The sequence below is a fragment of the Aegilops tauschii genome, chromosome 2 (genome assembly GCF_002575655.3).
Source record: "Aegilops tauschii subsp. strangulata cultivar AL8/78 chromosome 2, Aet v6.0, whole genome shotgun sequence".
NCBI classification, from domain to species: Eukaryota; Viridiplantae; Streptophyta; class Magnoliopsida; order Poales; family Poaceae; genus Aegilops; species Aegilops tauschii.
The window spans coordinates 217,334,604-217,406,692 of record NC_053036.3 but is presented as its reverse complement, the minus strand read 5'-3'; the positions used below and the strand labels follow the sequence as shown (position 1 = coordinate 217,406,692).

General features: G+C 47.2%; 1 protein-coding gene across 2 annotated transcripts; it reads left to right on the top strand.

The window, feature by feature from the left end:
- Positions 1 to 21,172: 21,172 nt before the first annotated feature.
- Positions 21,173 to 30,751, top strand: LOC109753701 (peptide-N(4)-(N-acetyl-beta-glucosaminyl)asparagine amidase). Of its 2 annotated transcripts, XM_020312618.3 has the most exons (17): positions 21,173 to 21,443; positions 21,532 to 21,699; positions 21,786 to 21,956; positions 23,856 to 23,957; positions 24,050 to 24,136; positions 24,414 to 24,496; positions 25,335 to 25,448; positions 26,374 to 26,428; positions 26,524 to 26,610; positions 27,215 to 27,270; positions 27,352 to 27,411; positions 27,525 to 27,612; positions 27,734 to 28,468; positions 28,543 to 28,603; positions 29,044 to 29,146; positions 30,275 to 30,406; positions 30,508 to 30,751. In XM_020312618.3, exons 1-17 carry the CDS (start codon positions 21,306 to 21,308, stop codon positions 30,596 to 30,598), a joined length of 2,331 nt encoding a protein of 776 aa, XP_020168207.3. In that variant the 5' UTR covers positions 21,173 to 21,305; the 3' UTR covers positions 30,599 to 30,751. The 2 variants fall into 2 exon arrangements, with proteins under 2 accessions (XP_020168207.3, XP_073364473.1); XM_073508372.1 differs by lacking the exon at positions 21,532 to 21,699 and having other exon boundaries at positions 21,200 to 21,443.
- The last annotated feature ends 41,338 nt before the right edge of the window (positions 30,752 to 72,089 follow it).

The following is a 72,089-nucleotide window of genomic DNA, read 5'->3' as shown; positions in this document are numbered from 1 at the left end:
GTGGTGCTGGAGGTGCGGTCAGGCTGAGGCTGGCCGGCTGCTCCACCAGCCGGCTCGGCATCTTCACCCTCCTCCTCCTCTTCTTCACCCTCGTCGCTGGAGTCGATCTCCTCCGCCGAGTCTTCGCCGTCTGCCGGGTTCAGACCGAACCACTCCTCCGGTTGGGCGACACCGTTGTCGTCCACCTCGGGGGCGAAGACGCTAGTGTCGGTGTAGTCGGCGATTGCCGAAGCCCGTCGGATGATGGCCGGCCGCGCCGGCTCCAGCTCCGTGTCGGCTTGCTGCCGCCAGGTAGCCAGCTGGTCCAGGCTCAGGCCGGGATACCAGGCCTTGACGAACTCCAGCGCCCGCCTGGCACCGGAGCGAGCCGCCGAGGCCCTCCTAGCTTCGAAGCGGCCGACTGCCACCTCCAGTCAGTCGGCAGTCCGACTGGGGGTGCGAGGAACCACTTGGCCAGGCCAGAGGGCGGCCAAGACTTGCGCCCCGGCACGCTCAAGTCGGCGGAGCAGTCGGTGAGCCGGCTGGATGCGGGCCTGGATCGCCAGGAGCTGTTCCTCCAGCGAGCGGCCGGCAGTTGGCGAGATCTCAAAGCCAGCCTGCCTTCGCGCTTGGAGACGGGCCTCGATGGTCTGATTGGCGGCAGTAGAATAGCCAGGGAAATACTCTGCGCAAGAAAGAAGAAGAAAGGAAGAAAAGAACACCAAAATCAGAAAACAAGCCAAAGTGGCAGATGGCAAGAAAGGACGGAGAGGTAGGCGGCTTACCGTCAACCAGATCTTCGATCTGGCCATAGCCAGAGATCAGAGTCTACCTGGCCTCAGCCCAGCCAGCCGCCTCCGTCTCGTACTTGGCCTGGAGAGTGGCTTCGCGGTCCTGCACAGCCTTCAGAGCCGCCTTGTGGCCTTCCTCCTGGTCGGCCAACTTCTTGGCCAGGCGGTCGCGTTCCTGCACCAAGGCGGCAAGCTCGGCGTCCTTGGCACGAAGGGCAGTCTGGGACTCCCCCAGCTATGCCCTCGGACTGGCGTTGGCCGCTGCAGAGACGGCAGAAGAAGAAAGAACAGTAAGAAGAAGTCGTCAAGGAAGATCCGACCCGACTGCTCAGCAGTCGGCCCGAATCTCGGGGACTACACCTAGTGGGTGCGCTGACGCGCCCCCACATGAGACAAAGAACTAAGCACGTACCTCGGCTCTCAGTAAGGTCGGCGGTCTTCTGGGTCAGCTCCCGAGCCTGGGAGTTGAAGGCGGCCGCACGAAGATTGTGGTAGTCCTGCAAGATAGACAGAAGATCGGAGTAAGAACGAGAATAGCAAAGACAAATCCTCCAAGAAGTTCCAAGCCGCCTGCTCAGCAGCCGACTCGGAACTCGGGGACTACACCCAGTGGGTGCGCTGACGCGCCCCCACGGAAGAAATCAAGATCAAGAGAAGCTGGATGGGAAGACTAACCCGGATGGCCGCCCGTGTCGCGAGAAACTCATCGGTGAACTGCCTCAGCGCCGCGGCTTGGCCCTGGAGCCGGGTCCGGACGTCCTGCGCAGCCACGTTCATCACGGCCGTCCCTCCGCCTGGCATCCACCCTGAGGTTGCGCTGGCCGCCTCCGCATCCTGGGCCGACGAGCTGGAGCCCACGGCCGGCTGTGGCTCCGACGCGGCCTTCCCCGCACGCCGGCTCGGCGGCATCCGGACCGCCATCTCAGTCCTTGCGGCCGGCTCGCCCCCCGCCGACTGTGTAGGCGGCTGATCAGGTCGGCCGCCTTGAGCCGCCCCAGTTGGCGGGGTCGGCACCGGCGCCCTCTCCAGGATGATGACGTCGTCGTCTCTCCCCAGCCCTGGCTGGTCGCCGCTGGCTCCTTCTGGCGAGGGCTCCATGGACCCCGGCACCGCAACGCGCAGAGGGGTGACCATCAGGACCTCCCCCGCTGCTTCTGCAGCTGCAGCCTTCGCTTGGGCCCTGGCAGCAGCGTCGGCAAGCACCTTCGCCGCCTCCTCCTCCAGCGCCGCCTGGGCGGCGGCCGCCTTCCGTGCCTCCGCCTCTCGCGCCTCCCGTTCCGCCCGCGCCTCCCGCGCGTTCCGTTCTGTCGCCTCTTGAAGGTCGGCCCGGGGGACCACACGGCGAGTGGTGCTCCCAGACCCCCTCGGCGACTCGACGACGGAGGCGGCAGCCACCCGCTCAAGCGATAGTGGAGCTCTGATCATTGGAGAAAAAGACAAGGGCTCAAGAACCACCAGAGAAAAGAAAGAAAAAGAGTATACAAAGAAAATTTCGAACTTACGCCGACACGGTCTGCGGTTGCTTCACCGCCTTGCGGAAGCGAGCCGCCTTCGCGGCCGCCTCCTCCCGCCTGGTTGCTGCCGCCCCGCCCCTGGGTTTCTTCGTCCGACTGCCGAACAGACCCTGGTCGGCGCGACGCTTCTGCCCTCCGCCCCGAGCAGGCGGTGCAGCGGAGGAACCCGCGCCGCGTCCAGAAGCCGGCTGGCGGCGCGGGGAGACTTCGGCCTCATCGTCGTCCGGCCAGTCATCGAAGGTGACTCCGAGCCCGGAGCCGCCTGCTTCGCCGCCGGCTTGGCCGCCACCCGGCTCGATGTTGTCGTCCATGCCGGCCGCCCCCAAGTCGGGGTCCTCCAGATCGTGTTCCGTCCGGTCGGGGACGAATCGACGCTCCGTGTCTGACCCGCCGGCCGGCCGAAGGAGAGGGCTCTGTCGAAAAAACAAGCCGACTAAGTTAGAGTCGGCCAAGAGGAACTCGGCAACAAAGATAAGAGAAAAGGGAGAAACAAGGAGAGCATACCGTAGGCGGTCGATTGGCTCGGCTGTATGGCTCCTTGCCGAACTGCCACTCTACGGAGAGTTTGCAGTTCGCAAGGTAGTTCACCATAAAGGCGACCTCCTCGTGCGGCATGTCCTTGGTGCACATCCGGCTCGGATCGAGCTGGCCGCTCATCTGACAGATCAGATGAGGACGGCTCTGGAGCGGAAGAACCCGGCGCATGACGAAGGCGGCCAGAAGGTCGGCCCCCGTCAAGCCCTCCGATTGGGTCATCACTCGCACTCGGGCGACGGCTGCGGACCCAGCCGGCGTCAGAGTCACGGCCCGGAAGGACCACTGGGGCCACCTGCCCGCCGGTGGGCCGGCTACGTAAGCCGGCAGGTTGATGTAGTCGCCCCGTGGGGCGATGTTCCGCACGTAGAAGTACGACTTCTGCCACTTCTTCACCGATTGGATCAGCGGGATGACGGGGAAGGGGTTGTCGGCGACCGACCTCCGCGACGCGATGAAGGCGCCAGTCTAAGCCGGCACGCCCTACATGCGCGTGCCCAGCTTGGACTGGAAGAACTCCCCCCAGAGCTCGAGGGTGGGGAGGACGCCGAGGTAGCCCTCGCACAGGGTGACGAAGGCCGACATCAGCACCACCGCGTTTGGGGTGAGGTGGTGCGGCTGGAGCTGATAGAACTCGAGCCAGGAGCGGAAGAAGGCGCTCGCTGGAAGGCCGATGCCGCGCAAGAAGTGCGAGCGGAAGACCACCCGCTCGCCCTCCTGCGGCTCCGGCGTGATTTCCTTTGCCGGCGCGAGGCGGACCTCCACCTTGTCCGCGCTGGGCAGCCGCCGCGTGTTGCGGAGGAACTCGACGTGATCATCATGGACGTTGGAGCCGTCCCAATCCCCGCCATACTGCTCCGTGGCGGGAGGCATGGCAAAAACGAGCACGGCGGCGGAGGAATGCGTGGTGGAAGAGCGCGGCGGCGAAGCGCTGTCACAAGAAACGGCGAGCGAAGAAGATGGTGAAAGTAGGAGGAGCGTGCGAGGGCCTGCCGCCCTCCACCTCCCCCTACTTATAGCCTCGCGAGGCAAGGCCGGGGAGGCCGAACGTGGGGGGAGTTGTGGGATTAACTGCACCCACTCCCCCACGCCTCGCGATTATTGCGCATAAGGGCGAGCCGAAACTGCCGCGATAAGGCGTGCGGCCCGGTGCACGCACTGGCGGGCTCCCGCCCTCCGACTTCGGAAGTTTTCGACCCAGGCGGCACGCCTAACACAAGCTGGCTCCCAGCTGCCGGCTTGCTAAGATGGGAAGTTGATCGAGCTTCTCAACTCCTACTCAACCTCGAAGCCCAATCAGCTTCGGGGACTACTGTCGGAGTAAATGGCCACGGGTAGCCTAACCGACTACCCCTGGTTCTTCCGAAAAATTATCAGGCCTTTGGGCCTCCCAACGCTCCAAGCATTGGAACCCCTTCCCTGGCCGGCTACCTCTGAAGCCGACTCACGGAAGGCGGCCCAGCCTCAAGCGACCTCCCTCCCCAAGACAACCGCGGGGTGGCCGACTCCAAGAAGCCGGCCTCAAAGAGCGCCGACTCCAAGAAGCCGGCCGAGACCACAACCACCAAAGCTACTCCCACATAACGGTGACAAGACGGGGTGAGGCCACAGTGCGGCCCACTACCCCCGAAGCCCGAGGCGGGCATGGCTACAGGAGGCCGTACGGGACGGCCGTCTCCCGTGCGGCTCGGCACTGTAGCCATGCTAGCCTCAACGTCATCCACGACAGACTCCCGTACGGCCCACGGGCGGCGGGCCCCTTCAACCAGAGAGAGGCGTGAAGGCGTCCCGGCCTTTCCCAGTCGGCCAAGGGCGTAGCCGGCCCCCAGAAGCCGGCTACTCCCATCCTCGAAGCAGGAGCCCCATTAAGGAGACAAGACGAGGTAAGGCTACAGTGAGAGCCCCCGAGGCGGCCCACTGTAGCCACGCTTACCTCGACAAAGCCCTCGTCATCAGAGGCGAGGCTACAGTAAGCAGTCGCCGACAAGACCCTAGGCGGTGGGGCCGGCCTGTCGACCAAGAAGCCGGCAGCCGGCGGGACCCACCAGTCGGCGGGACCCAACAGCCGGCGGAGAAGCCGGCGAGCGTAGACACTGACGGCTGGGACCAGTGCCCAGCCGGATTACCATTGTACCCCCGGGGGGTAGGCCTATATAAACCCCCCGGAGCACCCATGCAAAGGGTTGGCTTCTAAGCATAGCACACACACCATAGATAGAGAGAAGTTAGAGCTAGCCTTGTTCTTCTTCTCCCTTGAACCCCAAAACAGCTCTAGGAGCGATTGTAGCTACCTTTCCTGATCTAGTGATCATGCGGAGACCCCGCAAAGCAGGACTAGGGGTGTTATCTCCTCGGAGAACCCCGAACCTGGGTAAGATCCGCCGGCGTGCATGTCTCCGCCTCATCCCGTTTCCAGGCACCGGCGACGTCTTATTGGCACCCACAATGATAAGCCACCCGTTGGCATATGTCGCACCAACCACCCGACAATAGCATATGCCCATGATCACCTCCCAAAGTGATCACGGCCTAGTAGTATAGCATGGCAGACGGACAAGAGTGTAGGGCCACTGATGAAATACTAGCATCCTATACTAAGCAGTAGGATAGCAGGTAAGGGTAACAACTGTAGCAACAATGACAGGCTATGCATCAGAATAGGATTAACCGAAAGGAGTAACATGCTACGCTACTATAATGCAATAAGTAGAGAGAAGGATAGGCGATATCTGGTGATCAAGGGGGGGCTTGCCTGGTTGCTCTGGCAAGGAGGGGTCGTCAACAGCGTAGTCGGACGGGGCACAAGCAGCGGCGTCGGTCTCGTAGTCTACCGGAGAGAAGAGGGGGAAGAAACAATGAATACAATGCAAACAGATGCATAACGATGCATGACAAAGCAAACATCGGTGTTAGGTGTGCCATAACGCGGTAAGAGGTGATACCGGCGAAGGGGGGAACATCCGGGAAAGTATCCCCGGTGTTTCGCGTTTTTGGACAGATTTACTGGAGGGCGAAAGTTGCGTGTTCGATATGCTAGGAGTGTGTGGCGGACGAACGAGCTACGTATCCGGATTCGTCTCGTCGTTCCGAGCAACTTTCATGTAGAAAGTATTTTCATCCGAGTTATGGTTTATTTTCTATGATTTATCAAAGTTTTATGCATTTTTGAAATTTATTTAATTATTTAAATCAACATTATCCAAAATAGTATGTGATGACGTCAGCATGACGTATGTGTGATGTCAGCAGTCAATAATGTGGTTGACTGGAGTCAAACCTGACATGTGGGTCCAGTGGGACCCACCTATCATAGACTAACATGTTAATTAGGGTTTAATAAAACAGGATTAATTAAGTTTAATTAAACTAGATTAATTAAGTTAATTAATTAATTATTTTTATTTTATTTTTATTTTTATTTTTATTTTTTATAAAAAAACGTTCCAGGGCGGGGCCCACGTGCCATAGGCACAAGGGCCTATCGGGCGCTGCTTAGCGGGCACAGGCGCTGGGCTAACCGGGGCTTCGCCCCGGTGGTGCAGGCGCGTGCGCCGGGAGCCGGAGCGCGCGGCCAGGGGGAAGCAGCGGGCGGCGCCGGCGGAGGGCTGCGCGTGCGCGGGAGCGCTGGGGGGCAGCGCCGCGAGCGAGAGGGAGGGCTGCGGGCGCACGGTCAGGCAAGGCCATCGGAGCACCGGCTAGGCGGGGCCACGTGCGCGGTGAGCGGGCGACAGAGGCGACGGCCGCGCAGGGTGGCAGCAGAGCGGCAGGGGCAGTGCGGGGCGTGGGCAGCAGCAGGGCGAGGCCACTCGCGAGCGCGGGTGTGCGCGAGCGAGGCGCGTGCGGGACGACGCGAGGGAGTAACGGGGCGCGGCGGAGAGCGGGTGCGGTGAAGGCGAGCAAGGCGAGGTAGGCGACGTGCGCGCGCGATGACGCTGCGGGGGTGCAGGGGCGCGTCACGGGGCGTCGCGGTCGCGGTTATGGTCGCGCGGGGCTAGCGGCGGCCGAGCGCGACGAGGACGGCGGCGGGCGCGAGCGTGCGAGGGAAGATAGCGAGGAGGGGGTGCGCTCACGGGGGGGTTGTAGGGCACGTGGCAGTGGGGCATTGGGAGGACGACGGGGACGACGACTTCGAAGACGGGGACGAGTAGGTGACGGAGAGGACGACGGGGAGGCAGTCCGGCGACGACGGCGTCGCGGTCCTCTGGCGGCGGTGGACGCGGTCGATCCGGGTGGTGTCGGGGTCGGGCCCCTCCCCGATCTAGATGGGATCGAGAGGAGAGGGGGAGAGGGAGTGGCGTCGTGGGGGGAGTTGGAGAGCGGTAGTTGGTTAGGGTTTCCCTTGGTGGGGATATGGAGTGGGGGTGGGTCGGCCGACTGGGCCAGGTGGGCCGGCCTGGCCTGTGAGCTGGGCCGTCTGGCCCAATTGGCCAGGGGGCCTTTTTCTGTTTTTTTATACTTTTATTTTCTTTTCTGTTTTCTCTTTATTTACCTAATATTTTAGTTTTGTAAAAATACATAGGTTGTCCCTAATTTAGTAAACTTAATTAAGTCACATACCGAACATTTTTGTTTTAATGTTTGAAAGTCTTTGACGTTTGACAAAAATTCAAATATGAATTCGAATCATTTTGAACTAACGCGAGATTAGCGATAGTAACGGAGTGACGTGGCATCATTAGCAGAGGTTACTGTAGCTTGATTATCCGGGCGTTACACCAGGGCGCGGGGGCTGGAGCCGTGCTCATCTCGCCCACCCAGGACAAGCTCTACTACGCCGTGCAGCTCTGTTTCCAGTGGGGCGAGAAGGTCTCCAACAACATCGCGGAGTACGAAGGTTTGATCGCCGGCCTCAAGGCTGCAGCAGCCTTGGGAGTGAAGCGCCTCACCATCAAGGGCGACTCTCAGCTCCTCGTCAACTTCTCCAACAAGGTGTATGAGCTGAAGGACGAGTACATGGAGGCATACCTCGCGGAGGTACGCAAAATGGAGTAGCAATTCTTGGGCCTAGAACTACAGCATGTGCCCCGTGGCACAAACAAGGAAGCCGACGATATCGCTAAGAGGGCATCTAGGCGTCAGCCCCAGGAACCCGACGTCTTCGAGGAGCGGCTCTTCAAGCCTTCAGCGCCCCCTCCGGCTACGGAGTCGGCGCCGCCTCAGGAGGAGCTCCCCCAGCCACCAACCTCAAGAGCCCCAGCCTGCGGCCCGACCTCAGGAGCTCGCCTGCTCCTCGCGCTCGAGCCCCAGGAGGGGTGTTAGACTGAAGAATTCAAGGCGTACCTACTGCAAAGGACCCTACCGAAGAAGGAGGAGGACGCGGAACGCGTGGCTCGGCAAGCTACAGCCTACTGCATCCAGGACGGTGAGCTATACCGAAAACGACCGAACGATGTTTCCTTGCGATGCATCTCCAGCGAGCAGGGGTGTGAGCTGCTAGCCGACATACATGGAGGGGACTACGGACATCACTCGTCATCACGCACCTTGGTGGGCAAGGTGTTCCGCAATGGATTCTACTGGCCACGGCACTCAGCGACGCAACCGAGCTGGTGAGATCCTGTGAAGCCTACCAGTTCCATGCCAAGCAAGTCCACTAGCCTGCTCAGGGCCTCCAGACTATCCCACTCTCGTGCCCGTTTGCGGTCTGGGGACTGGATATCCTAGGTCCATTCCCTCAAGCGCCCGGAGGCTACTGCTACCTCTACGTCGCCATCGACAAGTTCACCAAGTGGGCAGAGGTGGAAGTCGTCCGCACCATCCTGACCGGCTCCGCAGTCAAGTTCATCAAGGGCCTCGTGAGCCGTTTCGGAGTCCCTAATCGCATCATCACCGACAATGGCTCGCAGTTCACTAGCAATCTTTTCAAAACATATTGTGCTAATCTTGGAACGCGGATATGCTACGCCTCAGTGGCACACCCCAGAAGCAACGACCAAGCTGAGCGCGCCAACGCGGAGGTCTTGAGAGGCCTCAAGACAAGGACCTTCAAGACGAAGCTCGAGGCCTGCGGCAAGGGCTGGCACGACGAGCTCCGGTCCGTGCTGTGGTCCATCCGCACCACAGCCACCAAGCCACGGGCGAGACTCCATTCTTTCTCATCTACGGAGCCGAAGCGGTTCTCCCTCACGAGGTCAAGCATCGCTCCGCGCGGGTCTTGGCGTTTGATGAGGTACGTCAAGACGCCATGCGGGGATGGACCTCGTGTTGGGGGAGGAACGCCGCCGCCAAGCCTCACTCCGAGCGGCAAGGGACCAGCAGGCGCTGCGGCGGTACCACTGCCGCAGCATCCGCTCCAGGATGCTCGAGGTGGGCGATCTCGTCCTGAGGCGGGTGCTCTCCAGGGAAGGGCTGCATAAGCTCTCACCCATGTGGGAGGGCCCGTTTAGGATTGCCCGCGTCTCCAGGCCTGGCGCCGTGCGCCTGGAGATGCAGGACGGGATCCCCATCCAGAACGCCTGGAACATCCAGCACCTCCGGAAGTTCTACCCATGAAGCAAGGCCTAGTGCCTGTGAAGGTCTCCACTTGTGACACTCTCACGTAATAATAAGTGGGGTTGTACACGCCCCGGAGTCTCCGGAGTGCCGCCCTCGGGCCTCGGGGGCTCCCTCCCACGTCCTAGTGGCAGCACTTAGCTCCGCGCTGGTGAGAAGACTAGACTAGGTGCCAGACGCGGCTGTTCATTTGTTTTCTGTAGTTGGTTTGCAAGCTTTTAGTGAAATTTGGAGTTCCGGCGTTTCCCGATTGCTTGGTTGAGTCCCTTTTCCTTTACTTCTTCGCTCGCTTCTTTGTTTTGCATCAGGGAGGATGGCAGTTGCCCGACGCTCTCCCTCGTGCGCCTCGCGCGGGGGCTGGGTAGGTGTGTGCGTGCGCTGGGCTAGCCTAAACCACGGACACACCTCACCAAAGCCCTGTCGCCCTAGAGCTTCAGCTCCCTCGATCTTCGCGAGGCGCCCTCGAATGAGTTCATGATTGGCGCACCCTCCTAAGTCCATGCCCCACGGGTACCGCGACGTGGTGCACTAGGCCATCATTAGCCCATGCCTAAGGGCTCGCGCAAGGAAGAGTAAGGTACCCGACAGATGTCCTAACAAATTCTGCAGCTTTGCGATGCCTCCCGAGGTCAACGGCTCCCAAGTCAGCAGCAAGGAGGCCTCGCCAGATGCCAGAAGGCGCGCCCTCACGAGACAGGAAACTACCCCGAGCGTATCAAGCTAAGTTGTCCCTCTACGTCTACATGGAGCACGAATGTCACAACACAACACAAGAACAATAAACATAGCATAGTGACATAAAAACCACGGTTCATTACACGCCCTTGCAGGGCCCCATGCTCGTTTTTTAAATGCAGGAAGAAAGGAAAGGATAAGCAAAAGCGGTGCACACAACCGCAGCAGCTCACGAGGGTCGGCTCCCAGCGCCCCCGGACTCAGCCAGAGCCTTCCTCGCGCTTCACCGGAGCACGGCGACGGGACGACCCGCCACCGTCCTCAAAGCGAGCCCGGCGGCGTGGCGGCTGGTCATAACCGCCGCTGCTGGAGCTCTCGCTGTAGGAGGAGCCGCCGCCGCTGGACGAGCCACGGCCGTCGCCAAGGGCGAGCTCGCCCTCAACATTGTCGCGGCCGTCGTTAAGGCCAAGCTCGTCGTCGCCGCCGCTGTCCTCGAGGCAGCACCCAGCGCGGCGACCGTCTTCCCCAAATACCCTCATGTAGAGGGTCACGATGCCGTCGTACTTGAAGTGGAGGGTGCACCTCCTGCTTAGGCTGCGCGCGGGCAAACGTCTACCAGCCGCAGGCCAGGACCGCGTTGCCCGCGGCGGAAACCTCCACCGCGGCCAACGAGGCCTTGCTGCAGCAGCCGTCCGCTTGCAGCCAGAAGCCGTCGAGACCCGCGTGTTATAAATATGCCATAGAGGCAATAATAAATTGGTTATTATTATATTTCCTTGTTCATGATAATCGTTTATTATCCATGCTAAAATTGTATTGATAGGAAACTCAGATACATGTGTGGATACATAGACAACACCATGTCCCTAGTATGCCTCTAGTTGACTAGCTCGTTGATCAATAGATGGTTACGGTTTCCTGACCATGGACATTGGATGTCGTTGATAACGGGATCACATCATTAGGAGAATGATGTGATGGACAAGACCCAATCCTAAGCCTAGCACAAGATCGTGTAGTTCGTTTGCTAAGAGCTTTTCTAATGTCAAGTATCATTTCCTTAGACCATGAGATTGTGCAACTCCCGGATACCGTAGGAATGCTTTGGGTGTACCAAACGTCACAACGTAACTGGGTGGCTATAAAGGTGCACTACAGGTATCTCCGAAAGTGTCTGTTGGGTTGGCACGAATCGAGACTGGGATTTGTCACTCCGTGTAAACGGAGAGGTATCTCTGGGCCCACTCGGTAGGACATCATCATAATGTGCACAATGTGACCAAGGAGTTGATCACGGGATGATGTGTTACGGAACGAGTAAAGAGACTTGCCGGTAACGAGATTGAACAAGGTATCGGGATACCGACGATCGAATCTCGGGCAAGTACTATACCGGTAGACAAAGGGAATTGTATACGGGATTGATTGAATCCTTGACATCGTGGTTCATCCGATGAGATCATCGTGGAACATGTGGGAGCCAACATGGGTATCCAGATCCCGCTGTTGGTTATTGACAGGAGAACGTCTCGGTCATGTCTGCATGGTTCCCGAACCCGTAGGGTCTACACACTTAAGGTTCGATGACGCTAGGGTTATAGGGAATAGATATACGTGGTTACCGAATGTTGTTCGGAGTCCTGGATGAGATCTCGGACGTCACGAGGAGTTCCGGAATGGTACGGAGGTAAAGATTTATATATGGGAAGTCCTGTTTTGGTCACCGGAAAAGTTTCGGGTGCTATCGGTAACGTACCGGGACCACCGGGAGGGTCCCGGGGGTCCACCAGGTGGGGCCACCGGCCCCAGAGGGCTGCGTGGCCCAAGTGTGGGAGGGGACCAGCCCCAGGTGAGCTGGTGCGCCCCCCCCACCAGGGCCCAAGGCGAAGAGAGAAGGGAAAAGGGGAAACCCTAGGCTCAGATGGGCCTAAGGCCCACCTAGTTGTGCGCCCCCTTCTCTCCCCCCTTGGCTGCCCCTCCAAGTCCCATCTAGGGCTGGCCGCCACCCCTAGAGGTGGAAACCTAGGTGGGGGCGCAGCCCCTCCCTTTCCCCTATATATAGTGGGGGTTTGGGGCTGCCATAGACACGAGAACATCTCCCTCATGGCGCAGCCCTACCCCTCTCCCTCCTCGTCTCTTGCGGTGCTTGGCGAAGCCCTGATGGAGTGCCACGCTCCTCCACCACCACCACACCGTTGTGCTGCTACTGGACGGAGTCTTCCCCAACCTCTCCCTCTCTCCTTGCTGGATCAAGGCGTGGGAGACGTCACCGGGCTGCACGTGTGTTGAACGCGGAGGCGCCGTGGTTCGGCGCTTAGATCGGAATCAACCGCGATCTGAATCGCTACGAGTACGACTCCTTCATCCGCGTTCTTGCAACGCTTCCGCATCACGATCTTCAAGGGTATGAAGATGCACACCCCTCTCTCTCGTTGCTAGTTAATCCATAGATTGATCTAGGTGATGCGTAGAAATTTTGAATTTCTGCTACGTTCCTCAACAGTGGTATCAGAGCCAGGTTTATGCGTAGTTTCTATGCACGAGTAGAACACAAAGTAGTTGTGGGCGTCGATTTTGTCAATTTACTTGCCGTTACTAGTCTTATCTTGATTCGGCGGCATCGTGGGATGAAGCGGCCCGGACCGACCTTACACGTACACTTACGTGAGACAGGTTCCACCGACTGACATGCACTAGTTGCATAAGGTGGCTAGCGGGTGTCTGTCTCTCCCACTTTAGTCGGATCGGATTCGATGAAAAGGGTCCTTATGAAGGGTAAATAGAAATTGGCATATCACGTTGTGGTTTTTGCGTAGGTAAGAAACGTTCTTGCTAGAAACCCATAGCAGCCACGTAAAACATGCAACAACAATTAGAGGACGTCTAACTTGTTTTTGCAGGGTATGCTATGTGATGTGATATGGCCAAAAGGATGTGATGAATGATATATGTGATGTATGAGATTGATCATGTTCTTGTAATAGGAATCACGACTTGCATGTCGATGAGTATGACAACCGGCAGGAGCCATAGGAGTTGTCTTAATTTATTGTATGACCTGCGTGTCAATGGAAAACGCCATGTAATTACTTTACTTTATCGCTAACCGTTAGCCATAGTAGTAGAAGTAATAGTTGGCGAGACAACTTCATGAAGACACGATGATGGAGATCATGGTGTCATGCCGGTGACGAAGGTGATCATGCTGCGCCTCGAAGATGGAGATCAAAAGGCGCAAGATGATATTGTCCATATCATGTCACTTTATGATTTGCATGTGATGTTTGTCATGTTTACATCTTATTTTCTTAGAACGACGGTAGCATAAATAAGATGATCCCTCACTAAAATTTCAAGAGACGTGTTCCCCCTAACTGTGCACCGTTGCGAAGGTTCGTTGTTTCGAAGCACCACGTGATGATCGGGTGTGATAGATTCTAACGTTCGCATACAACGGGTGTTTACGAGCCTAGCATGTACAGACATGGCCTCGGAACACATGCGAAACACTTAGGTTGACTTGACGAGCCTAGCATGTACAGACATGGCCTCGGAACACAAGAGATCGAAAGGTCGAACATGAGTCGTATAGTAGATGCGATCAACATGGAGATGTTCACCGATGATGACTAGTCCGTCTCACGTGATGATCGGACACGGCCTAGTTTGACTCAGATCATGTATCACTTAGGTGACTAGAGGGATGTCTATCTGAGTGGGAGTTTATTAAATAATCAGATGAACTTAATTATCATGAACATAGTCAAAAGGTCTTTGCAAATTATGTCATAGCTTACGCTTTAGTTCTACTGTTTAAGATATGTTCCTAGAGAAAATTTAGTTGAAAGTTGATAGTAGCAATTATGCGGACTGGGTCCGTAAACTGAGGATTGTCCTCATTGCTGCACAGAAGGCTTATGTCCTTAATGCACCGCTCGGTGTGCTGAACCTCGAGCGTCGTCTGTAGATGTTACGAAACATCTGACATACACGTTTTGATGACTACGTGATAGTTCAGTGTGTGATGCTAACGGTTTAAAATTGTGGCGACAAGACAGTTTTGAAACGTCGCAGAACATATGAGATGTTCCAAAGACTAAAATTGGGATTTCAGACTAATGCCCACGTCAAGAGGTATGAGACCTATGACAAGTTTCTTAAGCCTGCAAACTAAGGGAGAAAAGCTCAATCGTTGAGCATGTGCTCAGATTGTCTGAGTACTACAATCACTTGAATCGAGTGGGAGTTAATCTTCCAGATGAGATAGTGATGGTTCTCCATAGTCACTGCCACCAAGCTATTAGAGCTTCGTGATGAACTATAACATATCAAGGATAGACATGATGATCCTTGAGCAACTCGCGATGTTTGACACCGCGAAAGTAGAAATCAAGAAGGAGCATCAATTGTTGATGGTTAGTAAAACCACTAGTTTCTAGAAGGGCAAGGGCAAAAGGGATACTTCATGAAACAGCAAATCATTTGCTGCTCTAGTGAAGAATCCCAAGGTTGAACCCAAACCCGAGACTAAGTGCTTCTGTAATGAGGGGAACGGTCACTGAAGCAGAACTACCCTAGATACTTGGTAGATGAGAAGGCAGGCAAGGTCGACAGAAGTATATTGGATATACATTATATGAATGTGTACTTTACTAGTACTCCTAGCATCACCAGGGTATTAGATACCGGTTCGATTGCTAAGTGTTAGTAACTCGAAATAAAAGCTGCGGAATAAACGGAGACTAGCTAAAGGTGAGATGACGATATGTGTTGGAAGTGTTTCCAAGGTTGATGTGATCAAGCATCACATGCTCCCTCTACCATCGAGATTGGTGTTAAACCTAAATAATTGTTATTTGGTGTTTGCGTTGAGCATAAACATGATTGGATTATGTTTATCGCAATACGGTTATTCATTTAAGGAGAATAATGGTTACTCTGTTTATTTGAATAATACCTTCAATGGTCTTGCACCTAAAATGAATCTCGATCGCAGTGATACACATGTTCGTGCCAAAAGATATAAAATAGTAATGATAGTACCACATACTTGTGGCACTGCCATTTGAGTCATATTGGTATAGAACGCATGAAGAAGCTCCATGTAGATGGATCTTTGGACTCACTCGTTTTTGAAAAGATTGAGACATGCGAACCATGTCTATTGGTATATATGCATGAAGAAACTCCATGCAGATGGATCGTTTGGACTCACTTGATTTTGAATCACTTGAGACATGCAAATCATACCACATGGGCAAGATGACTGAAAGGCCTCGTTTTCAGTAAGATGGAACAAGAGAGCAACTTGTTGGAAGTAATACATTTGATGTGTGCAGTCCAATGAGTGCTGAGGCACGCAGTGGATATCGATATGTTCTTACTTCACAGATGATTTGAGTAGATGCTGAGAATATTTACTTGATGAAACACAAGTCTGAATTATTGAAAGGTTCAAGTAATTTCAGAGTGAAGTTGAAGATCGTCGTGACAAGAGGATAAAATGTCTATGATATGATCATAGAGATATCTGAGTTACGAGTTTGGCACACAATTAAGACATTGTGGAAAGTGTTTCACAATTAATACCGCCTGGAACACCACAATGTGATGGTGTGTCCGAACATCATAACTGCACCCTATTGGATATGGTGCATACAATGATGTCTCTTTACCACTATCGTTTATGGGTTAGGCATTAGAGACAACCGCATTCACTTTAAATAGGGCACCACGCAATTCTGTTGAGACGACACCGTTTAGAGAAACCTAAGTTGTCGTTTCTTAAAAGTTTGGGGCTGCGATGCTTATGTGAAAAAGTTTCAGGCTGATAAGCTCGAACCCAAAGCGGATAAATGCATCTTCATAGAATACCCAAAACAGTTGGGTATACCTCCTGTTTCAGATCTGGAAGTAAACAGATCCTTTCTCGAGAAAAAGTTTCTCTCGAAAGAATTGAGTGGGAGGATGGTGGAGACTTGATGAGGTTATTGAACCATAACTTCAACTAGTGTGTAGCAGGGCACAGGAAGTTGTTCCTGTGGCACCTACACCAATTGAAGTGGAAGCTTATGATAGTGATCATGAAACTTCGGATCAAGTCACTACCAAACCTCATAGGTCGATAAGGATGCGTACTACTTCAGAGTGGTACGTAATCCTGTCTTGGAAGTCATGTTGCTAGACAACAATGAACCTACGAGCTATGGAGAAGCGATGGTGGGCCCGGATTCCGACGAATGGCTCGAGGCCATGAAATCCGAGAGAGGATCCATGTATAAAAGCAAAGTATAGACTTTGGAAGAAATACTTGATGGTCGTAAGGCTGTTGGGTGCAGATGGATTTTAAAAGGAAGACAGACAATGATGGTAAGTGTCACCATTAAGAAAGCTCGGCTTGTCATTAAGATGTTTTCCGACAAGTTCAAGGAGTTGACTACGATGAGACTTTGTCACTCGTAGCGATGCTAAGAGTCTGTTGGAATTGTATTAGCAGTTACTGCATTATTTATGAAATCTTGCAGATAGGATATCAAAACATTGTTTCCTCGACGATATTCTTGAGGAAAGGTTGTATGTGATACAACCAGAAGGTTTTTGCCAATCCTGAAAGATGCTAACAAGTATGCAAAGCTCCAGCAATCCTTCTAAGGACTGGAGTAAGCATCTCGGAGTTGGAATGTACGCTTTGATGAGATGATCAAAGATTTTGGGTTTATACAAAGTTTATGAGAAACTTGTATTTCCAAAGAAGTGAGTGGGAGCACTATAGAATTTCTGATGAGTATATGTTGTTGACATATTGTTGATCAGAGATGATGTAGAATTTCTGGAAAGCATACAGGGTTATTTGAAAAGTTTTTTTAATGGAAAACCTGGATTAAGCTACTTGAACATTGAGCATCAAGATCTATAAGGATAGATCAAAAATGCTTAATAGTACTTTCAAATGAATACATACCGTGACAAGTTTTTGAAGGAGTTCAAAATAGATCAGCAAAGAAGGAGTTCTTGGCTGTGTTACAAGGTGTGAGTATTGAGTAAGACTCAAGACCTGACCACAGCAGAAGAGAGAGAAAGGACGAAGGTCGTCCCCTATGCTTTAGACGTAGGCTCTACAGTATGCTATGCTGTGTACCGCACATGAAGTGTGCCTTGCCATGAGTTAGTCAAGGGGTACAATAGTGATCCGGGAATGGATCACATGATAGCGGTCGAACTTATCCTTAGTATCTAGTGGACTAAGGAATTTTCTCGATTATGGAGGTGAAAAGGAGTTCGTCGTAAAGGGTTACGTCGATGCAAACTTTGACACTAATCGGGACGACTCTGAGTAGTAAACCGGATTCGTATAGTAGAGCAGTTATTTGAAATAGCTCCAAGTAGCGCGTGGTAGCTGCATCTACAAGATGACATAGATATTCGTAAAGCACACACGGATCTGAAAGGTTCAGACCCGTTGACTAATAACCTCTCTCACAAGCGAGATATGAACAAACCCCATGGGTGTTGGATTCATTACATTCACATGGTGATGTGAACTAGATTATTGACTCTAGTAAACTCTTGGGTATTAATCACATGGCGATGTGAACTAGATTATTGACTCTAGTGCAAGTGGGAGACTGTTAGAAATATGCCCTAGAGGCAATAATAAATTGGTTATTATTACATTTCCTTGTTCATGATAATCGTTTATTATCCATGCTAAAATTGTATTGATAGGAAACTCAGATACATGTGTGGATACATAGACAACACCATGTCCCTAGTAAGCCTCTAGTTGACTAGCTCGTTGATCAATAGATGGTTACGGTTTCCTGACCATGGACATTGGATGTCGTTGATAACGGGATACATCATTAGGAGAATGATGTGATGGACAAGACCCAATCCTAAGCCTAGCACAAGATCGTGTAGTTCGTTTGCTAAGAGCTTTTCTAATGTCAAGTATCATTTCCTTAGACCATGAGATTGTGCAACTCCCGGATACCATAGGAATGCTTTGGTGTACCAAACGTCACAACGTAACTGGGTGGCTATAAAGGTGCACTACAGGTATCTCCGAAAGTGTCTGTTGGGTTGGCACGAATCGAGACTGGGATTTGTCACTCCGTGTAAACGGAGAGGTATCTCTGGGCCCACTCGGTAGGACATCATCATAATGTGCACAATGTGACCAAGGAGTTGATCACGGGATGATGTGTTACGGAACGAGTAAAGAGACTTGCCGGTAACGAGATTGAACAAGGTATCGGGATACCGACGATCGAATCTCGGGCAAGTACTATACCGGTAGACAAAGGGAATTGTATACGGGATTGATTGAATCCTTGACATCGTGGTTCATCCGATGAGATCATCGTGGAACATGTGGGAGCCAACATGGGTATCCAGATCCCGCTGTTGGTTATTGACCGGAGAACGTCTCGGTCATGTCTGCATGGTTTCCGAACCCGTAGGGTCTACACACTTAAGGTTCGATGACGCTAGGGTTATAGGGAATAGATATACGTGGTTACCGAATGTTGTTCGGAGTCCCGGATGAGATCCCGGACATCACGAGGAGTTCCGGAATGGTCCGGAGGTAAAGATTTATATATGGGAAGTCCTGTTTTGGTCACCGGAAAAGTTTCGGGTGCTATCGGTAACGTACCGGGACCACCGGGAGGGTCCCGGGGGTCCACCAGGTGGGGCCACCGGCCCCAGAGGGCTGCGTGGGCCAAGTGTGGGAGGGGACCAGCCCCAGGTGAGCGGGTGCGCCCCCCCACCAGGGCCCAAGGCGAAGAGAGAAGGGAAAAGGGGAAACCCTAGGCTCAGATGGGCCTAAGGCCCACCTAGTTGTGCGCCCCCTTCTCTCCCCCCTTGGCTGCCCCTCCAAGTCCCATCTAGGGCTGGCCGCCACCCCTAGAGGTGGAAACCTAGGTGGGGGCGCAGCCCCTCCCTTTCCCCTATATATAGTGGGGGTTTGGGGCTGCCATAGACACGAGAACATCTCCCTCATGGCGCAGCCCTACCCCTCTCCCTCCTCGTCTCTTGCGGTGCTTGGCGAAGCCCTGATGGAGTGCCACGCTCCTCCACCACCACCACACCGTTGTGCTGCTACTGGACGGAGTCTTCCCCAACCTCTCCCTCTCTCCTTGCTGGATCAAGGTGTGGGAGACGTCACCGGGCTGCACGTGTGTTGAACGCGGAGGCGCCGTGGTTCGGCGCTTAGATCGGAATCAACCGCGATCTGAATTGCTACGAGTACGACTCCTTCATCCGCGTTCTTGCAACGCTTCCGCATCGCGATCTTCAAGGGTATGAAGATGCACACCCCTCTCTCTCGTTGCTAGTTAATCCATAGATTGATCTTGGTGATGCGTAGAAAATTTTGAATTTCTGCTACGTTCCCCAACACCGCGGCCGGCAACTCACCGGCAAAGGAGCACGGGAGCTGGAGCCAGGTGCCAGCCGGCTGCTCCGACCACACGACGAACTCTGGGAGCACCTCCGCCAAATGGAAGCGCGGCCGAGGAGGCCGGGCAACCACAGCGCGCCTCCCCTCGACGCAAGGGCTGCTCCGCCTAGAGCGGCCCCCGCCGTGGGAGGAGGCACCGCTGCGGCCGCCAAGGATGATGCCGGTCTCCGAAGGAGTACGCCCGCCCCCCCCCCCCGAGACCACAGCAGGGGTCGCAACGTGCTTACGGGGGCGGCCACGCCCCCTCTTGGGCGGTGGCGATCCGGGCCCCTCCTGGCGAGCCTTCCCTTTCTCCGCGGCCGAGAACCTCTTCGTCGGCGCCATGGGCCTGCGGCAAGACGGTGAGCCGAGGGGGAAGAAAAAGGAGCAATCGGTGAGAAGGCGGAGATGAGCGAGGGGGCTCTGCCCCTCCCCTCATTTATAGCCAGGAGGAGGCCAACCGCTGGCCTCCCCGATCGCGCGTAATGATGGTTTTCTTCTGCATGCAGCAGGGTCTCGTTAAGTCGAACGGTTGCCGAGGCAGCGTGGGGAAGCGGAGGCACCCACGTCCCGTCAACCGCCACGCGTTGACCAAGGCCGCAGGCAGTTGGGGCTCGCGGCGCTCCGCACTTGCCCTTTGGCTTCGCCTCGAAGCCAAGTTCGAGCGCGCCTTGGGCCTGGGGGCTACTGTCGGCGTTCTGGGACCGGGGGTGCCCAGACTTGCCTGCCTGGGGACCATGGCGTGGCTCCGTCAACGGCCCGGTACGGCCCCGCTTCAGCAGCAACAGCTCAAGACCCTCGTGAGGGGCCAAGCCTCGCGAGGGGGACGCCACCAAGACCTCCCCGGGGGCAGCCTCGGTAGGCTGGCTCCCGAGGAGCGGAGATATCAATGCAGGGTGCACCTCGCGAGGCTCGCATGACGTGAGCCATGACGACCTAGGGCCAGGCGGACGCCAGCGGGCGCAGTGTACCGGTTTCCTCTTTGGTGCTACGGAGGCAAGCGCAGGCGTGGGGTCCCGAGAGATCAGACAAAGGTTTCCATATCGGTGCAACAAGACCAATACCGCCAGGACGGCAGGACGGAGGTCATCGCGGAGCCCACGACAACGTCACCACCAGAGCCTTTGGCAAGCGAAGACCACCTTTTGTCAGGATAGCTTGTACTAGTTGTCTCCCTTCAAACTTGGCCGTTGTGAGATCCCTTCCCGTCTAACATTTGGGGAGAGGACCAATGCCACTATAAATAGGACCTAGCCACCACCGTAGCAAAGGACGGATCATTCAGATCATCCTCACAGCCACCAGCTCATCGAGCTCAAGAACACCCCGAGGCTGTTCATCCATTGTACTAATTCATCCTCAGCCCCCTCGAGGCAATTCACCACACACTGGAGTAGGGTATTACACTGCAAGGTGGCCCGAACCAGTATAAACCCCTGTGTCTCTTGTTCTTTGGATTCGTCGAGTTAGGCCGTGGGATCGTTGAGCGAGCGAGCGAGCTGGGGAGAGAGTGTTCTTCGTGCGCACCCCAGAGTTCGAACCTCTTAAGGGTTTACGGAACCTGTAATCCGACAGCGACTGATATGGCGAGATGAAGGAGACGTTCGGGACGCGCGTCCTTTCTAGCGAACGACCAGAAAAACGTGACCTGGCAATTGTAAGTGCTTTAAGATGCGTACTTGCAATCAACGGCTCAGGACGTGTTTGGGACGAGGAGCAAAAATATGGCACGTTCGGGGGTTATAGAATCGAAAAAAAGAAGCAAACATGCCCTTATGCGCTGCTTCGGCCATTGCCTTTCCTCCCACCTGTCACGCAAACCCTTTGAGGCCTTGGTAGTGGACTACGCCGCGACCTGGTCCACGGAGAGATAACGCCATGGTGGCTCGCAGGTTCTTAGTCCGGCAGGTCCCCGCCGACGAGGAGCACACGGTCGAGTACGACACGGAGGACGGACTCGACGTCCTCCGGTTTCAGATCTTCTCGCTCACCTCCGTCCCGCCCGACCTCCAGAAGGTTCGATCCCCGCCCCGACGACACACACTCCGCGATCATCCGGGTGCTTTCGCTCTGCTGTTCGCTGATCCGGTGTGGTGCCCGGCAGATCGTAGTGGAAGCGGATGGCTCCGTGGTCGACGACGGCACCGACCTCGAGTCAATCCCCGAGGGCCTGTGCCTCATGTCCATTGACGAGGGGGAGGACGCGGACGCGGCTTCGGCGTTGGCGACGGCGCAGGAGAAGTCCGATGAGGAACTGGCGAGGTTGATTGAGGTGCAGTTTCCCAGACCACTCACACCCCGCGATCATCCGGGTGTTTTGGCTCCGCTGTACTCTGATCCGGTGTAGTGCCCGTGCAGATCGAGGTGGAGGCGGATGGCTCCGTGGTCGACGACGGCACCGACCTCGAGTCCATTTCTGAGGTCCTCCGCCTCGTCCCCATCGGCGAGGGGGATGACGTGGATGCAGCGGCGGCTGCAGCTGCGAGGGCGCAGGAGAAGTCCGACGAGGAGCTCGCGAGGATGATTCAGGTGCGGTTTCGTTATGACATCCCTGGCTGTATCGGATGGTCTAGTGCGGTATCGAATTGGTCCAGGAGTTGGTCCTGCTTAGTGTGCAAATTGATCTGGTAATCTAGTTCACGCGATGGCTCTGGAGTTTGGAGTTTGGGTTGGACTAGGGTGAAACATGGGCACTGCATTTTACTGCATTGCAGTTTGGATGGTATCGGCAGGTCTTGTACTGTTTACATTTGTTAAAGATCATTTCTGTTTGATTGGGCAGTGAAAAGGGCAAGAGCTATGCTCGATTTTCATACCTGCATCTGTTCAAACTTGCATAAATGTAGTTTGAGGGCAGCAAACAATTGCATCCCTTGTTTAAATACTGAAGTACTTCACCTAGGGGAAAAGAGAGAGAAGGAAATCCAAATATCGATCCCCTTTTGAACATAGGAATAGGATGTCATGAGTCATGACATGCTAAATCATACAGGAATTGGAAACACTGGAATTGGTAATAGAAGTTTGATTGCTCCACAGGATAAACAAATTAATCTTCTACACAGACTGAGTGATGCCATAGTTAGACAGAAAGGAAATTTTCCAAGAGGGCTACCCTCTTCGCCTACGAAGCACCGATACGGCGACACGGATACGGCGATATGGGTACGGGGATACGGGATACGGCAATTTCCAGAAACAGCAATACGGCGATGTGGCAAGTATAGATAAATAATTAATAAAATGGCATGTTATAAAGACAAAGAATAATAAATGCATGAGATGAGATCAAAATACTGCCCCATAAGTTGCATCCATGCCTCTTTTCATCAAGTCCTCGTCTCGATGACTGAATGATCAACAATTTATTGAATCCTCATGGTACTTGCAAAATACATCATATGCTAGTATTAGAATTTGAAATATACATAACACTTAAGCATGAAAAGCTGAAAACAGTAAAGACGTTGGCTCGTAGCTTGCTTACCCAATGATACATGCTTGATGCTTCCCAGCCTCTCAACTGAAGATTGGCCTGCAGATGTCATTGTTAGTATTTCACTCCCTAGCACTAGCCGCAACATCAGCAGGTCAGCAGCAAATCATAGTTGATACAGCAGAGGCCAGCACCCAGTGCCCAGCTGCAGCTAGCAAGCATGCACACAAGTACATAACAAGTACGCAGACAGACACCAAGCACGAACGCACGCACACACGCCGCAGCAAGCACACACACAGCCAGCACGCATGCACTCGGCAGGAAGCACACACAGAATCAGCACGCAGCAAGCCAGCAAGAGCGGGAGGACCAGACACCACTGGGAGAGAGCAGAGATTGGGAAGGGGGGGGGGGGACACCTTGCTGGTGAGTGGTGACGGCCAACAGGCGGCGGCAGACACTCCAAGAGGCGGCGAGACGAGTCCACGGAGCGGCGAGGCGAGTCCAGATGACCGCAATGGAATCCAGGCAGTCCAGGCAGTGGCGGTGGTGGTAGCAACGCGGCGGCGCACTCGTGTGGTCGCACCTGAATCCTTGATCCAATCTGCTGCACAACAAACTGCGAGAGAGAGTGCTGGCTGTTTAGGGTTACGACTTTGCGAGTGGTGGAGTGGGCTTTTACTGGGCTTCCCGTGTCGCTGCCGTGTCGGCGGCATATCGGCAATTTTTTTCTTTTGTTTTAAATCGAAAATCACAATACCCCAGGGATGCACGTATCGCTGCGGTATCATGCTTATCGCCGCATCGGTGACGTACAGGACGGGGATACACAGGTTTTGCACGTATCGGTGCTTCGTAGCTCTTTGCGATGATTTTATAGATTTGGGGTGTAGGAAAGCAGTCCGTAGGAATTTGGAAAGTTCTTTCATTCCTTTGAACCAAAGGGCACCTATAGGAAAATATAACTATGCTTACTGATTTTTTCTTAGGCGGAAGAAGAGGCACTTCTACTGCAACAGTACAGCATACAAAGTGACGGAGGAGAGGTTTTCAGAGAAAGAGTTGAGCCATACATGCGCCAGGTTCTGAAGGTATGTAATTGGAATACTTTTCATTTGCAAAGCATTCCTTAATATTGTGGTTGTTTCTGGTTCTTGTTTGCTGACACTCATTTTGGATGTAGTACGAGGATCCGTTGCGTCAGGAAGCAGCTCTGAAGACGGTTCCTGTAGATGAACTTAAGGAGAAGGCGCTGATTTCACTGGCCAAGGTTTCTGTTTCTGCCTTGGCTTTCTGTTAGTTACTTTTTTTTTGTCTTGATGTTCTCTATATTTCTATAGAACTATGTTTCCTTGGACTTGATGATAAAGTATATTTTCTGGTACAAGTTTGGCTCCATAGAAAGTTGTCGTATTTTACTACTATAAATTTTAACACCATGACTGCGTCTGGATATTTTTGTTGTCGTAATGGTGTGGATTGCTATATCAAGTTCTATGTTTGAAGGGATGTCTTGTCAGAAATTCTCATACAAGATTCTTTAGTAGGAAGGGATCTTCAGTCCTTCGAAAAATGAAGAGGATCATGCCTTTCTGTTGCAATTGCTCTTCTGGTTTAAGCAATCATTCAGGTTACTGAAACATTCTCATGACTCTTTTTTCGGTTATTTCTTTTTGCAGATGATTAGTGTCTTGTGTCTGATATGGTTTCATGAGAGTAATTACCGCTGGGAGGATCGCCAGGTGTTAGCTAACTGATAAGCGGGTTTAGATTAGGGATTATGAGTATGAATTAGATGTGAGATAGATCGTAACTCTTCCCGCTTGATTAATTCATCTCGAGATGTCATCCTTATATATAGAGGCCCAACAACTCAAACCTAGGTAGCAAACTAATATCTTCTCTCTAATTAGTTTATTAATTGGTACGATTCCTAACTTAAAAGAACAGGGATATATCCATATATCCCTTAACTGGAGCCCAAGATAGCATGTGGGTGGCCAACCCACGTGACAGCTATCATATATATTCTATGGCATTACTTATGCCATTTTGAATTATATAGAAGAACCTTGAATTTAGTTTCTGGAAAGTAATGCTATTTGTAACATCGAACAGTGTTGTCAAAGAAGTCAAGCAAAGCAAAAGGCCTCAGTGATTAGTTTGTCCATAACAAATGTCCAGTGGTACTTGCATGGCTTCACTTGAGCCCGTGGAACATAGAGATTAAACGCTATCTTTTTGAACTTCATCGATCCTTATTATGGTATTATCAGTGGTATTTTTGTTTGGATTTCTATACTTCCACGTCACTCAGTACACACTATACAGCGTTACATGTGTGGTTCAACAGCTTAAGATAGAACTCATATACGCTTCATCTTTGAACATTGATGCTTATCTTTGCAAATGGGTTAACGTTGATGCTTATCTTGCATATTGGTTAACAGTGATCCTTGTCCTTGCAGATGGGTTAATGCACCAGCTTGTGACATCTGTGACCGTGAAACATCTGTGGTTGGAATGGGAAACCCACTTCCCTCAGAAATTGAATTCGGTGCCTCCCGTGTTGAGATCTATAGGTAGCATTCAGTAGAATTTTATTTAGTTGGACTTACTTCTGCTATCTTAATTCAAATTTATTTTTAGAACGGTCATGTTTCCTTCAACAACTTGCAAAATTGATGTCCAAGTAAATGACAATTCCACATCTTGAAGCCTGGTTATTTATGTACTAGCAATTTGGCTAGGTTCATCTTTTTGGGTTTGATGTGATACCACTTATTTTGGAGGAACAAAAGTTATGAAAAATTCTGAAGTTCTCTAATAAATAGCATTCATGTGCTATGCATTTACCTTGCTGCACATTTTCTGATAAACTTTTTACCCACACGTCGAGAAATGAAAAGGAAAAATTCTGCTTTGAACGTAATTGGAAGCTGTTCATTTAAATTTGCTCCTGTCTGCAGCAGGATCTAATGTGTGGACCAAATTTGGATCTGAAATTTCGTATCACGGGTAGATGCATCTTGTGCCCTGCTAGATCTCACCTAAAGGCTTACCCAAGTTACCCCTTGGTTACATATGCTATCTTATTTTGGTGTGCTCTCATAGCCTTCATGTTCATTGTCTGCCAAGTATAATTCCAGGAAATTATGTACCCTGCAACTGTTCCTGCAGCATAAGACAAATTCTTTTTGCGCTTCTGTGTGTCATCTCTATCTGAATAACCATGGCTGTCAGGATCTGGATCAGGATCCTAGGCAGGATCATTTGAAGGTTGACATGATCAGTATTTTTATATTTTTATGAGCACGATAGGATGCTAGTTAGAGCTCTGGAATGGCCCCACAGCGCTGTAGTATTATAAGATCCTACATACCGGAACAACTGTACTTCTATCCTTTTAATACTTCATCTCCTCGCACCTGGTGCTGTACTGTCAATACTTTTAGAACTTTATTTGCCTATATATAATATATATATATATATATATACTATTTTTAGGTGCAACCATTGTTCGAGCATCACCCGTTTCCCAAGATACAATGATCCGCATAAGGTATGAGTAAGCTGTCCTAGCCTCCTGTGATCCTGGTAGTGGGTGTGTATTTTTTAAACCAAGCTGGAAATTAACATTTCTCGCTTTTTTGTAAGCTTATACAAACTAGGAAAGGACGCTGTGGAGAATGGGCGAATTGCTTCACATTCTACTGTCGAGTTTATGGATATGAAGCTCGTTTGGTTAGTTTCATAATTCTCATAATCGTATTAGCTTCAGTAATGATTATGGTTTCCTTCACTGTAAGTGATTCCATATTTGTCAAATGGTTTGACGGCCTTCCTTATCTGGCATATTCATTCATATTCGGCGGTTTAGTTGAATACAGAATTATCAAATGTCCACATTATTCAGTTACTGAATTGTTAGTATGAAACAATTGGTTTGGATTTCCCACTCAATTAATCATTGAAGTAACATGTGCTAATATTATGATTATATGAGACACTGAAGTTCTGAACACTAGCTGGTCAAAAAAAGTACTGAATGCTAGACTAGATTCATAACTGATTATCTCTCTTAAAAAGGTTCCAGTCTCTGCTTCTTGTGAGTATTCTTTTTCATCATTCAGTTGCTTTGTTTTCTCCAAAAACCACTTATTGGAGTGCTCGTCCAATTGCCATATTGCTGCCTTGACTGGTCTTTGCTCTTAGTGTAGTTCAATAAATATGCTTCTTTACAAAGGCAATTTAAGCTCTGCTACAATTCTGTTTTTAGCAAATGAATCCCTAAAATTTTAATTCTACTGTGGTCAACAACTGAATATGCCTATTCTTTACTTTACAGATTCTGGATTTCACTGATCATGTCTGGACAGAATGTTTTTCAAACCTCTATGGGAGGTTAGTATGACCTATCCACCACTGCTTCAAATGCGGCATTTTATTTCCATTTTATTAATGCCACAGTTCTGGAATGTTTAGATGGATTCACTTAGATCCATGCGAAGGAGTCTATGATAATCCCTTGCTGTATGAGAAAGGGTAAAATACAATCCTACCCAACTGATTTCTGCATATTATTTTGACATATAATTCATCTAATAGTTTGTCTAATTTTCACTTCATATTGATGTTGTGTTGCATCGATTTTCTAGGTGGAACAAGAAATTAGATTATGCAATTGGTATCTCAAAAGATGGAGTACATGATATAACAAAACGCTACACCAGAAAGTGGCATGAGGTAGAATTTTCTTGCTTGGTTAGGGGCTGCGTTGGGGGTAGGGGGCCTGTATTGGCGACCTTGTTTTTGAAGAAATTGTTCTCATTTTTACCTAATGTGCCATGCGGCTTTACATTTGCAGGTTCTCTCTAGGCGGACCATTACCTCCGAGGATACAGTTTCAGCTATTCTGATGAATATAACTAGAAAGTGTCGCAGTGGATTGTCAAGTGATGAACTCTTAGCCTTAGAAAACCGTGACAGGAAAGAGTCCGAGGAACTTAGTAAAGCTACCTATCTTGAAGTTAACAACAGCATATCTCTACCTGGAAGGCAAAGTGGTTCTGTGGAATGGAGAGCAGCAAGGTCAGAATTGGGCCAAGCAGACTCACTCAGTTGCTCGTCGTGTCCTATTCGGAGATGCGTGGATGCTCATGTTTCAAAAATATATGATGCTCTTTCAGCTATTCTTTCTCATTTTTGTGATAATAACATCCCTAATGAAAGAATCATTGAAGTTTTCGTCACATTGAGGAGCTTGATGCAAAATCTTAAAGATGCCAACTTCAAAAGCAGGAGAGTCACATTAGATCAAAAATTGCAGCAAATTTTTGAGATACTTCCCTCTGCTGAAAGATTGCTTTCTGCTATTTCTTTAAAAGCAGAGTTACACACTGTTGGAGATCCATCCGTGGCTACAGATGGAAATCTAATACATACGTCCTTAGCATTACCAGTAGCACTAGATGCAGTTGATGAGATACTAAGTAACTATAAGAGCAATATCTTTTACACAAAAGGTCATCAATTCCCAAGAGGCAATAGACTCTGTTCAGGTTCAGTCCTTGCAAGCAGTGAGCAGCTCCCAATTGGAATTGTATGTGTTGCAAATTAATCATTTTTATGTATCTATTTATCAGGGTTTGCCCTAAAATATTGAAATCATTTCAGGCAACAGCAGCCTTTGACGGCATTCGCTTGTCCAAATGGGAAGAACCTGATGGAGCCAAAGGTAATTTAGTGCTACCAATATAACTTGTTCACAATCTTATCATTCATTTTCTTTATAAAATACTACTCCACCCGTCCCACAATATAAGATAGTTTTTCAAGTTAACATATAAGACGTTTTTGCATTTCAGTTCAATTGAACTGCATTTAGTTACAGAGGTAGTAGCATATATTTTCTCGTTTGTACTCCTGTGATTTTTTTTTCAAAATAGGGTTTCCCCCCGCTTTAGATTATAAAGCAACGGCCAAAGAAAGCGAGCACCATTTTCATGTCATATGCAGCCAACCAGTTTTTGACAGTAGTGTCTGGTCAACTGTCGAGCTGATGTTCTGCAGAATTTTCATGTTGTGCTTAAGAACGCTATTGAATTGTTCCAACTACTTATGATTGATTGATTGGGGAATTTTATTGATTTGCTGTATGGCAAAATCAATTTGCAGGATGTTGGCTAATGTACAAGGTGCATGGTGGCCAAACTTGCGAGTTGGAGTCATATGATTTGATGTCAGCTAATGATGCTCCTGAGAGGGATCCAATGGACTGGTACATTTACTAAAAAAAAAACTGTTCCTTGGCTGTCTGATGTGATTCTATTCTGTATAATGACTATCGAACTTATGCTGTATGTTATGCGCGTAAAATAACTCATGAGCGCCTGTCATGGGCCTATAGCCCTACAACTATAGGGGACACACCAGGCCAAGGCAGGGTATCTCAATTGAACATCTTTATCTCCTGGGGATTTATTAGGATTAGATTCCAGGTAAAGAATATTATTTCCTGAAGTTGGAGATAGCCTGCTAAGGGGATGAGACAGCCAGCACAGGGAGGGCACATATCTATTATCTATCAGTTAATCAGAGAATAATCCATTCTGTTTCCATACTCCTCCCATTCCTATACCCCTCTGGATATTCTGCGACGCAACATTTTCCTGCCATTTTTGTTGCTGTATCGCTGACAACATTGTTAATTTTAGTACGAAGTACTCCCTCTATCTTTTTATAAGATGTTTTTAGAGTCTATGACAGTGTTAAAAAACTTCTTACATTAAGTTACAGAGGGTTTTTATGCGAGCGGTGTTACTTGCTACTCAAGTTATTCATATTGTTAATAGAAGTTGCCTGTTAGAGAGTAGTATGTCACTAGCTTTGCCTGATTTTAACCTTCTTTGAAATGCGAGTAATTTTAACAAGCTCCCTCTTACCCCCTCTTTTCACATGGGAGGTAAGAAGGTAAGAATTAGGGGCTGTTTGGTTCTAGGCCTACGAATGCCACATTTTGCCACACAAATTTTGCCACACTTGCCTAAGGTTAGTTCTTCAAAATGAGAGCCACAAGTTGGCAAGCCTAAGGGAATCTTGCCACACTTTTTGAGTGTATGTCATGTGGGGCCCTAGTGTGGCAAAAAGTATATTTCCTAAGGTAAGGCTTGAACCAAACACCCTCCTAAGTTGGTCAAAGTTGCCTAACCTTAGGTGCGGCAACATGTGGCAACCATAGTCACAAACCAAACAGCCCCTTAATCAGACTACTACTTACTCAAATCAATGGTTCGGATCTATTATGCACTCTTACCTCTCATGTGAAAAGGGGAGGTAAGAGGGACCATGCTAAAATTTGTCTTGAAATGATGATATTCTGCAAGTTACTAACAATGTTGCATTGCAGGGTCCTTGAAGGGAGCACAGACCAAGGTTCTACCTGGAATACTATTGATGCTCGGAGTTCTGTAATCTTCGGCAGCCGTTTCTGTAGGAAATCATTTACTGTTGACAAGAGATACAAAGCAAATGTACTTCGGTACGTTTTATGGTTTATTATCGGCTGATATAGTCATGCTGCATTCTACGTGTATTATTCTTGCGACTAAAAATAAGCTACGCTTTGCTTGCCTTTGCCAGGTTTCGGTTTCTACGTGGGAGAGAATCTAGTGCCAATCCAAGGTTTCAAATAGGATCCATCGATTTCTACGGGGAAACACACATGGCCTGATCGCAGGTGTTAATTTGTGTGTACAAAACCCAACAAAACCTTGTTGAATCATGCACCTATCATGGCCAGTACTACATGCAACCAATAATTGTACTGATTATCTTGGATGATTGTAAATTCCGGTTCTACTCTGGAAGAGGTTCCTTTCCTTTCTCCCTGTGAGCACCTGTGCATCGCCATTACTCCCGCTAGCAACACTATGGGTTGGCACCTCGACTACCTCGTCATTTTCCCTCTTTGTCAAAAATGCGCTATGAGCATCTGTTGGCCTTCAATATCCTCGAGCCTCCAAAATGAAACGTCCCATTCAAGATCCTGACCCCATCGGCACAAACACCCCCTGTTCCCTAATGCTAACACAAGCGTTTCATATGGATAACACTTCCTTGGCTATATGAATGGCAGCAAGGGGTTTCGCTAAAATTGCCGAACTGTCGAACCTACCACGAGGCATGACGTTCGTTCGTTCAATCACGGTGAGGAGGGAGGGATTCACGCTGAGGCACAATTTTAGCTTCGGTCGGCGAGGGGATGGGTGCTCGTCTCTCTCTGAACGACGCATGTACAAGGGGGTAGGGATGGAGGCGGACGCATTCGCATCTGTCCGCGCCCAAAAGCACACTAACTCTTGTTACTTTAATAGCTGTGTTAGACTTAATTAGTCTCCCAAATGATAAGTGCCACACGTGTGGTATCAAGCTTTCCAGCCTTGACGTTTTTTATAACTAAAGTTGCCATCCGAAAGGAAAAAAAAAACAAAAAAGTCATCCGGAAAGAAAATTGCCATCCTCGCGTGACTAAATTTGTCATAAAAAAAATTTGAAGTTGACATGTATTCATGCCACATGTATGTCACTTATCAAAGTCCATTAGTATCATCATGCGGACATTCGATGAATCATGTACGCCGTCCGTCTACATGCTTATAAGGGAAATGTTGGGCAATGTTTCTGTGGGTTTGAACATGCGTAGATGAATCATGGAACAGGGGAGGGAACATGTAAGGGCATCTCTAACCCTCAACCTAAAATGTAACTCTCAAGTTTTTGGACTAAATTTATTGCACCTAGTTCTTTAATAAAACTTACTCCTTATTTTTTTTGAAAATACGAAAACAAACGTTCTTGCTATGGTATTCCAGTGTGACTTACTTTGTAACGTTGGATTTGGCTAGTGGTTGTGAGGGTGTAGAGATGTGATTGTTGCATTGTAACGCCCCGGCCATAGCCACCGGTTCCCGGCCTTTACGCCTGGCTATCCGCACAGACCAACGCTAGTTTTTTCTGCATATTTTGTGCCTACTCGTGCACCAGGGACCAACTTCCCGGTCGGTCACCCATCATAGAATTGCTCCAAGCCAAGCACACTTAACTTTGGAGTTCTTTTCGAATGAGCTCCCGAAAAAGAAGGAATTCCTTGTTGATATGCGCAGTCTATCATTCCTATCAAAAGATGCTCTCACATGCATGAAATTAGCATGATATCGTCCAACTTCCAGCCGACTCGCGTGATACAACCGTTTGCGATGTAGTCCACTCCTAATTTCTCCTTTGCTATTTCTTCCATTTTTTGCATATAAACCCCCTTTTCAACTACTTTTGCACAACATATTAATTCAAAACTTCATATTTCCAATGCACACATTTCAACGTCATTTCAAATTAAATCCTCAAATTTAAACACAACATATAGTCCAAATGACGTAAAGTCCAAATAAAACATAATGAAAGCACAACAATCAAGTGTCATGTATTACCCGCATGTGCTCAACAAGTTCACCTTGGAGAGGGTGATGAGCTTCTCGCTTTTCGATCCTGTGATACGGTACGAGGAATCTCTGGATCCTGTTTGCTTGATCTTCCGACTCCACATGTACCCTATTGTAGGCGACTATCCTCTCTCATCCTCGATGATATGTCACATCCCAATTTTTTCCAAATCTAGTATGTAAAAAATTTCTTAGGGGATTAAAAATTTTCTAGGAAAAAACCCACAAATGCATAGGATTGCTTGTGATTAACTTTGATTTGCTTGATTGTTTGCTTAGGAAGGGTTAAAATCCCAATTCAACTAGTTGAAACAAAGCTAGCCATTGGCAGGAACCAAACCATCTTGAAATATTATTTGGGCATAAGGATATCCATAACAAGACCCAAATGATATTCAAAGCCAAATGAATTTGCCCAAAATAATTGAGTTGGATCTGTTTTGAAATCAATTAAAAAAGTCAAGGGAAATTATTTAAAAATGGCTTTGCATTTATTTGGCAGGGAAAGGAATTTCTTAAGTCCAAATAATGAGTTTGACCTTCTGCCAATTTTTTAAATTGGATTTGAAACACAATTGGTTTTGAAACCAAATTCAAATTCAAAAGGAAAATATAAGTGCAGGAATATATGTCCAAAATGTCCATACAAAAGTTTGGCATAGTCATAAATATTCCATTTGGAATTTAGAGCAACTTTTAAGTTTGAAGAAAATTCAAATTCAAAACCTATTTGAATTTACAGACAAAAAAAAAGAAAAGAAAAAGGGAAAAACAGAAACAAAAAATAAAATAAAAAGGAAAGGAAAGGGCCCAACCAGCCAGCTAGCCAGGCCATAGTCCAACTAGCCAGCTAGCCCAGCACCCCACCCGCACACCCACGCCCACGATACCCCCACTCGCGCACTCCGGCCACGCCAGGACCTTCCTCCATGTCCTATAAATCCACCCTGTCGCCCTCTCCTAAAGCCCCATGGCCGTAGCACCCCTTGTCCCTAGGCTGCTCCGCCGCGACCCCCTCTCCGCCGTACTGACCTAGGATCTTGCCGGCACAATTCCGGCAAGCCGCAATCCCTCATGCCCCACCGCTGCCACCGTTCAACTCGCTGCTTCATGGTGAACTCTCATCCTTCGCGAGCCCCAAGACCTCTCGACGCCCAACTCCGACGAGGACCGAGCCCAACCGCCACCGCGGGCTTCACTCCGGCGAGCCAAGCACGCGTCTGACCCGCGCACCATGTCCATCGTCTTCGGTATGTTCTCCTGCATCTCCTTGGCCCTTTGCTTCGTCCACATGCGCTCAGTTTTGAGCTTTGCCAACACTTACCGAAGCCGTCGCCATCGTGCACAACTCCGGCAACCCCTCGACGTCGTTTCCCTCATCCCCAGCAACCACCAAGGCTACTAGAGGACCCGTGACGCCAAGCCGCACCCATCCATGCCCTTTGCCATCTCTAGCACCCACGGGAACGACCGGAGCGACCATGTCCGAGGCCAGCGCCGCCATGCTCGCGTTTACCGGCTGGATTCCATCGAAGATCTCCGGTGAGTGGAAACCCCGACCCCCTCTGATCTATTCCCGACCGTCAGATCTTGATTGCACGACACAAACACACCCACTTATTTGAATCGGTATCAACCAATCAGGAGCTGCCATGTCACCACCTTATCCTGAGAAAATTCGTTTAATTAAATTGATTTGGCAATTTTACAGAAACCCCCAGATATTCTAACCATCATAACTATTTATGTATAAGTCCAAATTGAGTGAAACTTTTTGCAAAATGATCCTTAGGAAATTCACTTTCACCTAGATAAATAAAATTTATAATTTGCATAATTTCAAATTTAAATTCCAATAGAATGAATTTGAATTTAAATAGGGCATAACTTGCAAATTATAAATCCAATGAAATTGATAATTTTTGCAAAGTGAATCTAGTGAGATACAGTTTCATCTTAGCTACTGTAGTACAATTTTAAATAATTTAAAATTTGAACTTGAATATAGTTAAACAGTAGCTACAATTCAAACAATGTTTAAACCTAAATTTTGTTTAACTTTGAATTTAAGATGTTTATTGGAATAATTACTTCGCAACTAGGTTCAGAAACCTAAAAATGAACTTTAGTAAATATTTTTGGATTATTATTTGAATTTAGGAAGTTAAATTAATTTGAATTAAATTCAAACATAATTTGATTATAACTTTAAAAACCATAGGTTTAGCTTGAATAAAATTATTGCAATATGGTTTAGTAAATTGAATTGAACCTATTAAATATTTGTGGTGTGACTATTGACTTTAAGTTAAATTCAGTTTAATTCAAACTTAAATAAAGTTTGAAAGCTATTTACACATAGTAAATCATTTTGGATATAGAGTTGACTTTAGTTTGAACTTGTATCAAATAAAGAAACTTTAGTAATTATATTGGACTTGTATTTGAATTTAGGTTCAAATTTAACTTAGGGGAACTAAATAAAATTGTTAACTCAGTTCAAATTGAATTCAAATAAGATGAACACTAATTCAAATTGGAAGTCAAACCAAGTTGATGAACCCAAGATGAAACCTAGACACTTAGTGTGTATTAAACTTCATGAAAGGTCAATAAGTTTGAACTGCCATTCAGACTTGAGTATGAACATGGCTATCCAAGATTCAGACCTTGACTCTATTGTTAAGATTCTGTCTAGTTGGATCTGACCCACAACTTGACATCACATACTCCTTATGTGATGAACCCTTATTGATACTTGCATGTGAACCCTTATGTCACATATATTCAAATTAACAACCACTATGTTGTTTTCCAAACTCTTATGAGTTAACACTGACACACGATCTCACAACACAATGACACTGATACCATGCACAACACTTGTTATATGTTTTTTATTGTATTGTATGGTTGTTTATGGTTGCTCTTTACTTACGATAGATTGTAGGAAGAGCGAAGAGTAGCTTGATCAGGATTGTGAGATTGAAGAATCATCAATACCAGGCAAGTGGAACCTTTGATCATAACCAATGTTTTTATGCATTGTAGTTGTTCCAACTAGGAAATCCCTATAGGATTTTTACTTTATGCTTGATAGAACCCAGTAGTCCATTTTACAACGATCTTGTAACCAACGAGTAGTTGCTCAGTTGCTATAACATGGATTGGGATCACACTAAAGGTTACTTATGGTTGACTACTTAACTACTAAATTAATGAGTCGATCTGGGTGGGCTGGCTTTGATTGGATCTAGTCATTGGCAGGGAATTCCACCCAGCTATCAAAGGGATTGTACGAGTTCAAAGTAGAGTAGCTTCCATGTGTAACCGTGATACAATATGGGCTTTGTCTGGACCAAGTAAAGTTGTGGGAACCCTCCTGGTCATGACCAACAGATGTAGATTTTGTTGGAGATGTGCCCTAGAGGAAATAATATTTGTATTATTATATTTCCATATTCATAATTGTAGAGTTTATATTCTATGCTTTAACTGCTATGATCCTAGAATATGCGATTTAGTGGAAAACTAATATGCCCGTGTGGAATAATAAATGGTAAAATAAGAGGTTCCTAGTCTTGCCTCTAGGACTAGCTCAAGTGTTGTTGGTGATCACATTTTCTGGATCTTAGGAGATCGTTAAGTGTAACGATAGTCCAAAAAACAACATTGAGATTATTAGTTGGAAGAATGATTGTAGCGACCCGACCTCAAACGGTCAAATCTCTGTGCATAAGTGTCATCCCTGGATCGGTAATGTTGACACACATAGTACTTGAAGGATTTATAATAGAGTGCAATCACACACTTATTACATCGAATGTCTCAAAAGAGAACTTATTACAATAATATGGCTGAAGGCCATCTAAATAAGATAACCGCGGAAGCATCGAAGGTAAATGAGTCCATCAACTCCAACAGCATAGCTGAGTGCATGACAACGACCTAGTGCACCTTACTCTTCGTGTGAAAATTCTGCAACATAATACGTTGCAGCCTGAAATGGGTCAGCACATGGAATATGCTGGCAAAATAACAGTGTAGAGCAATGAACAGGATAACAACTACACTATATGCATATATGGCTGGTGGAGGCTCTATGGTTTTCATGTTTGCGTAAAGCCAATTTTTCCCTACTGCAAATGATATTTTATTTAACTACAAAGTTGGTTGAAAACATTGAGAATGGAAACCCCATCTCAATCCTAAAATTAATAATCAATAACCTAACAAATTAATTAAGAGTGATGATATCATCATAATAATTCAAGAACCAGATACTCAAGATGTCCATAACTGGGGACACGGCTAACCATGATTAGTTTGTACACTCTGCAGAGGTTTGCGCACTTTTCCCACAAGACTCTCTCCGTTGTATTTCTCGCACTGCATGGTGTTTGAGAAACGGATGACCGAGACACAGTCTTTCCGAAGAGGTCCCCTTAATGGATAGATAGGTCGGTACACCTACAGTCCCCTACATCTGCTAGCCCATCATGGAAAGGAATCCCACAACTTACTCAACTATGCCAGAGCCCATAATGGCTTGTGGCTGCACACGGAAGTTTCTAGCATGAATAATCTTATGATCCCTTTGAGCCTGGGTGGCGAACCATAGGATGATCACACGGATTCCCCGGGATCTCCTTGGACAACACTGGATTCCCCAGGTGCCCACAAACAATCCACCCAGATGTGTATTAAAGTAGCCACCTTAAATAAACCCTTAGTTCATAATAATCTCTCACATCTGTCATGAATCACTCAACCAAACCACGTCTACGAGCATAGCATAGCAGTATAAGAATAATGTAGAAGTAACTCCAAGGGTTTGAAATAAAGGGCAATAGGTACTACCTCATCATCTACTTCCCAATACCCACATGTTATCAATCCTACTCATGAAATGTTTGAGGGATGAAACTAATGCTTAAAAACTGGGTAATAAGGGATATGATCAAAGTGTTACTTGCCTTGCTGACGATCTGAAAACTCTAGTGACTCGTAGTAGCACGCTTCGCACTCCGGAAATTCTATCGCAAACAAACAATAACATACATAAGCAATCAGGCGTAGATGCAAGGGTAAAACTCAAATAAAAAGATCCCAACTGAAGGTTCAACTGAAGAGCTTCGATTTGCAAAAAGAATCAATCAAATCGGAGCTACGAAACTCAAACTACGATCAAAAGAAGTTCGAACTCAAATCTGCTTGCAACCAATTTTTAATTTGTTAAAACCATGTTCAAATTGATTAACTGGAAAGAGGGGCTCGAGACGAAGATTTTGGCGTTGGTTTCACTGGATTTGGGTAAACGAGCAAAACGTTGCGAGGGTTTGAAGATCAGGGGCTAATCTGCGATAAAAATAATCGTGGATAGGTCCCTGGCCAAAAAATAAAATAAAAAGAAAAGACTAACGAACGAACATTCGCTATCAGAGACGAACGGATGAACGCGTTCACGAACAGAGGCGTTCGGGTGAACGTTCACTAAATAGATCCGATCGAGAAAAACCGAGAAAACCCTAACCCTAAAAATTAAACCGATCTAGAAAGCGAAAACCGAAAAAACCTGAAGTGAACCAGCGAACCGGAGCGGTTTTTATACCGGTCAATGGGCGGCGGGCGGCGGTTCCGGTGGGACCCGGCGCGGGCCGCGGCGGCGGCTAAAAGCGGCGGCAACGCGGTGGAGTGCGGGAGCCGGCTTTGCGGCTTGGGGAGGAGAGGGCGGCGGGGCGGCGATATATAAAGGGGCCGGGGGGGGGGGCTTGCCTTGCGGGAGGAGGCAGCGGCGGCTCGTGTCAGAGCGGGACATGGCGACGACGGCGGCGATCCTCGGGACTCCCGTCTCAAGTCAGCGGGGGAGGCGGCGCGGCTGGCCCGGCCTGCTCGACTGGGCCGAAGAAACTCCTAATAAAATAAAAAAATTCTAAAAAATGCCAAAAACAATTTTCACCGTCTAAATAAAATATTTAGAAAAAAGTGAAGATTTTTCTGGCCTAAAAATGCAATTTTAAATAATGCATATTTTTCTAATTCAAATAAAATAACAAATAAAATCCAAATAAAATATTTATTTGATTTTAAATTTTTTCCTCCAATATTCCTCTCCTTTTGAAGAAGTCATATTATCTTCTCTCTTTTATTTTTAATATTAGAAATATTCGGAGAGAAAAATATTAAAAACAAATTGATCTCTTTTCAAATTTGAGAAAATTCAAATATGAAAATAAATGAAATCTCCAACTCTCTCCTTGGGTCCTTGAGTTGCTTAAGATTTCTAGGATCACAACCAAAATGCAAATAAAATATGATATGCATATGATGACCTATGTATAACATCCAAATTGAAAATTGAGATGTTACAGACCTACCCCCCTTAAGATGATCTCGCCCTCGAGATTCAGGTTGGCTAGAAAATATGTGTGGGTGGTCTTTCCGTAGGTCTTCTTCTCCTTCCCAGGCGGCTTCATCCTCGGTATGGTGGCTCCACTGAACTTTGCAAAACTTGATAACCTTACTGTGGGTAACTCGGCTGGCAAACTCGAGAATCTTGACGGGTTTCTCCTTGTAGGTCAGATCACTATCCAACTGAATTGCTTCCAGGTGCACTGTATCTCTCAGAGGAATATCGGCCATCTCAGCATGGCACTTCTTCAACTGGGAAACGTGAAACACATCATGAACTCCTGACAGTCCTTCAGGTAACTCCAACTTGTAGGCCACTTCTCCCATACGCTTCAAAACTCGGTATGGCCCTACAAATCTCGGGGCTAACTTTCCCTTAACTCCAAATCGTTTAACTCCTCGAAGTGGTGACACACGAAGATACGCACTGTCTCCAATTTCATAGACTACCTCCTTGCATTTTGTATCGGCATAACTCTTCTGCCTGGACTGAGCTACCTTAAGTCTGTCGCAAATCAACTTGACCTTCTCTTCTGACTCCTTAATTAAATCTGGTCCAAACAACTAACGGTCTCCAACTTCATCCCACATTAACGGTGTCCTGCACCTTTTCCCATACAAAGCTTCGAAAGGTGCCATCTTCAAACTAGCTTGATAACTGTTGTTGTATGAGAACTCCGCGTAAGGCAAATTATCATCCCAACTGGATCCATAATCTAATGCACAAGCTCTCAACATGTCCTCTAGAATCTGATTGACTCTCTTGGTCTGTCCATCTGTCTGTGGATGAAAGGATGTACTGAACTCTAGCCTGGTACCCAAAGTCTGGTACAACTGATTCCAAAACTTTGAAGTAAACTGTGTTCCTCTATCTGATACGATGGTCCTCGGAACTCCGTGCAGACATACGATCCTCATCATATATATCTTGGCCAAGTTCGCACTCGTGTAAGTGGTTTTCACTGGGATAAAGTGAGCCACTTTGGTCAAGCGATCAACTACTACCCAGATGGAATCATATCCCGACCGTGTCCTGGGTAATCCGGTGATGAAATCTGTGCCAAGCTTGTCCCACTTCCATTCGGGTATCGGCATAGGTTGTAGTAATCCTACTGGCTTCTGATGTTCTGCCTTCACTCTCTGACATACATCACATACAACTACATACTCGGCAATATCCTTCTTCATACCTGTCCACCAGAAACGCTCCTTCAAATCAAAGTATATCTTGGTGTTTCCGGGGTGTATTGAGTATGGCGAGTCATGGGCTTCCTGAAGTATTAACTTCCTGATCTCTGCATTATTGGGTACATATATACGATCCTCGAACCATAAAGTTTCATGCTCATCCTCACGAAAACCCTTGGATTTTCCTTGGCTCATCTTCTCTTTTATCTCAGCAATCTCCTTATCATCCTTCTAAGCTTCTCGAATCTTTCCCAATAATGTAGAATGAACTTCCATTGCTGCAACAAAACCTCTTGGAACTATCTCCAAACGGAGTTCCTTGAGATCGTCAACTAACTCCTGCGGTAATCCTCCGCTTACGAGGGTATTGACATAACTCTTCCGGCTCAAAGCGTCTGCTACGACATTGGCCTTCATATCATAATCCTTTATGAGCTCCAACCATCTCCTTTGCCTGAGATTCAGCTCCTTCTGAGTGAAAATGTACTTCAAACTCTTGTGATCCGTGTACACATCACAATGGTTTCCAATAAGAAAATGTCTCCAGGTCTTGAGCGCATGCACTACGGCTGCTAATTCCAAATCATGCGTAGCATAATTCAACTCATGCGGTCGAAGCTGACGTGAGGCATATGAAACAACTCTTCCGTCCTGCATAAGTACACCTCCAAGTCCTTGGCGAGAAGCGTCGCAATACACTTGGAAATCCTTGCGTATAGCCGGAAGAATTAGCACTGGGGCTGTAACCAAACGTTTCTTCAACTCCTGAAAACTAGCCTCACATTCTTCGGTCCACTTGAACTTGGTGTCCTTCTTCAACAACTCTGTCATGGGCTTCGCAATCTTGGAATTTTTTTCAATGAATCTCCGGTAATAACCTGCGAGTCCAAGAAAACTGCGGATCTCTCCTACTGAGGTGGGTGACAACCAATCAGTGACTGAATGAACCTTGGTAGGGTCTACTGCTATACCCTCTCCTGATATAACATGTCCAAGGAATCCAACTTCCTTCAACCAAAACTCACATTTGCTGAACTTGGCATATAGTTGATGTTCCCTGAGCTTCTCGAGAACTAAACGCAAATGCTCCTTGTGCTCCTCTTCATTCTTCGAGTATATCAAAATATTATCAATGAACAGCACAACAAACTTATCCAAGAACTCCATGAACACCTTATTCATCATACTCATGAAATAGGCGGGGGCATTAGTCAATCCAAATGACATGACTGTGTACTCATATAGCCCATACCTTGTGGTGAAAGCTGTCTTAGGTATATCCTATTCTCGGATCTTCAGCTGGTGGTATCCTGATCGCAAATCGATCTTGGAAAATACTTTTGCTCCTTGCAGCTGGTCAAACAAATCGTTGATCATCGGTAGTGGGTACTTGTTCTTGACCGTTACTTCATTCAATGCATGATAATCAACAACCATTCTCAAAGATCCATCCTTCTTCTCAACCAAGAGCACTAGGGCTCCCCACGGTGACGAACTTCGTCGAATGTAACCTTTCTCCAATAACTCCTTAATCTGCTTCTTAATTTCCTCCAGATCATTTGCGGGCATCCGGTAGGGCATCTTTGATATTGGTCCGGTGCCTGGCAACAACTCTATCAAAAACTCTATGTCTCGATCCGGCGACATGCCTGGTAGTTCTTCTGGAAATACATCCGGGTAATCCTTCACTACATGTACTTCCTCCTGAACAACTCCTGAGAGGGAATTCACTTGGGTTCTCCTCGGCGCATGCCTAGATACATACTTAATCCTTTTTCCCTCAGGGGTGGTGAGAAGTATCGACTTACTAGCGCAATCGATGTTTCCTCCATACATCGATAGCCAATCCATGCCTAGTATCACATCCAATCCTTGTGACTCCAAAATATTAGGTCTGAGGGGAAAACATGGCTACCTATGGCCAGTGGCATCTGAAAACATCCTCTGCTTGCCATATACTCCGCTCCTGGCGAGCTTACTAACATAGGTGTTTTAAGAACTTTGGTGGGCAACTTATACTAATCCACAAATCCCCTCGATATGTATGAATGCGACGCACCAGTATCAAAAAGAACGATTGCAGTAAATGACTTAATCAAAAACTTACCTATAACTGCATCTGGCTGCTCTTCGACCTCCTCCACATTAACGTGGTTCACCTGTCCCCTGTTGAAAAGGGTTGGGCTTCTTCCCAGAGCTTCCATTGCCATTTCCATTCTTGGCTTCAGAACACTCGGTGGCATAGTGTCAAGTCTTCCCGCGCTTGAAACAAGTAATGTGACTTAGATCCTTCTTGGCGGGTGTAGAGGGGTTGGAACGGTTCTGGCTGCTGCTTCCTCCATTCCCATTCTTGGGGCCACTATGGTTATACGAACTTTGTCCATTGTGAGTGTGGCCTCCATGGTTATGGTGGGTGTGTCCTCCCGAGTTCGGGGTAAAACGAGGTCTCTGCTAAGCTCCTGAATTGTACTTCCCTTGTCCATACTTCCTTTTGCGGCTCTCTATCTGCTGCTGCTTCCCTTCAATCATAAGAGCCCTGTCTACCAAGTCCTGGTAGTTAGCAAATGTTGCTACCATCAACTGCATACTCAGCTCATCATTCAGCCCTTCCATAAACTTCTCCTACTTCGTGGCATCTCTGGCCACATCATCCAGGGCATAGCGAGCTAACTTACTGAACTCGTCCATGTACTGCCCCACAGTACGATTTCCCTGGCGTAAGTTGCGAAACTCACGCTTCTTCATGCTCATAGCTCCAGTTGAGACATGTGCGGTACGGAAAGCTTGCTGAAACTGATCCCAAGTGACATTGGCTATAGGGGAAGTGGCTGTGTAATTCTCCCACCATGAGGCTGTGGGTCCATCCAGTTGGTGTGCGGCAAAACGCACCTTCTCAGCATCTGTGCAACCTGCGGTGGTCAGCTCCCTTCCAATCTCGCGGAGCCAATCATCTGCAACTATCGACTCGGTGCTACTGGAAAACACCGGCGGATTCAACCTCAGAAAACGGGCTAAGTTGTCAACTGGAGGTGGTGGCGGTGTGTTGTTGTTGTTGTTGTTGTTGTTGTTGTTGTTGTTGTTTGTTGTTGGTGCTGCTGCTGTTGCTGCTGCTGTTGTTGTTGTTGTTGTTGTTGTTGTTGTTGTTGTTGTTGTTGTTGTTGTTGTTGTTGTTGTTGTTGTTGTTGTTGTTGTTGTTGTTGTTGTTGTTGTTGTTGTTGTTGTTGTTGTTGTTGTTGTTGTTGTTGTTGTTGTTGTTGTTGTTGTTGTTGTTGTTGTTGTTGTTGTTGTTGTTGTTGTTGTTGTTGTTGTTGTTGTTGTTGTTGTTGTTGTTGTTGTTGTTGTTGTTGTTGTTGTTGTTGTTGTTGTTGTTGTTGTTGTTGTTGTTGTTGTTGTTGTTGTTGTTGTTGTTGTTGTTGTTGTTGTTGTTGTTGTTGTTGTTGTTGTTGTTGTTGTTGTTGTTGTTGTTGTTGTTGTTGTTGTTGTTGTTGTTGTTGTTGTTGTTGTTGTTGTTGTTGTTGTTGTTGTTGTTGTTGTTGTTGTTGTTGTTGTTGTTGTTGTTGTTGTTGTTGTTGTTGTTGTTGTTGTTGTTGTTGTTGTTGTTGTTGTTGTTGTTGTTGTTGTTGTTGTTGTTGTTGTTGTTGTTGTTGTTGTTGTTGTTGTTGTTGTTGTTGTTGTTGTTGTTGTTCTGAACTAGTAGCTGCATCAAGGCATTCTGCTGTTGGATCAACTAAGTGAGCTCCGGTGGGAAGGCAAATCCGGTGGCACATCTCGGAGGCATCTGCTGGGTTTAGAGGGGAGAGATTAGAATAGAATGAGGTCTAAAGAGAAAGCACTACCCATATGCACATGAGACAAACACATTCATATCACACCACTCAATTCAAACAAGGGCATACAAACGATCTAACTACCGTTACAAAATACTCGGACTACTAATATATACATGGGGGAATTCTACTGATAATATGGTGGTCGATTAGAAATTTTGATCGTGGAAGACTCCATGATATCCGCTCCAGCTTCGTCTTCATAATCATCATCACTACTGTCGGGGTCGGAGTCGGTGTCATCGATGATGATGTAGTCCTCAGGATGGTCGTCACCTCTTGGCGTGGGGTCTCCCATGAATACTCCTAGCTTCTTCTTCAGGTCTTCATTCTTCTCTAGTAACACTACAATTTCCTCCTCATATCCATCGCGTGTAGACTTGAGTTCCTCTTCAAGCTCCATGTTCCTGGTCATCACCTTCTTCAGATCTATCATGCTGGCGCACATTTGGTTCTCCTGGTGGCGAATGTGCTGGTTTAACTCCTGGATGAAGGCTGCAATGGACTTGTCCCTACTGGTGCTGATCATCTCCCATTGCTCATCTCGGCGCCCACATATCTGGTAGATGGTGTCCTTAAGATCCTTGTTGTAGACGTCGCCGATGCGTCCCATGGCGATGTGGGCTGCCATGCTCTTTCCTAGACTCCAAGTTGGTGCATCAAAGGAAAACTCTACGGGCTCAGTAACTGGCGTGAATGTCCTTCCTGGAACATGAACTCGAATCATCCAACGCTCCTCTTCTGTTAAAGTGGCGGTGTAGGTCCCGGTGAAGCTTGGTATTCCGATGTTCTAGTGACTTCCTTCAAGTGTCGTCCAAATGGTGTGTCTTCATCCGGTTGAGCAAACTTGTTCCTCGGGTCGGCCATCTATAAAGTGGAAAATGGAGGAGAGTCAGAAATAAGTAAAGAAGGGTGACCTATGGCTTATCTTAGTGGTTGCGTCCTACAGTTAGCGTGTGCTCTGATACCATCTTGTAGCGATCCGACCTCAAACGGTCAAATCTCTGTGCATAAGTGTCATCCCTGGATCGGTAATGCTGACACACACAGTACTTGAAGGATTTATAACAGAGTGCTTATTACATCGAATGTCTCAAAAGAGAACTTATTACAATAATATGGCTTAAGGCCATCTAAATAAGATAACCGCGGAAGCATCGAAGGTAAATGAGTCCATCAACTCCAACGGCATAGCTGAGTGCACGACAACGACCTAGCGCACCTTACTCTTCGTGTGAAAAGTCTGCAACATAATACGTTGCGGCCCGAAACGGGTCAGCACATGGAATATGCTGGCAAAATAACACTCTAGAGTAATAAACAGGATAACAACTACATCTATATGCATATATGGCTGGTGGAGGCTCTACGGTTTTCATGTTTGCGTAAAGCCAATTTTTCCCTACTTCAAAGGAATATATTTTATTTAACTACAAAGTTGGTTGAAAACATTGAGAATGGAAACCCCATCTCAATCCCAAAATTAATAATCAATAACCCAACAAATTAATTAAGAGTGATGAGATCGTCATAATAATTCAAGAACCAGATACTCAAGATGTCCATAACCGGGGACATGGCTAACCATGATTAGTTTGTACACTCTGTAGAGGTTTGCGCACTTTTCCCCACAAGACTCGATCTCCTCTGTTGTATTTCTCGCACTGCATGGTGTTTGAGAAACGGATGACCGAGACACAGTCTTTCCGAAGAGGTCCCCTTAACCGATAGATAGGCTGGTACACCTACAATCCCCTACATCTGCTAGCCCATCATGGAAAGGATTCCCACAACTTACTCAACTATGCGAGAGCCCATAATGACTTGTGGCTACACAGAAGTTTCTAGCATGAATAATGGTGGCGAACCATAGGATGATCACACGGATTCCCCGGGATCTCCTTGGACAACACTGGATTCCCCAGGTGCCCACAAACAATCCACCCAGATGTGTATTAAAGTAGCCACCTTAAATAAACCCTTAGTTCATAATAATCTCTCACATCTATCATGAATCACTCAACCAAACCACGTCTACGAGCATAGCATAGCAGTATAAGCATAACGTAGAAGTAACTCCCAGGGTTTGAAATAAAGGGCAATAGGTACTAGCTCATCATCTACTTCCCAATACCCACATGTTATCAATCCTACTCATGCAATGTTTGAGGGATGAAACTAATGCATAAAAACTAGGTAATAAGGGATATGATCAAAGTGTTACTTGCCTTGCTGACGATCTGAAAACCCTAGTGAGTCATAGTAGCACGCTTCGCACTCCGGAAATTCTATCGCAAACAAACGATAGCATACATAAGCAATCAGGCATATATGCAAGGGTAAAACTCAAATAAAAAGATCCCAACTGAAGAGCTTCGATTTGCAAAAAGAATCAATCAAATCGGAGCTAAGAAACTCAAACTACGATCAAGAGAAGTTCTAACTCAAATCTGCTTGCAACCAACTTTTAATTTGTCAAAACCATGTTCAAGTTGGTTAACTGGAAAGAGGGGCTCGAGACGAAGATTTTGGCGTTGGTTTCACTCGATTTGGATAAACGTGCAAAAAGTTGCGAGGGTTTGAAGATCAGGGGCTAATCTGCGATAAAAATAATCGCGGATAGGTCCCTGGCCGAAAAATAAAATAAAAAGAAAAGACTAACGAACGAACGTTCGCTATGAGAGATGAACGGACGAACGCGTTCGTGAACAGAGGCGTTCGGGTGAACGTTCAGTAAATAGATCCGATCGAGAAAAACCGAGAAAAACCTAACCCTGAAAATTAAAGCGATCTAGAAAGCGAAAACCGAAAAAAACCCGAAGTGAACCGGCGAACAGGAGCGGTTTTTATACCGGTCAACGGGCGGCGGGTCAACGACGGCGGGCGTCGGCTCTGGCGGGATCCGGCGCAGGCGGCGGCGGCGCGCAGCGCGAGCGGTGGCGGCGGCGCGGTGGAGTGCGGGAGGCGGCGCGTCGGCTTGGGGAGGAAAGGGCGGCGGGGCGACGACATATAAAGGGGCGGGGGGAAGGCTTGCCTTGCGGGAGGAGGCGGCGGCGGCTCTTGTCCGAGCCGGACACGACGACGAGGGCGGCGAATCTCGGGACTCCCGTCCCGAGTCGGCGGGGGAGGTGGTGCGGCTGGGCCTTCGACCCAGTCGGGCGGGAAAGATTTTTTTTAGAAAAATAAAATTCCGCCGAAGAAAATCCTAATATAATAAAAAATTTCTAAAAAATGCCAAAACAATTTTCACCGTCTAAATAAAATATTTAGAACAAAGTGAACATTTTTCTGGCCTAAAAATGCAATTTGAAATAATGCATATTTTTCTAATTCAAATAAAATAACAAATAAAATCCAAATAAAATATTTATTTGATTTTAATATTTTTCCTCCAATATTCCTCTTCTTTTTAAGAAGTCATATTATCTTCTCTCTTTTATTTTTAATATTAGAAATATTCGGAGAGAAAAATATTAAAACCAAATTGATCCTCTTTTCAAATTTGAGAAAATTCAAATATGAAAATAAATGGAATATCCAACTCTCTCCTTGGGTCCTCTAGTTGCTTAAGATTTCTAGGATCACAACCAAAATGCAAATAAAATATGATATGCATATGATGACCTATGTATAACATCCAAATTGAAAATTGGGATGTTACAATGATCATATTGAATCGACCCAAAATTGTTTGTTATGAACTGAGTTAATACCGTTTGTATTCAATTGTAATAACATGGTGTTAACGTGTGATTTTGCTCCGTAGATCATGAGAGTATCATAATCACTTCTTATCGTATGGTGGACTTTGGGGTTGCTCAAACGTCACCTATAACATCGTGATCACAAGGACCACTTACAGGCTCATCGGAAAGTTTGACAAGGGACTGAATAGCTCAAGAGCGGGATTTGATCCTCTAAGGATGGAGAGATATTCTTAGGGACCTCTCAGTGTGACGACATCCATCATTGTCTGGCCAGTCACAGGTGACTACGTCATGGGAATGTCGGAACACGAAAACGAGAAATAAGAACAAAACTGGTAACGGCGATAACAGTATAATGAGCATGTGATGACTCAAGAGGATACCGATGCATCCCGGGTTTTGTGAAGTATCGTGAAGCAAATGGAACATCACATGATAACCAAAGGTTCACTCAAATATCATTTCTGTGCTCATAGGGATCGATATGGGCGTCCACGGTTCCGATATCGGTCATTGAACGAAGGGGTTTCGTTCATGTCTATCAGTTACCGAACCTACGGGGTTGCAAGCTTAAGGCAATCATGATCTTCTGAGCGTTAGTAGGACGGGAGTTATAAGAATATATTATTGGAATTGTTTCAGAAATATTCAAAATTGTTTTGAGAGGATCCGGAAGCGTTTCGAGGTCACCGGAAGGGTTTCAGAGAGTATCGGGTAATACCGGGTATTACCGACAATTAATACATAGGTGTAAAATGTTTCCGGGGCTGTTAAATTATATATAATATTCTCTAGTAATCTCCAGAAGGAATTTATATTTAATTTAATATCAATGGGCCTTAAAAGGCCAAACGGTGGAAGGCATATTGGGCCACAAGGGCCCAATAGGAAGTGGCGCCCTAGTTCTAGTTGGTCCTGGTTGACTAATTATAGCCTGGTTTAGTTCCTCTAATCTTCATAATTGGAAGCCCAGTGTGGTTCTAATCCCCTCCCTCTAATTCTCAGGCGACGATTAGCTTTGGACCATGAAGCGCTGCCGGATCGTGAAGGCTGCATGCTTGCAACCAAGTAGAGAGGCCATGCTTTCGGTCTTCGGTTCAAGTGACTGTTCGTGGGCGGTTCGTGGGATCATACATTGACGGTTTGAGGGACTCCAAGTATGATCTGCACGACACGTTCTTCTTCTGCTACAACTCGGTGATGGTGACGATCGTGATCCCAACCCGTTATGCTTCTTCATATTGATCTTGGGTGTGCGTAGGCGTGTTTTTTTGTTTTCTACTATGTTTACCAACAGTAGCATCATGAGCACTTATATGAGTAGGTGAAGGTTGCAATATAGATCACATGTGAATGTGAGGTTTTGATGTTCTTGCTATATGCTTCCCTTGAGTGTTTCTTCGGTTCAGTTCATTGGCGGCATGATGAGGCTTTGCACAAAGTTCTGACAATCGCTCGTATCTGGCTGTCGGCGATCTGCTAACAGTTCTCTGGGCCTCATCATAGTAAAGAATAGTGAACCGTTGCATACACAAGAGTGTGTTGAAGATGGATGATCTTCTAGGGAGTCACGCGTATTTGACGAAGTTTAGTGTAGTGCTAGAGATTTTTAATTAAGTCTCCTGTTTCACACACCCGAAACTTAATCTAGTGAATCGTCGCCTATGTTGTGGACGTAGGTTGCTAGTATTATTTGTTAAAACTGGTTAACCGCGTAAGTAAATTTTTATAAAACCGATTAGAGGATGTTTAACTTGGTTTTACAGAGTATGCATATGATGTGGTATAGCCTTCGTCATGATAATGAGTTTATGTATGAGATGGTTATATGTTGTAATGTTAAGTGGCCTGCGGATCACAACATGATTGCTGGGGCCACGAGATTGCCACGTTAATGCAGATATAGTAGAAATAGCCTACAGGTTACAGGTGACGGTGGCAAACATACACGGAGGTCCCCGGCATGGAGAAGGTGTACTAGGTGCGGGACGAGGAGCTATAATTTCGTGCCATAACAAAATTTCTAAATTTGATGCGACAACAATGTTTTTTGAAATGGTGCGTCATGGTGCTTCAACATAAGACTGAAGATGAGCATGAAGGATTCCTGGCGCGTAGGGCTATACCATATCATGCTATTATGAATTGCGTGAGATGTTTATCCCTTTATTGTTTCCATCCTTTGATTGCACAGTAGTCAATTATTAGGGTGATCTCCCACAATAAATATCAAGTTAAAAGGTGCTCTTACCAGTGTTGCAACCATCTATAACACGTGGCATTTTGGAGTATGTCATCCAAATGAGTAGAAACAGATCGTGAAGTGTAAGACTGGCGAGGTAAGACCGAGCAAGCAGATAGCACCTGGTTGTCTTGATGTTCTTGCAGAATCGTTCTGAGTTCAAAGAACAAAGCATCGAAAGATGAACGTGAGTCATATGGTGATATGATTGGCAAAAGATTGAGTACCAGTCAAAATTCACGTCATCATTGATGTCCACATCAATGACTGTGAACTAGATCAGGGTCTTGAATCACTCACTTTCAATTATGAAAGATATTTATTTGAGTGGGAATGCACTTTATATCGAAATTTGTTTAAACACTAGTGCAACTTTAATTATGAATAAATGTCTAAATGAATTTTGTGTCTATTGTTGTAGATCAATGGCTCGCAATATGTTCATCTTAGCCCCTATGTTAGAGAAATAAAAGCTGGCTACTAATGGTGGAAACTATGCGAATTGGATCTTGAACCTGAGATTTGTTCTGAGGAGTGCTACGGAGTATGTGCTGGATCAACCCCTAGGCGATGCTCCTACAGATGATGCAACACCAGAAGAAGTTGCTGCTTACGCTGCTTGTAGTGATGACTATGATTTAGTCTAGTGCCTCATGTTAACTTTCATGGATCCTGAACTACAAAAGTGTTTTGAATGATCTACTACTCAATTTATAACCGGGCCACTAGAAGTTCTGTACAAGAAGCAGGTAAGGACCGAATGTTTTGAATTAACCAAGGCTTGATTGAATGCAAGATGAAAGAGGGTTCCTAAATGAGTGAGCATATTGTAAAGCTTGCTGGCTATGTTGATAGAGTGGCTTCTCAGATATTGTGCTGGCTTCACTCCCCCATCTTACGATGGTTTTATCATGATTATAACATGAATGAGATGGAGAAAAGTGCAAACGAGTTGTTTGCTATGCTCAAAACTGCAGAAGCTGGAATGCAGAAAAAAAATAGTGTTGATGGTCAATAAGACCACCAGTTTCAAGAAGCGCAAGTCCAAGAAGAAGAAATCTACTGAAGTCTGTAATACCGAGTCTCAAAAGAAGAACAGGGGCGGAGCCTCTAAAGAGACCGAGTGTTTCTACTGCAAGCAGAAGGGACACTGGAAGCGTAACTACAAGAAGTATTTGGCTGATAAGAAGAACAGTTCTTCCCGTAAAGGTATAATCATTATACAAATTAATGTTATTCTACTTGTAAATTTCTGTATGTCATGAGTATTTAATACAGATCCGTTGCTCTCGTTTTTCAAACCGATGCAGGGACTACAGAGAGCTCACAAGGAGAGAACAAATGAAGTCATGATGCAAGTCTGAAGTAGTGATTGGATCGCTGCTTGAAGACTGTCAAAGTCATGTCTATAATTTATCTTCAAGATTTATCTTAGAACTGAAATAATAGTTACTTTGCTTAAAAGTTATGTAATGCATTATCCTATGGGTTGTGCGATGGATATTCTTATAAGTTTTAAACAATAGTCGTTCAGATTATTATGAGAATATGGTTTTTGATTAAACCTCTATTTAGTGATGGTTTATTCATGATGAATTAATCTTGAAGTTTATAATTTATAACATTAAAGCTAAACGGCTTAAGAAGACTGATAAAACCACTTGTGTGTGGACACTGCTTAGTTATATCAGATAATTAATCTTCATAAGAGATGAAGTATAAAAGTCTTTTATTGACCAAATACATTGTGAGGTATGAAGTCCAATGGATATAACAGGGCGCGGTGAATATTTCATCAATGTTATGAGTAAATATGATTTACTTGATAAAACATAAGGACTGGAAATATTTGAAATAGTTCAAAGAAATTTAGGATGAAGATATAATATCATTATGACAAAAGATAAATATGATTCTTCTTTCATGAAGAAATATATCTAAGTCATAAGTTTAGCAAGCAATTGAATAATTGTGGAATTATTATTACCGATCTGCTCTTATTAGAGTTTTGGGGATTTATAATTGAAACAACAATATATTCACTAAAATGATGCACCATCTAAAAGTCCTATAGAACTATAAGGAGTTATAGAATATTTTATACCAATGCTTGGTTGTAGGTTTTGTATGATTTCCACAAAAAAGTTCATAGGGAAAAATGTTTGCCAGGGAATGAATATTTTTTGAGAAAAGGTTTACTCGTTAAAAGGAGTAAGTGGGAGGATGATACAACCTTTTGAGATTATTGAATCTCTGGCTTAAGGTATAACAAAACTAAACCACAAATGCTCTGGAATATTTTTGTCCGTAAAACTAAGCAAAGAAATTACTACATTGGATGTAGGATTTTTAGTTAAAACAGTAACAAAATGCAAAGGTCGGGAAAGATTATCGAATCTACTAATAGTTCATCTTAGAATAAGATGAAACCTGTGCACTACAAGGAAGCAGTGATGGCGCCCAACTAAAACATTTATTACTTAAACATCGAAATCCAAAGTGAAGTCCATATACAAGGAACAAGTTTTAAACTTGGTGAAATCTTTAGAAGGTGTATACATGGATCTTAGAATATTCATGGATAGTGATCCTGAAAGAAACGTTTTTACAAAATAGTTTTGTATAAATGGAAGAGTTGATCTTGTCAAATCTTCTTGTTAGTAACAATACTAAAAGTATACATGGATTACAATGGCGAGTGTTGTATATTATTGATATATAACAGATGATTAACAAAACTATTTTGAAAGTAATTTGAAGCACAATGTATATAAGATACAACCACAAGGTTTTGTTAGGAATACCAGAGTGATATAAATATTTTAAGTCATGTGTATGATATGAAATAAATTATCAAGTAGCTGGAATTTGATGAAGTAATTGGAGAATTTAAATTTTATCAAGAAAGCTTGTGAATACAAAAAGTTTAGTGGGAGCTCTATGACATTTCTGACCTTACATATGTATGACATCTCACTTGATGATAAATAATATAAAGTATATTAGAACAAAAGATTAAAATTATGTTTCTAAAAAGGGACTTAGAATTATTGGATGAAAATCCATAAGATAGATTGAAACATCTGATTGTGCTAAGACATGTACTGTGATAAAGTTTTAAAGAAGTTTAAAAGGATAAAATGTTTTCTCAAAATGTCACATAGCATAACACTATGCAGAGACAAATAGTTGATAAGCATCTATGGATGAATAGAGTTCAATTTAATTCAGAGATTGAATTCATCAGGTGTGCTATCAAATGTACAAAGCCATAGGTTTCATATAAAGTAATTGTTAGTACCATGGTAACCATAGAGAGGTTCACTAGGGTGATTGTTTAAAAGATTAAGTACCTCAGTTGGACAATTTTTTTGCTTCTTGTCCATATAGGAGATGAAGAGAGATTTTTGTAAATAGTTATACAATTTGTTTGTTGTAAAGGTTACACAAGACAACTTCATGATTAATTACTGGTCTATAAATTTTGAAATAGTTTCAGAGAACGAACATGATTGCGGATTTTATAAATGATTTGATTTGTATTAAGGCTTGAGAAGTCTTCAATAGAATATAATTTGGATCAATAAAATTTTATTGCTAAGACTATGGTGTAGTTTCAAATATATATTGACTATATGAAGATATAGTAAATGGACTATATGCATATATAATGTTACTATAAAATGGACTACATGGAGATGTAATATTACCATTAATGTAACATAAGAATTACACATGAAATACTAGATATTACCGACACAAATAATAATAGGATTTGAAGAGTATCAAATCCGGTGACGAAGGCTCTACCACTACCATAGCATTAGCAACACCGGATAGGCATGGGTGTTAAAAACATGCAACAAGATTATTGACTCTAGTGCAAGTGGGAGACTGTTGGAAATATGCCCTAGAGGCAATAATCTTTGTATTATTATATTTCCATATTCATAATTGTAGAGTTTATATTCTATGCTTTAACTGCTATGATCCTGGAATATTCAATTAAGTGGAAAACTCATATGCACGTCTGGAATGATAAACGGTAAAATAAAAGGTTCCTAATCTTGCCTCTAGGACTAGCTCAAGTGTTGTTGGTGATCTCGTTTTCTGAATCTTAGGATATCGTTAACTGTAACAATAGTCCTAAAACAACATTAAGATTATGACACTGAAAGAACGATCATATTGAATTGACCCAAAATTGTTTGTTATGAATTGAGTTAATATCGTGTGTATTCAATTGTAATATCACAGAGTGTTAACATGTGATTTTGCTCCTTAGACCATGAGAGTATCCTAGTCACTTCATACCATACATTGGACTTTGGGGTTGCTCAAACGTCAATTGTAACACGATGGTTGTAACTACAACTTACAGGCTCATCGAAAAGTTTGACAAGGGGCTAGATAGCTTGAGAGTGGGATTTGCTCCTCTGACGATGGAGAGATATTATTAGGGCCCTCTCAGTGTGATGGCATCCATCAACAACCAAGGGATCGATCGCTCAAGTTCAATAACGTAGCTAGCTAGTGCAATCGCTCGGGATCAGTAAGCGAAAGCCTCTCGCTTGGGTTCAGTTATCTAACGCCTCACACACACTCGCATACAGAGAAACACGCAAACCACTGTGCATTGCTCGACTCCCTGATATTTTCATCGCCCTCGATTCTACCATGAGTTTTTCTGTCATGGACGACCCAAAGAATGTGATGCAGGCGCATCTCCGGCCCACCCAGGATGAAAAGCCCATTTTCTGTCATGATTTTTTGTCATAGAAGTAGGAGCCCACCACATCTATGATGATACATGTTTTTGTCACAATTATCATCATAGAAGTCTCCTAAGCATCACAGAATTATTTTTCGTTCGGGCCATAATGTCACGGATGTGTCTTTTTTTGTAGTGACTAGCTCAAGTGATGCATGACATGGGCACGTCAATGCCGACAACTTTGAGGACACAATGTTAGAAGAACACTTGCGTCGAACCGACCAAATTGTTGTTATTCTATGAGATCCATTCATCACAAGTTAATGGTTTATAACATAGAGAATGTTAAACGTTTGCATTATTCCTTAGACCATGAGAGTATCAAGTTCCTCTTCATGAACTTTTGGGTATGTTAAACGTCATCTGTAATAGGGTGGCTATTACGGCAACTTACAAGTTCACGGAAAAGTATGGCAATCACTACTGGAATCAGCTAATTTGCCATCTGCCAGCTCTTTGCCGTCTGCTAGCTGATGGCAAAGAAGCTCTTTGCCATCAGCTACCCAAAAGCAGACGGCAAAGAAACGGCAGACGGCAAAGAAGCTCTTTGCCATCTGCGGGATCTTTGCCGTCTGCCAGCAGACGGCAACGAATCTTTGCCGTCCGCTGGCAGACGACAAAGAGAGAGGTGGCCCCCACCCCCCGCCCATTTGGAAAAAACTTAACGGCCCACCTCTTTGCCGTCTGCCAGCAGATGGCAAAGAGGCAAAAGGGCGGACGGCAAAGAGAGGCGGACGGCAAAGATTGCACTACCTAACGGCCCGTACCCCCCCGCCCGTTACTCTGTTCTCTCGCCGTTCTCTCCTCCCACCCCCCCGCCGCCGCCGCCCCCACCACTCGCCGCCGCCCCCACCACTCGCCGCCGCCCCGGGGCCCCGCCGCCCCACCGCCCGTCGCCCCCGCCGCCCCACCGCCCGTCGCCCGCTGTCGCCCCACCACCCGTCGCCCCCGCCGCCCCGTCGCCCCCGCCGCCCCGTCGCCCTGCCGCCCCCGTCGCCCCCGCCGCCCCGTCGCCCCGCCGCCCCGGGGCCCCGCCGCCCCACCGCCCCGTCGCCCCCCGCCCCGGCCCCCCGCGCCCCGGCCCCGCGCCGCCCCGCGCCGCAGGTGAGCCCCCCTCCTTTTTTTTTTTCTGTTTTTTCCTTTTTAGTTTTAGTTTAGATTTAGTTTTAGTTGTAGTTTTATTTTAGTTTTAGTTTTAGGTTTAGTTTTAGGTTTAGTTTAGTTTGAGGAAAGAAGAAGAAGAAGAGAAAAAGAGGAGAGGAGGAGAAGAAGAAGAGGAAAAAGGAAAGGAAGAAGAAGAAGAGGAGGAGGAGAAGAAAAAAGAAGAAGAGGAAGAAGAAGAAGAAAAAAGAGGAGAGGAGGAGAAGAAGAAGAGGAAAAAGGAAAGGAAGAAGAAGAAGAGGAGGAGGAGAAGAAAAAAGAAGAAGAGGAAGAAGAAGAAGAAAAAAGAGGAGAGGAGGAGAAGAAGAAGAGGAAAAAGGAAAGGAAGAAGAAGAAGAGGAGGAGGAGAAGAAAAAAGAAGAAGAGGAAGAAGAAGAAGAAAAAAGAGGAGAGGAGGAGAAGAAGAAGAGGAAAAAGGAAAGGAGGAAGAAGAAGAAGAAGAAGAAGAAGAAGGAAAAAAAGGAAGAAAAGGAAGAATAGGAAGAAGAAGAAAAGGAAAAAAGAGGAAAAAACCCCGACCCGACACGGCACCCCGACCCCGACCCGGCACCCCGACCCGGCACCCCGACCCCGACCCGACACCCCGACCCCTAGACCCCGACCCCGACATCCCGACCCCAACCCCGACCCCGACACCCCGACCCCGAGCCTGACCCGACACCCTGACCCCGAGCCTGACCCGACACCCCGACCCCGAGCCTGACCCGGCACCCCGACCCGACACCCCGACCCCGAGACCCCGACCCCGACACCGACACGACACCCCGACACCGACACCCTGACACCACACCCACCCTTACCCCGACACCGACACGGCACCCCGACCCCGACCCGGCACCCCGACCCGACACCCCGACCCCGAGACGGCACCCCGACCCGACACCCCGACCCGACACCCCGACCCCGAGACCCCGACCCCGAGCCTGACCCGACACCCCGACCCCGACACCGACACGGCACCCCGACCCCGACCCGGCACCTCGACCCGACACCCCGACCCCGACACCCCGACCCCGAGCCTGACCCGACACCCCGACCCCGACACCGACACGGCACCCCGACCCCGACCCGGCACCCCGACCCGACACCCCGACCCCGAGACCCTGACCCCGACACGGCACCCCGAGACCGACACGACACCCCGACCCCCGACACCTCCCGAAAAGGTGTTCTTTGGTCTTCCAGAAGCCGACGGGGTCATATATTTGTGAATTATTAGTTAGGTCATATATCTTTCGATTTTGTTATGAAAAACATCATATATAATTGTGTTGATCGGGTAGTTTTAAATGTGCAGTTGTTTCATCGCTACGAGGTTTGGTGTTCGACGACCTCGCCGTGCGTTTGACGAGCTCTGCCCCTTCGTTCGTGGGTGAGCACAAATGACATGTCCTCCTCCCCCATTAATTATTTGATCTATTCTGATGAAACTTGATAGCTAGCTATATATGTGTCTTGAATCATCAGTATGCGTAACCAATATGTGTCTCCCGTTCGAAAGCGTCATAGTTATAAATATGCATGCATTTGCATATTTATAACCTTGATTCTTTCGAATTGTCCAACACTATCCATGGACAGCCCGAGTATGTTTAGATTGGGTTCGTTTTCCCATATGCTTTGCTCCGGATCCGACGCATAAATTTTGTCAGTGCCTCCCCTGTTGTTCTCCGGGTACACATCCTCTCTGTTTATTGCAGAGACGTGTATCAGGAGAACAGCGGGGAGGTGCTGCCGAAATTTTGCGTAGGATCCGGAGCATAGCATGGGAAAATGAACCCAATCTAAACATACTCGGGTGGGATTAGGACCTATCATTACCTATTAGAGTGTAGGTTGCATGGACGTAATAAAATTGACAAAGTAGATCAACTGATGAATATACACATGGTGAATTTTATATATATATATATATATATATATATATATTTGTTGTGTGTCTAGTAGCTCTGAAAGTCAAGATGAGTGATCGTGCGTGGATGTACACCGGTCACACTGGTCAGAACAAATGGAGCACCGAATGGTTCACAAAAACCAAGGGGTTTGTGCGAGCCGCATTTGCAAATGGCCAGAGGAAAACCTGGTGCCCCTGTTTACGGTGCGGCAATTGAGAAAAGAGGACAGAGGCTGAAATGGGCAAACACCTGCAGAAGAGTGGTTTTACGCCCGATTATACGGTGTGGACATTTCATGGTGAGTCTGCCCAACGTGACCGAGCTGAGGTGGATCGTCGTCGCACCGACGAGCATGGTACCGGGATGGAAAACATGGTGCAAGACTTTGATGATGCTCGGGATTCGGACGAGGAGATGGAGGAATCTGCAAAGGCCTTCAATGAAATGTTGGAGTCTTCAAAACGTCCGCTCCATGAGCACACTGAGCTTTGTCAGTTGGATGCCATCTCACAAGTAATGGCTCTGAAGGCTCAGTTCAACTTGGGCAGAGAATGCTACGATGCAATGATGACAGTATTTGGACGCTTTCTACCCAAAGGCCATGTAATGCCTGCAAACCTGTACCAGTCGGACAAAATCCTCCGTGCACTGAAGATGCCCTATGATAAGATACATGCCTGTGAGAAAGGATGTGTCTTGTTTAGGCTTGACTATGCGGACTTGAACTATTGTCCCATTTGCAAGTCTTCCAGGTATGTTGTGGTAGACAACGGTATGGGTGAGAAGACACAGACCAAAATCCCCGTTAGTGTTCTTCGGTATATGCCAATCGTACCAAGACTTCAACGTCTTTTCATGGTCGAAGAGACGGCCAGACAGATGACATGGCACAAAATGGGCAAAAGAACCGAACTAGATGCAGATGGGAATCTGATGATTGTACACACATCGGATGGTGTTGCGTGGAAAAATTTTGATGAATTACATGGTGACAAAGTGGCAGATCCGAGGCATCCTCGAGTCGGCATCAGCACGGATGGGTTCAGTGTGTTTGGTATGACGGCAGCCCAATACAGTTGTTGGCCCGTATTTGTCTTTCCACTCAATCTCCCCCCGGACAGATTATGCAAAGAAAGAACATTTTCCTGACGTTGATATTTCCAGGGCCCAACTATCCGGGGAAAAATATGAATGTGTACATGCAACCGCTTAAGGACGAATTGCAAGAAGCCTGGGATAATGGGTTCAAGACATACGACGCCTATAGCAAACGGAACTTCATAATGCGTGTCTGGTACATGTACTCGACGCATGACTTGCCGGCGTATGCGCTATTCGTTGGCTGGTGTGTGCATGGAAGGTTCCCATGCCCCACATGCAAGGGAGCTCTTGAGTTTCATTGGCTTCAGGCCGGTCACAAGTTTTCTTGCTTCAACATGCATAGACAGTTCCTGAATCCTCGCCATAAGTTCAGGAAAGACAAGAAGAACTTCATCAGAGGTAGAGTTGTCAAAAACTCTGCACCACCTGCATTGACAGGCCAACAGACCCTGGATCAGTTAAACGCTCTCGAGCCAGATCCAGAGCGTCCAGGGTACTTCAAGGGGTATAATTCTAAGCACGCATGGACTCACAAAACATGCTTATGGGATCTGCCTTACTTCAAAGACCTCCTTTGCCCACACAACATCGACGTGATGCACACTGAGAAGAATATCGCCGAGGCACTTTTTGGTACATTGTTCGGCATAGATGGGAAGTCAAAGGATAATACTAAGGCTAGAGTCGATCTGGAGGCGCTATGTGATAGGCCGTTACAAAACATGAAAGAACCGAAAGGAAAGCAGAACTGGACGAAGCCAAAGGCATGGTTCAATCTTGGAAGGCCAGCTATGAGGGAAATTATCTTGTGGGTGAAATGCAGTTGATGTTCCCCGATGGGTATGCAGCGAATCTACAGAGGGGAGCCAGTCTTGATAAATTGAAGATATTTGGTCTCAAGAGTCATGATTGGCACATATGGATTGAGCGGGTAATGCCGGTGTTGCGTGGCTTCATCCCTGAGGATGAATGGCTAGTACTGGCAGAACTCAGCTATTTCTTCCGTGTTCTTTGTGCGAAAGAACTATCGCCTGGCGTGCTAGAAGAAATGGAAGAGTTGGCGCCGGAGTTGATCTGCAAGTTAGAGAAGATCTTTCCACCGGGCTTATTTAATCCAATGCAACATTTGATTTTGCATCTCCCGACCGAGGCAAGATTGGGGGGGCCCGTGCAAAATCGTTGGTGCTACCCAACTGAGAGGATGCAGAAGACGCTTCGACAAAAATGTAAAAATAAACGTAGAATTGAAGCATCGATGGCTGAGGCATTCATCACTGAGGAGGCGGCAAACTTCGTGACAGCACACTACGAAGCCAAAAATCGTCATTTGCATAATCCGAAGCCTCGGTACAATGCTGACGACCCTAAAAAGGGTGGATCCAACCTCAGCCTATTCAAAGGGAATCTCGCACCAGCCAGTGTTTCAAATCCAGTATCTTTGGATAACGAACAATGGCGGACCATTTCGTTGTATATCTTCAACAACCTGATAGAAGTGCGGCCGTACATCGAGTAAGTTCTCGGTACATAGTTTCGCAACTTCTATTTCCTTTGAACTGCTCTTATTCCTGGATATTTCATACAGTCGTTACGTCGCCTTATTCTCGTATGGAGCGGTGATCCAAAAGGATTTTGTCGAAGAGTATGAGCTTCTCGCAAAGCAAGGAGGCGGCTATCCCGGTTTCATCTCTTGGTTCAAACAAACGGTAATTTCTATTGGACTTGTAGGCTAATTTGTAGGCGGCTATCCCGGTTTCATTCGCTAATTTGTGCGTAATGCAACGATCCTTTCATATTAAACTTGTAGGCTAATTCAGAGTCTATGGACGCCGAATTGAGACAAGTCGCTAATGGTTTTGACTATAAGGTCCGTTCATTTGACAAATACGACATCAACGGGTATCGCTTTCGTACCTATGGCAAAGAGCTATCTATGGCCGACCGACAGTCTACAAATTGTTGTGTATCTGCTATCGGCGAAGGAGGTACCGAGTATTATGGGAGAGTTGAAGCAATTTATGAACTTCTATTCGATGGTGAAAACCCACCGAATGTCGTAGTCTTCAAATGTTATTGGTTTCAGCCGAAGGAGACTAGAAGGACTCATGAACATATAGGGCTAGTTGAAATCAACCAAACACCCATTTAGATGTTCCTGATGTCTATATTACGGCTCAACAGGCGACCCAAGTATTCTATCTACCATGGGCCTGCCAAACTAATCCAAATATGAAAGGTTGGGATGTCGTTTATGAAGTGCCGCCACGTGCTAGACTATCTCCCCCAAAGGAAGAGGATTATGAACCTCACATTAACCCAGACACATATGAAGGAGAATTCTTCCAAGAGACACGTCTTTCCAAAAAGCGTTTCAAGAACCGCTATACTTCACCCCAAAACATTGAAGTAGACAGCGACAGTGAATCTGACATCTCCCCAGAGGAGGAACAAGAAGAGCCCGAACAAGAAGAGGTTACTGCTGCGGATGACCTGTCATTGCTTGACCGATTACGTCAAGGTGGCCTTCCACATGTTGATGCCACTGAACCCTATGAGCCCGTCATTGATTATAGTGATGATGATGATTATGCATTTATTGATGATACTGATCGAGATTATTAGTAGTGTCAGGTATTAAATTTTTTAATGTTGTACTTGATGATGATACACTTAAGTGTACACATATTATTATTCATGTCGGTCTTTTTTTTATGTTGTACTAATTTCGTTTACTGTTTGTCATGGCAGGTGTTGAAAGATGGTGGGCGCTGGTCAGGAGCGCGCCAAGGCCCCTTCTTCGTCGGCGCGTGGTCTGAGGTCTTCCATTCCAGACACACCTCTCCGCCGAGCGTTGCTGGACAGTATGGCCACACCGCCGGGCCCTTCTTTGTCGACCGCGGTGCCCAGCAGGGGACGAGGTAGGAAGAGAGGAGGTGGGGCATGTGGTCGCGGGAGAGGAGGTAGGGTGACTGCTACGGCGCCTTCCTCGCCACCACCCCCAGCTGTTTCACCTGAGCACGTGACTGCTAGGGTGGACTCGTCCGAGGAGGAGGCTACACGGACTCCGGTCCACGAGCCTCCGGTCCACGGGTCTTGGGCCCACGAGCCTCGGGTCGACTGGCCTTCGGCCCACGAGAGTTCGGCCCACGAGACCCCGGAGGAGCACACGTCCGGATGGGGTACCTGGCCGGATCAGCCCGAGGAGCCGAGTGGCCATGCTGATGAAGGTGGGGAGCCGACTGATCTTGAGAAGGAGGGGGGCACCGTCTACCAGCGTGGTGCTACACGGCTCCCGTCCGTGCCGGCGACCCGCGAGCAGAGGTGGTTGATTTTCCCTGATGGGGAGAGGTACGTAAGTGCATTTAATATTTTTGTACCTTCTGCATTCACGTTTCTTAAAATAACTAATGCGTTGGCCTTGTCATGCTGCAGGGGTCGGGACCACCATCATAGTGTCCGTCGGCCCAACTCCGTCCTTGGAGTTCTTTGCCGGCAAAACTTGCCGGGGTTTGTCACGTTGCCTGGTGAGGGTAGGCTTCCAGAGCTTGGATTGAGCTGGGAGCACTACGTGGCTGCCCCGGCCCCGCCGGATGAGATTATCGACGGTGTCGTGTGCGACACGAGGGCAGACATGGTGATCAGAAAGTTCTGGGTAATTTCTCCTTTACACATTTAAAAATCTTCAACTAGCTAGTTATTAATTGTACTAATCAATATTGTCTCATTTGATTGCAGACATTCTACAGGTGTGAGGAGGGATACGAGGAGGACGCGGCACATGTTATCGAGAACGTCTGCAAGCGCCTACTCCAGAACTTACGGCACGAGGCTCGGGTGCAGGCTGTTCGAGACTACTACGCCTTGCGTGGTATCAAGAAGACCAAGCCAGCGTGCCGCGATAAGTTCCTGAGTAAGGAGCAGTACATGAAGGTAATTCTTAAGGCCTTCTACTTAAGTTCCTTCATTTAGTAATTCTTAGCCGTAGCGCTCAAGTTTCTATTTGCTAACTTAGGCGCCTCCGAGATGGTGTGCGGATCGGATGGATTGTTGGGAGGTGTTGGTCGACGAGTGGTGCTCAAAAGAATGGCTAGCCCTCCACAACGAGGCCAAGGACAAACGTGCCCAAATGGAAGGTGTGCCACACCATCAAGGCAGCTCCAACTTATATCAGTTCGGGCGCAACTGGGTATGTGGTTTGCTTCATGATTCATGCAATTCATTCATCATGCTAGCTTGAGCCCTTTAATTACTAATTTTCATTGTTTCTCTCTTTCAGGCACGCCACAATAAGGCGGATAAGGTGCCAGAGGTGTACGACCTGTATGCCATGGCCCACACTGCCTCTTTCAAGAAAGTCAAGGCTTTCTCTCAGTCTGACATCGATGATGCAAACAACTTCACCAACATCTCCTCCCACAACAAGCTCGTGAGATATAGAGATGAGGGGAAGGCGAGGAAAGGGGAGGACTTTAACCCAAGCCAGGGTCCCATTGATCTAGAGCTGGTGATGATATCTGGTGGCGGGAGGTCCCATGGCTCCATAGCCATTGGAGATGGACTTATCCGTTGTCCTAGCACTCTCCCGGAGATCAAGGCGCGCCAGTCGAGCTCCACTCCTGAGATAAGGCCTCGTGAACGGCCAGTGCAACTCGCCATCAAGGTTAGTGATACGTACTCAGTTATCTTTTTCCATTACATTGTGTGCGCTTCCATCAATGATTACAAATGGTCATGTGAGTGGTGTTGCAGGCTGCTATACAGACTGAGAGAGATAGAACGGAGAAACTTCTGGCGGAGGCGGCGGAGAGGCAGCGGGAGATGGAGGAGAGGACGAGAAAGATGATGGAGGAGGAGAGGGCACGGAATGACATGCAGGTAAGGGCCATGTGCGAGCTCCTTGTGGTAAGTTTCTTCTGCAGATTACTTGCTAGTCTTAACATTTGAGTCTCATTACTAACTAGTATGACTCTGTTGTGAAAACCAAATGTGCAGTCTGTGTGCGAGAAGTCCGGTCAGCCCGCTCTGCCGATGCCAGTGATTGCTCCTGGGAGCACGGTGAGTTTAATTGAATGGACATTACTTGCTAGTCTTAACATTTGAGTGTCATAATGCTAACGAGACATTGGAAATGATCTCTGGTGCAGCTTAACTCCAGAAACGCATCGCACGATCCTTCTCCAGGTAGCGGCACTAGCCACCCCGCTCCTACACCTCCCTGATCACGGTAAGTTTCTCTAGTGTTTTGCTTAACAAATGCATAAAGACCTAGACTTAGCTTTATTTCCTCCAATATGCTTACCATAATGACCTAGAGTTAGCTTCTTTTCCTCCAAAATGACCCATTTTACCTAGATTAGCTCCTAAATGATCCATTTTACCTACGTTAGCTTTAAAATGGCCCATTTCACCTAGGTTAACTCCAAAATGACCCATCTTACCTAGGTTATCTCATAAACGATCCATTTCAACTAATTTAGCTCATAAACGATCCATTGCACCAAGTTAGCTAAAAAACGATCCATTTCACCTAAATTAGCTCTTAAATGATCCATTTCACCTAAGTTAGCTCAAAAAGATCCATTTCAACTAAATTAGCTCATAAATGATCCATTTCAACAAAGTTAGCTCAAAAAGATCCATTTCAACTAAATTAGCTCATAAATGATCCATTTCAACAAAGTTAGCTCAAAAACGATCCATTTCAACTAAGTTAGCTCATAAATGATCCATTTGACCTAAGTGAGCTAAAAAACGATCCATTTCACCTTAGTTACCTCAAAAACGATCCATTTGACCTTAGTTAGCTCATAAACGACCCATTTCAACTTAGTTAGCTTATATATGATCCATTTCACGTAAGTTAGCCCATAAATGACATACTCTTCTTGTTCTAGTCTTCTTCTTGTTCTAGTCACCTATTTCTAACTTTCTTATTTTTCATTTTGCAGATTTCATTCACTTGACGAAAGCTTGCATAGATGGAGTGCTCCTTATCCCTTTCTCTGTTTCTTTTGTATCGTTGAACTATGCATGTATCGTTGGATGAAACTATTGTAATATATATGGTTGGATGCCTCTATGTTGAACTTGCTATGTATGATGGAACTATGTATGATGAAGTTATGTGTTGGATATCTTATATGTTTGCTCTGTAATGGCCTTGTGAAATATATCTATATATGTCATATATATTTGTGATGAAAATTGTTGGATTTAATAAAAAACAAAAAAAGAGCCAATATGCAGGCTCTTTGCCGTCTGCCACCGACGGCAAAGGGCTCTTTGCCGTCTGCCGCGGACGGAAAAGAGGCCACGTGGCATCCAGCTGTGCTTCCTGGGAGCTGACCCATTTGGTCAATTAGCCTACAGTGGCAGACGGCAAAGAGTAAAAGAGTTTGCCGTCAGCGGCGGACGGCAAAGGCCTGCCATGTGGTGACGTGTAGATGATATCATACGGCGGACGGCAAAGGCACTAGAAAGTTTGTCGTCCGCTGGCGGACGGCAAAGGCACTAGAAAGTTTGCCGTCCGCTGGCGGACGGCAAAGGCACTAGAAAATTTGCCGTCCGCTGGCGGACGGCAAAGGCCTGCCGTTAGCCACTTAACGGACTGGGAGCACAATTTTTGCCGTCCGCTCTCTTTGCCGTCCGCGGCTGACGGCAAAGGGCCAGGAAGCTGACGGCAAAGTAGCTGTTTACCGTAGCCTACTTTGCCTGAGCCTTTTGCCGTCCGCGGCTGACGGCAAAGGCCTTTGCCGTCCGCCGTTCATGCCTTTGCCGTCCACCGTGGCAGACGGCAAAATAGCTGATTCCTGTAGTGAATGGTCTAGATAGCTCAAGATTGGGATTTTCTCCTTCGGCAATGGAGAGATATTCTTAGGGCCCTCATGGTGTGGTGGTATCCATTATCGTCTGGTCAGAAACTATGTGATTTGTTCAGAGAGATGCCTTAACATAGGAATGAGAAAGGAGAACAAAACCGTAACGAGGAAATTGACATAGTTAACAAGTTGTTGATTCATGGGGATGCCCATAAATCTCACCTCGGGTTTTTGTAACATATCGTGAAGCAACAGGAATAGCACATGGACTAAAGGTTCACTCAAATATCCATTCATGTGGGCATAGGGGTCAATATGGATGTCCACGGTTCTGCTATTGATCATTGATCGGAAAAAGGTATTGTCATGTCTATATTTCACCGAACATATAGGGTACATGCTTAAGGGTCATCTATCTACTGAGTACTAGGTTAGGAACCTAAGAGAAAGTCATCGGAAAAGCTTTAGAGACACTGAACATGTTCCAGAGAGAAAACCACAAGTGTTTCAGAGAAACCAAAAATTGTTTTGCAGTAAACCGTCAAACTAGAGAAGTTTAGAATGCATTTGGAATTTTAGGAGGGTACCAAATTTTTTTCGGAGGGGACGCTCGTGCAAAAACATTATGTCCCCACAAGGGGGACAAGACCCGCTTTTCATGGGTGCTATTTTTGGGTGGGCCCTCTTTTTGTGGAAGCTTGTTGCCCCCCCAGCACACACACACAAATGGTGGAGACATGTTGGGAGGGCCATTTTGGGGCAACCTCAGCCATTTGGTGGGGTGATGTTGGGAAGCCCCCCTTTTTTTGTGCAGCCATCTCATGCCTCCCCACCCCTTCCTTCCTCTATGAATAGAGGAGTGGCGAAGCACTGCTGGATAGGTGACACCGTATATGTGCAACCCAGTAGAGAGATCGCACATTCAACCTTCTGTTCGAGGGACTGCTTGAGGGAGAAAATTCTCGTGATCGGGAGGTTATACATCCTAGCTAGCTAGAGGAATCTGCACCAACGAGCTTCACCATTCTTCTTCTGCTGCCCTACGAGTTGGTAATGACTAGTTCAAGCCTTTTATGCATCTTCATAGTGGTCCTAGGTTGGTGCGTAGGATGATTTTTTTGTTTTCTGCTGCGTTACCCTAAAGTGGCATCATGAGCCGTGCTAATACATGAGATGTATGGGTGTTTGTCGGCGTGGAAGCACGATCACCTATGGGGCATGGATGCCCCTTTGTGGTTCGGCATGGGGACGGGCACGTTGCACAAAGAGCAAAAGCAAAGAGGGACAACACGACGATGGACTCTCTCTCTCTCTCTCTCTCTCTCTCTCTCTCTTTACCTAGGTTCGGGTTGCTTTGCACCATAAAACCCTACTCCCGCGGTGGTGGACTGATCTGGAGGAACACGAAGGCTCAACATGCTCTAGCTCGATAAGGCGCCTCGGGAAGAGCGAAATGAGCTTACAAGTTTTGTGGGATCGAAATGTCTGAACCCCTTGCTAGGTTGCCTCGGGCCTTCTTTTATAGGTTAAGGGGCGACCACAGTGGCAAAACAGTCATTTGGATGTGATTAGATAGCTAACAGTGCTATCATACCTAACTCTGGTAGTTAGGAAAAAGTGCATTAAATGCATTGCTAGGTGTTGTGCCGATGGTGAATCCCGGCAAGCCTGTCGCACCGCTTATACGCCTCTTCTTATCATCTTCACACGCCTCCTGGATGGGTGTCAATAAAGTTAATCTCTTATCCTTGATGCTGCCACGTGCTTGATAAGATCCACCTGGTTGCTTAGCACCTTGACACCGCACTGATTAGTGACTTGGGTGGGGTGAGGTGGAGCGGTGGCGTCTGGGTGAAGGTTCATTGTAGAAAGAGCTTGGCGGGGTTTGATCTTGGCGGCCCCTGTAAGGTTGCAGGGGTGAATCTGGACTTGCCCTTGGGTGCGGTCTCAACTGGGGTAGGCTCGCCTGCGCGGCAAGGGAGGCCCTCCCAAGGTGGCCTGCTATCTTGTCTTTCTTAATGGTCTCCTTGATCTCATGAAGAGCGGCTTCTGTGGCTTGACCTTGCTTCATGCATTGATGCTGGATGTATGATCGTCAACACGCCTATGCATGAGTATGGTCAGCAAACATGAATGTTTGTTGCACCGATAGAAGCCCTCGGGCCTGGCCCACACGTGCTGCTGGGCATCATTGGGGTAGGCCCTAACAATGCATAGGCGGGCAACTTGACCATTCCGCGGTGGGATCCATGTTTCTGAGATCTTCTTTGCTTCTTCATTAACCTGAAATTGAATCAACTCCCAGGTTCCCCGTGAGTCATGCGATGCCGAACAACATGGGTCTACCCATGCAGTGGACCATAGGACGCCCACGTTCATGGGTGGTTGATTGAAGTGTCTACGTGATTCTGGGGGGGGGGGGGGTAACTGCCATTTTACCCATCCCACTACGCCTGCCGTTTCCACTACGTACGCTGCATGCATCACGTAGGGTTGGTGGCGAATGCGCAGGGTGCGGGAATGAGTGCCATGGTAGAAAAAATGGCGCCAGGGATTGGCGTAGGAGGGCGGTCAGTGAATCTGGACGCCATCAGTGATGCAGACGAACTGGATTGGCGAAGCGGGGCGGTTGCCTCAGGATGGTGGGGAGCCAGCCCCTTGCCACGCTTCGCTATAAAAAGGGAGCGTGGAGGAGAATGGAAGGGCTCACCCACGCATCTTCTCCTTCTTCTTACCATGCCCTTCTCCCATCATGGTGAGGGGAAGAGGGCGCGCTCGAGCTCCGGCGGCGGTGACAAGGGCCTCCTCTCGGCACCGCATCCCCGCCCTTGCTGTGGACGCAAGGGCAGGATCCAGTGTGCAAGGTGAAGCCGCATGACGTGGTCGTGGCTGGCGCGGTGCTCGGGGCCGAGGAGGACGCGGTGGCGCTTTGGTCGCTCCTCCCCCAGCCGCCCTGGCTCCAATGGATGGCCATGTCGGAGACACGATGTTGGAGTTCCTCATCAGGCTACGCAAGCCCCCGCGCAGCCATCTTCGGCTTCCTGGCCTTTTCGCAAGGGTGATGGAGGTTGAACAGCCGCACGGGTTGAAGCTGCACATGAGGGGTTGCTATAATGGCAACATGCGGGTGGACATCGAGTTCCCCGCACCTCATGTCATGCTTCTTTGGCGTGGTTGGAAAACTTTTGCATGTGCACATAGCCTCGCGGAGCGGCACATCCTTCGTTTTAAATGAATGGACCATCAAGGTCTTCAGGCGTTCGGGTGCTCGCTTAGGGTGCTGCGCAGAAAGCTCGACCAACGACGAAAGCTCCTCTTTGAGCGACTGCGATGAAGAGGACACTGACGGCAAAGACGACGACGCCGATCCCCGGGTCGTCAAGCTCGTAGACAACGACTTGGACTTGGACTGAGCGTTGGATGCACCGTCATCGTCAGCTAGGCGCTGGCAACACCATCATCTATAGCTGGATCCCGGAAGAGCGATTTGGCAGGGGTGCTTGGCCTGGTCGACTCCGATTCCACCAGCTGGACCTCGGCAGGCTTCCTCGTGGTCTCCGGCTTCGTCTTCCTTGCCAGTGTCCCTCTTGCCGCGTTCCTCTCGTCCTGGCGGGGTTGACCAGGGCATCGCCTAGCCACTCTCCCAGTCCCCGGCCTCTTCTTCCTTGCCGGGGAAGCACCCTCCCGATATTGTCAGGATGTGTCCCGCGGGCCCCGATGGGGTCAGGCTGGGCTTCTGCCCAGGCGCCCCTTTTGCCCTCCTTCCTTCTTGATGCAACTCCTAGGAGGAGAGCGACAAGAAAGGCATTACGTGGCACTTATCATTTTTTTAATTTAAAAGATGTAAGCACTAGCCAAGTTTTAGTTCAAATCATGTAACCCTCTATCCATGTTTGTATCCTGTATGATTTCTATTTGTTCATCTGCGTATTAATGGAAAAAGAATGCCTGCCGGGCACTTGTGCATGTATCATATCCATGCCGAGGAATGATCTCTCAATACTTTCAAGTAAACAAAGTTCTCCGGCAAGACACCTTGCCGGTCCCTTCCACAACTGCTACTGAACCCTGACTAATGAGTTAGGAGCATGGATGGAAACCGGCCCCTCGTCAGCCCCCCCAAATGCTACTGCGACCAACCTGACTGAAGAAACTTCTAATCAAAGGATGGGAGCACAGATGTTGGGAGTGACAAGGTTTCCTTACGCAAAAGCTTTTCATACAGGAATACAAAATAGATGGCGAGGTGAACTTATCTGTGTTTGCTGTCCTTCTTATCGTTCCCTGATAAGGAGCTGCCAGGGACCAATATGCTGGCTCGTTCCGGGAAGTTCATCCATGATGGGGCCTGCCATTGATCAAAAGGAAGTCCAGGGGAGAAAACAGTTGCATATGATCTTTTGTGAAGGATTAATTATCTTATGCAAGGGCTATTGTAATTACAATAAAGCCATACTTAATTAAACATGCATGCAAGTTTTGTGCCAGCGCTTCTTTTTATTATCTTTGCACAAGGTCTTCGCCTGGCTCCGTACAAAGGGTTAAAAGTCAAGGGGACTATGCTTGTACAAAATAGGCTGCCGGGGCAGGCCCGACAACCGCGCCTTACGGGTAGAACTTTCGAAGATGCTCAATATTCCATGAGTTTTGCATCGGGATGCCATCTTCGGTCTCCAGACGGACTGCACCAGGTCTGGTGATACGTACTACCAAGTAAGGGCCTTCCCACTTTGGTGTCAACTTGTTTGAACCCTTGGCGGACTAAACGTGCCTAAGAACAAGGTCACCTTCCTCAAGGCTCCGGGCGTGAACCCTGCGGCTATGATAGCGGTGTAGGGCTTGCTGGTATCGTGCAACACGTACAACAGCCCGGAGATGCCCCCCCTCGAGGAGAATGTCATCGTCATGTCGTAGGTTCTATTGCACTACCTCATTGTAGGCATGTACGCTAGGCGACCCGTGCTACCTCTTGAGCTTGCCTTGGTTTTCCCTTGAAGAGGAAAGGGTGATGCAGCAAAGTAGAGTAAGTATTTCCCTCAACTTTTGAGAACCAAGGTATCAATCCAGTAGGAGACAACGCGCAAGCCACCGAATACATGCACAAACAAACACCAACTTGCACCCAACGTGATAAAGGGGTTGTCAATACCTTCACGCTTATTTGCAACGTGAGATCTGGTAGAGATGGATAATCAGTAAAGTAATATTTTTGGTATTTTTGGTTTATGGAACGGAAAGTAAAATATTGCAAAGAAAGTAAATAGGAAACTAGAATTGTAGATTCGAAACTTATAAGATGGAAAATAGATCCGGGGGCCATAGGTTTCACTAGAGGCTTCTCTCAAGATAGAAATTATTACGGTGGGTGAAAAAATTACTGCCGAGCAATTGATAGAAAAGCGCAAAGTTATGACGATATCTAAGGCAACTATCATGAATATAGGCATCACGTCCGTGTCAAGTAGACCGAAATGATTCTGCATCTACTACTATTACTCCACACATCGACCACTATCCAGCATGCATCTAGAGTATTAAGTTCATAAAGAACGGAGTAACGCCTTAAGCAAGATGACATGATGTAGAGGAATTAACTCATGCACTATGATGAAAACCCCATATTTTTACCCTCGATGGCAACCATACAATACGTGCCTTGCTGCCCCTACTGTCACTGGGAAAGGACACCGCAAGATTGAACCCAAAGTGAAGCACTTCTCCCATTGCAAGAAAAACAAATCTAGTTGGCCAAACCAAATCGATAGTTCAAAGAGACTTGCAAAGATATCAAATCATGCATATAAGAATTCAGAGAAGATTCAAATAATATTCATAGATAAGCTGATCATAAATCCACAATTCATCGGATCTCAGCAAACACACCGCAAAAGCGTATTACATCGAATAGATATCCAAGAACATTGAGGAGAACTTTGTATTGAGAATCAAAGGGAGAGAAGAAGCCATCTAGCTACTAGCTATGGACCCGTAGTTTGTGGTAAACTACTCACACTTCATCGGAGAGGCAATGGTGTTGATGTAGAATCCCTCCATGACCGAATCCCCCTCTGGCAGGATGCCAGAAAAGGCCCCAAGATGGGATCTCACGGGTATAGAAGTTTGCGGCGGTGGAAAAGTGGTTTCGTGGCTCCCCTGGAAGTTTTTGGGGTATATGAGAATATATAGGAGGAAGATCTAGGTCAGGGGGTCACCGAGGGGCCCACAAGGTTGGGGGTCGTGCCCTACCCCCCTGGGCGCGCCCTCCACCCTTTTGGCTGCCTCATGGCTCTTTTGACTTGCACTCCAAGTCTCATGGGTGTCTTCTGGTCAAAGAAAAATCATCACGGAAGTTTTATTCCGTTTGGACTCCATTCCGTATTCCCTTTCTGAGAAACTCTGAAACAAGGAAAAAACAGGAACTAGCACTGGGCTCTAGGTTAATAGGTTAGTCCTGATAACCCACAAGTATAGGGGATCGCAATAGTTTTCGAGGGTAGAGTATTCAACCCAAATTTATTGATTCGACACAAGGGGAGCCAAAGAATATTCTCAAGTATTAGCAGTTGAGTTGTGAATTCAACCACACCTGGATAAATTAA

Bases quoted from the DNA above. Each gene is read 5' to 3' on its own strand.
- LOC109753701 (XM_020312618.3), top strand. From the start codon at position 21,306: ATGGTGGCTCGCAGGTTCTTAGTCCGGCAGGTCCCCGCCGACGAGGAG. The intron at 27,271-27,351 runs GTTAGTATGACC...TGGAATGTTTAG, and splicing joins TTTTCAAACCTCTATGGGAG to ATGGATTCACTTAGATCCAT. The intron at 28,604-29,043 runs GTAATTTAGTGC...ATCAATTTGCAG, and splicing joins AGAACCTGATGGAGCCAAAG to GATGTTGGCTAATGTACAAG.